The sequence below is a fragment of the Pongo abelii genome, chromosome 10 (assembly GCF_028885655.2).
Source record: "Pongo abelii isolate AG06213 chromosome 10, NHGRI_mPonAbe1-v2.0_pri, whole genome shotgun sequence".
NCBI lineage: Eukaryota > Metazoa > Chordata > Mammalia > Primates > Hominidae > Pongo > Pongo abelii.
This window is the reverse complement of record NC_071995.2, coordinates 90,826,487-90,898,575: the sequence shown is the minus strand read 5'-3', so window position 1 is coordinate 90,898,575 and position 72,089 is coordinate 90,826,487. Positions and strand designations below refer to the sequence as shown.

The following is a 72,089-nucleotide window of genomic DNA, read 5'->3' as shown; positions in this document are numbered from 1 at the left end:
TCCTGCTGACACCTCAATTTTGGACTTCTGGCTTCCTGAACTGTGAGAGAATAAATTTCTGTCATTTAACTGCCTCGTTGGTTATAAAATATGTTATGGCATCCCTAGGAAACTAATACATTATCTGTGAGGAGTCAAGGTCAACTCAGGTGCCAAGTGATTCCCTGGAACCTAATGTTTAAAGGACATCTGTCATTTTCACCTCTGGCAGCTGAGCTGGCACTGAAGTCATTCACTGAATATATGAGAATAGTGCTAGGGTGGGCATCCTGGCCTCCTTTGCTCTCTTTGTTCAATAGGGACAGAGGGAGGAGAAGGGGCAACCTATTCCCATTTGGTTCAAAGACTAGTCCCTTCAGAGTAAAGACAATTTAATGCTCCTAAAAGAGGATTCAACCAGTCACTCCATTTCTTATCTGGCCAAACTGCCTAAACACAAACCCCTTGCATGTGACACGGTCTTGGGTGAGGCAGATAGCAAAGAGAGATCAGTAGTGGAGGAAGAATTGGATGGACAGCCTCCTGGGGATTATTCCCTGGGACATGATCTAACAGAGGGTGGTGAGAGATGTTCAGGAGTCAGGTGAGAGGAGCTAGGGAGGATGTGGTTAGTAAATGGAATGAAAGTGGTCCAATCCGTCAATGCTATTTTAACCTCCTTGTAGGCATACTTGCTCTGTGTTTTTTGTCTCACATGGGCACCAAGTCTTGCCTCCTAGGCTTTCACAACCTCAGACAATTTGGAAACTTTTGCTTTGACTAGTTAGGAGCCTGAGATCCACATTTATCTCAAGAAAACATACTCAATTAAGGAAAACATACTCCCCACCCATGATTATTCTATATTCAGTAACACTGGTTAAACATAGGCCTCCTGCCAAAAAGAATCTTCAGTCTGTTTAAACAGAATGAGGAAAATACCTAAAATTATTCTTTTCCCATTTCTAGCCCAGTGCATTCATATCTTCTTTATTCCACTCCATGGTTTAATGTAGTACAATATATTCAGAAAACACACTTTATTTACAGAAATTAAAAGATCCTATTGAGGTGCTCTAAACATATTTCTAATCCACTAGATTGGATGAAAATTACATCACCAAATGTTTGAAGGAACTGTCAAGTTCTGAGGAAATTCAAGTCCTAACCTCTCTATCTAATGTTGACAATAGCACCAGATTTGAAGTTGAAATAAATTTTTTTTTGTTCAAGATCTGCCTGTTACAAGGAACCTTGAGAACATATCTTCAAAGTTTCTGAGGCTCAGTGTGTTATACATAAAATTACTCTCAAGTTTGCAGAAAAGTTTTAATAATGGATTTATACGTCATATCATGTCTGGAGTTGGTTCCTGCCCGGTGGGTTTGTGGTCTTGCTGACTTCAAGAATGAAGCTGCGGACCTTCATGATGAGTGTTACAGCTCTTAAAGATGGCACAGACCCAAAGAGTGAGTGGTAGCAAGGTTTATTGTGAAGAGCGAAAGGACAAAGCTTCCACAGCATGGAAGGGGACCTGAGTGGGTTGCCACTGCTGGCTGGGGTGGCCAGCTTTTATTCCCTTATTGTCCTCTCCCATGTTCCATTTCTGTCCTATCAGAGTATCCTTTTTTCAATCCTCTCCACGATTGGCTACTTTTAGAATCCTGCCGATTGGTGCATTTTATAGAGCGCTGATTGGTGCATTTTACAGAGCACTGATTGGTGTGTTTTACAATCTTCTTGTAAGACAGGAAAGTTCCCCAAGTCCCCACTCGACCCAGAAAGTCCAGCTGGCCTCACCTCTCACTGTTCCGTCTAAACAGGGCACCTCAACTGCTGTTGGGAACTGGGCGATGACCACTCTAGCTACTTCCTGCCGGATGAGCATGAAGAAGGGGCCCTGCAGTTGTAGTGTCCTCCAGTGGGGAACTCTCTAGGCCAGTCAAAGGGCCAGTGGGTCAGTTCAGGGTTCCTCAGTAGAAGTTGTGAGTTGAGCTCATTTGGGGTTCCATTTGTAAGACCATCTCCAGCTTGATGGCCTTGATCCTGGAGGAAATAAATTTGACAGGGAGGTTAAAAATACAGGGCCCAAAGGTGAGTAATCACAAGATGGCTGTCACAGGACCTAGAAAGGGGAGAAGCCATGTCACCCAACTCCAGAGGTTGGTATAAGATGTTTGAAAGGCATTGTCTGATTTCAGAAGCCTTTTCCTGTAAATGCCAGGTGGCATCTCATACTATCTCTGACTGGTTAGTGTAAAAGCAACACTCTTCCCCTAAGAAGGTGCAGAGTCCTCCTTTCTCAGCAGTGAGGAGGTCTAGGCCTCGATGGTTTTGGAGAGTCACTGCTGCCAAAGAGCCTATTTGGGATTGTAGAGTAAGCATAGATTTTGTTTTTTCTTGCAAACTGTCTGAGAAATCCTTTGAGAGTGTGTGGTGGTAGGATAATGAAATAGATAAACTGGCTATTCCGGTTCCTGTAGCAGTGGCCATTCCTAACCCTATAAGTAGGGGTATCAGTTGTATGGCCCTGTGCTGAAGAACTTGAGCTTTGAGGGGCACTGATAGGGTCTGATTTCCTGGGGCAATGTCAATGTTGGGACTTAAGAAGACTAGGGTGCAGGTGCCTGTCCAGTCGGTAGGGAGGCAGATATAGGTAGAAGTTCCACATAAGAAGAATATGCCTGGGCTGGGTAGACAGAACTGGTTGTGTATGTTAAAAAGTGTGTGAGTTTGTTGTTTTCATTTTCCCATACTCCTACAGTGCTTGCCAAGGTAGCTCTGGTGAGTGGGTGGAAAGTGGTGTTGGGAGCAAACTGAGTGGCTCCCTGTGTTCTATTTTCCCATTAGAGAAAAAACCATTTTGTATCTACTAGGAACCATTCAAGAGAGCAACTGAAAGAGGGGACGACAAGGCATTCGTTAGTGGTGGGGGCGCTGCTGCAGGGGGTCCAGGAGTGAATGGTCATACAGGGAGTATGTGTGCCATTACAAAGGACTTTAACCACTTCCTGAGCCTTGTCTGTCTTGCAAGGGAAGGCTTCTATCCAATTTGTAAAGGTATCAACACAGACAAACAAGTATTGAAATCCCCTTGACTTAGGCATATGGGTGAAGTCTAACTACCAGTCTTCTCTGGGATAGTTCCCTATTCTTTCTTCATCATAAGGCCCCAAAGGGACAAAGGGATTATTCTTTTGGCACACCTCACAGGCCTTGACTACTTGTCAGATGGTCTGGAGGAGATCGGGCCCTGTAAATAGGGATTTGGCCATTTGATGAGTATTCTCAATACCCATATGAAAAGTTTGATGGAGAGTCTTAAGTATTTTCTACTGGCTGGCTTTGGGTATGAGTACCTTTCCCTCTTCTTTTGTTAACCACCCCAAGGGGAGAAAACTGTGTCCCCGTGAAAGTCCTCATTCTGTTTCAGTTGGGGAACACTGGGGCTTAATCTCTTGGAGAGGGTTGTTCCATACCAAGTGTCCTTCCATAGGTATTTCTAATGGGAGGTTCCGCCTGGCAGCAATTTTGGCCTCAGCATCTGCCTGACAGTTTCTTTCTGCCTTTTCTCCTTCAACTTTTTGATGGCTTTGGCAGTGTAAGACTGCCATCTGCTTGGGTTTTTGCACTGTGTGCAATAACTCCACAATTTCCTTGTGGTATTTAATGGGGGTTCTTCCAGAGGTTAGGAACTCCCTTTCTTTCCATATTGCAGCATGGGCATGTAGGATTAGATAAGCATACTTGCTATCCATATACACATTTATTCTTTTTTCCTTTCCCAGTTCTAAGGCACAGGTAAGTGCCACTAGTTCTGCTAACTGGGTGCTGGTGCCTGGGGGAAGAGGCTTACTTTCAAGTATTGTTACATCACTAACTATGGGATAACCTGCCCTTCGTATCCCATTCTCCACAAATGAACTTCCATTGGTTAAGGTCAGGATTAGCTAAGGGGACTTCTAAGAGATCCTTTTGGGCAGCATAAGTCTGGGCTACAACTTCTTGGCAATCATGATCGATTGGTTCCCCATCCTCTGGAGAAAAGTCACACGTGTGTATTTGAAGCACCGGTTTCTCAAGGAGTAGCACCTGGTATCTAAGCAGGCGGTTGTCTGATAGCCATAAATTTCCTTTGGCACCTAGTATGCCATTTACATCATGAGTAGTCCAGATGGTGAGATCCTTTCCTTGTATTGTTTTGATAGCCTCTGATACTAAAATGGCCACTGCCGCAACTACCCACAAACAGTGAGGCCAGCCTTTTGCTGCTACATCGATTTCCTTACTTAGGTATGCCACTGGTTGTTAGGTTGTCCCCTGAGTCTGAGTAAGGACTCCAAGAGCTATTCCCATTCTCTCTGTGATGTATAAATAGAAGTTTTGTCCTGTGGGAAGGCTTAAGCCTGGAGCTTGTACTAGGGCCTGCTTTAAGGTTTTGAAGCCTCTTTCTGCCTCTAGTTCCCATTCTACTAGATGAGTATTTGCCCTCTGGGTCTCCTTGATTAGAGTATAGAGTGGCCTGGCCATCTCACTGTATCCGGGGATCCATAGTCAGCAAAAGTCAGTGATCCCAAGGATCCCCCACAACTGTTTTAATGTCTTAGGGCAAGGACAAGCCAGTATAGGCTATATTCGTTCTTTGCTGAGGGACCTGGTTCCTCTGGCTAAGATTAGGCCTGCATATTTGACTTGTTATAGGCAGAACTGGGCCTTCAATTTAGATGCCTTGTACCCTTGATTAGCTAGAAATTTCAAAAGATCTAGAGTAGCCTGCTGGCATGAGGCTTCCGAACTGGTAGCCAAAAGTAAATCATTCACATGCTGAAGGACCAGAGTGCTTGGACTTGAGAAATGGCCTAGATCTTGGGCCAGTGCCTGACCAAACAGATGAGGGCTATCTCCAAACCCTTGAGGCAAGACCGTCCATGTAAGTTGGGATGTGTGGTCTGTGGGATCCTCAAAGGCAAAGAGAAACTGGGAGTCAGAGTGCAGGGGAAGGCAGAAGAAGGCATCCTTGAGGTCCAGAACAGTGAACCATTCTGCTTCCTCTGGTATTTGAGGGAGCAGGATATAGGGGTTGGGTACAAATGGATATAGAGGAATTACTGCCTCATTGATGAGTCTAAGATCTTGCTCTAGTCTCCACTGACTGTTTGGTTTTTGTACTCCTAGAATTGGGGTGTTGCAGGGACTGCTGCATTTTCTTACTAAGCCTTGAACTTTAAATTGTCTAACAATATCCTGTAATCCTTTATGAGCTTCAGGCCTTAAGGGATATTGCCTTTGATAAGGAAAAGTGGTGAGGTCTTTTAGCCTGATTTGGACTGGGTGGGCATTGTTTGCCCTTCCCAATTGTCCTTCCAATGCCCAGACTTCAGGGTTGATTCCCTCCTCAAGTAGGGGACAACAAATGGGTAACTTGTTCCCCATATTCATATTGATAATAGCTCCAGCTTTGGCTAACATGTCCCTCCCTAATAAGGGTGGGGGACTTTCAGGAATAACAAGAAAGTCATGTGAAAAGAGCAAAGTCTCCCAATTACAACTGAGGAGGTGGGAGAAATACCTGGATACAGGCTGTCCCAGGATTCCTTGGATAGTAACAGACCTTGGGGACAGACGTCTGGGTCAGGAGATTAACACTGAGAAGGTCACACCAGTGTCTAGGAGGAAGTCAATTTCCTGGCTGTCAATGGTTAAACTTACCTAGGGCTCAGTAAGGGTGATGATATGAGCTGGTGCTTACCCTGGGCACCCTCAGTCCTGTTGTTGGATCATCTGGTTGGAGGCTTCTGGCCCAGAGAACCTTTGTCCTCTGGGGCAGTGTGCTTTCCAGTGATTGCCTTGGCATACTGGACATGGGCAAGGGAATGGCTTGTTTCTTGTTGGACAATCTTTTTAAAAGTGTCCTTGCAAACCACACTGATAACAAGCCCTACTGGGTGATTGGCCTGCTCCGTTTTCTGTCCTCTCTGAACCACCAAGGTTTGTTTGTCTGAGAGCCATGACTAAGGCTGTGGCCTCTCTCTTATCTTGCTTTTCCTTTTCGGCCTGTTCCTCTCTGTCCCTATTATAGAAAACTGAGGTTGCCCGGTTTAATAATGCCTCCAAATTTTGTTCAAGGCCCACGGCTAGCTTTTGGAGCTTTCTTCCGATATCTGCAGCTGACTGGGTAACAAACTTATCTTTTAGGATCAATTGCTCCTCAAAGGAGGCGGGTGACCGGGGAGTATATTTTCTTAAGGCCTTCCATAGTCGCTTGAGGAAGGTGGTAGGATTTTCTTCCTTTCCCTGAGTTATAGTGGACGTTATTGAATAATTCATGGGCATTTTCATAATTCTCCTTAGTCCTTCTAGAACACAGGTCAACAGATGTTTGTGACTCCAGTCCCCATGATCTGAGTCTAGGTCTCAGTGGGGATCCATACTGGGGATGGCTTGCTGACCGGTAGGGAATTTGTCCCTTTCTTCGACTGTCATTCTATCATTTACTTGACTAAGATACCAGGTATCTCCAAACTCTCAGGCTGCAGCTAAAGCTGCATTCTTTTCATTAAAGGCCAGGGTTTCATCTAACAAAAGCTTGACATCTCTCCAAGTGAGGTTGAAGGTCTGCCTTAGACCCTGTAGGACATCTATATACCTATCAGGATCAAATGAAAACTTCCCCAGGTCTACTTTGATCTGCTTTAAATCAGAGAGGGAGAAGGGAACATGTGCCCGGGTTGGGCCAAATTCCCCTCCCTGTACAGCTTGAAGAGGACATAACCAATAGCTCGGGGGTTGGGGGGATGGTTTGTGGTCCCTTGGAGATTTCTTTGCTTGTTTCCTTCTGGGTGGGGGAGATTAGAGGAGGCTTATCATTAATAGGAAGGGGAGCTGTAGGGAGGCTAGGATATGGGGGTAAGCTGAGAGGTCCTCCTGTGGAATGTAGATTGCAAGCTTTGCATAGTTGTGGATTATCCTTCAATGAAAAGAAAGCTTGGATATAAGGTATTTCACTCTGTTTGCCTTCCTTCTTACAGACAAGGTCAAGCTGCAGGATAGTATTGTAATTTATACTTCCCTTAGGTGGCCATTTTTCCCCATCAGAGAGAGAATATTGAGGCCAGGCCATAGTGCAGAAAAAAATAAGCCGCTTCTTTTTCAGGGTTTGTGGGTCAAATCAGTCCCAATGGCTCAGGATGCATTTCAAGGGTGAGCTTTTTGATGCCTGAGTGTTTCCCATCTGAAAGAAAAAAAAACCCATGGTTTTGGTGTGTTTCCACACCCCCATCGCCCACCCCACCCAAGAACCTACAACAGTCCCTGGACTCTGCTGTTCTGAATAGTTGTACTCACTGAAGCAGCAGTGGAAACACTTGTTTTCCTCCTAGGCCACAAAGAGGACCAAGGGAGCTTGGATTTAGTGGCCCTTACCAATGCATTCTCAAAAACCTGTTAGAGTCATAAGTCCTGTTGGTATTGAGACCTTACCCTTGTCCTATAAAGACGATATGCCTCAAAATGGAGTGGAGGGGCATACCCTGAGGGAGGGATGGGATCTCCAGGGTTGGAAGAGTGAAGCCTTTTGTCTTCACTTCTCATCATATGAATAGGAAGGATATCCCCCCAAATTTGGAGCCTAAAATTTCTGAGACTCCCCCATCCTAGCTTCAGGAATAGCCTTTGTTAGGCCTGCTAGTCTGAGGAGGGATCCTAAAATTCCAGATGGTCCCCCCAAAGACAGGGGTTTGGGAAAAATTTATGTGCCCCAGAGTGCCTTTTTCCCATTGAAGAATTTGGCTCTTTCTGATTGGTGAGCCTGGGTGCCTAAAGAAGGGAACAGAGTGCCAAAACTTGTATTAGAAATCACCCTTATAGGAGAAACTAGAAGAGCACCAGGGACAGAAAGTGGTTTTTAGAAGCAGGACTATCCTTGGAGAAGAGGGGTAGGAGGAAGTTTGTCTGACAGGCGTTAGGACCCAGGACGCAAGGATCAGGATAGATAGGATAGATGGGCAAGTCTCGCTTAGGCAACGTAACTTTGAGAGCTCTGTTCATGGCTGCAGGGTCAACCAACTTTTTGTTGGGACCCTGGAGCTGAATGGCTGTCCTCTCTGTTGACCCTTGGCTAAGCCCGGAAGTGCAGGAAAAGCAGAAGCTAGTTCCAGGCAAACCAACACTCCCAACTCCAAAGAGTTGGGGGTTGTTAGAGAGCCCTTTCCCAGAAAGCCTGACACCCATGTCTTTAGTCTGGTGGCAGCACTAGTCACTTTTAACTGGCTGACAGGTGCCTGCTGTTTAGCCCCCAAATTCTAAGGAAAAATAGGATAGAATAGCAGCAAAAGGGGTCCAATGGTACTCACTGTGTGGTGAGATCCCAGACGAGCCCCCAAGATATGTCTGGAGTTGGTTCCTGCTGGTGGTTTCGTGGTCTTGCTGACTTCAAGAATGGAGCCACAGACCTTTGCAGTGAGTGTTACAGCTCTTAAAGATGGCACGGACCCAAAGAGTGAGCAGTAGCAAGGTTTATTGTGAAGAGCAAAAGGACAAAGCTTCCACAGCATGGAAGGAGACCTGAGTGGGTTGCCACTGCTGGCTGGGATGGCCAGCTTTTATTCTCTTATTGTCCCCTCTCATGATCCATTTCTGTCCTATCAGAATGCCCTTTTTTCAATCCTCTGCACGATTGGCTACTTTTAGAATCCTGCTGATTGGTGCATTTTACAGAGCGCTGGTTGATGCATTTTACAGAGCACTGATTGGTGCATTTTACAATCCTCTTGTAAGACAGGAATGTTCCCCAAGTGCCCACTTGACCTGGGAAGTCCAGCTGGTCTCAGCTCTCAATATAATATATGGTTAGTCAATAAATCATTCATATTTGTTGTCTGAATGCACAGATGAGGAATGTCATATTAAGCAGCATCCTCATCACATTGTCTTATGAAACTATTTTCCTTTCTGCATGAATTCCTCCTCTGATTATTGATGTTGCCTGAGCTTTATTTATATGGCATAAGCCCACCTCACTCTTTACCAAATATGGCCTTACTTACAACATGCCTGATACCTGTCATCTGGATTTTGCATATCTCTCAAATTCTGTGCTTACCTTTGACTCTAACTAGTTAGACAATCAGGAAACTTGGGAGTCTTCATTTCAGGAGCTTGTAGTGTTGCTGGAGTTTGAAATGCAGCCTCAGCTTTCTGTGGTGATTCACACTGACCCACTGCTTGTGTGTTCATTCCCATGATAGGCTCAATTCTCCCACGTGTTACAATCACCTCAGGAACGGTCTATAAGGTGAATTATCACTCAACTACATGAGGTAGAACAATAAAAACAACAAAACTTTTTGATTGTTATATAGATAAAATGAGATATTATATTTGAATATTTATTTAAAAATGCTAAAGTTCCACAGAAATGTATTAAAGATCGAATGTTTTCTTCATTTAATAAAAAGTTTTTAAACAATAGAACCTGGCTGCATACTCCTATGGCATACTCCTTTTCAACCTTCTGGGCTTATCTTCAGCACTTCCGTTTTATGGAAGACTGTGTCTTCAGGGCACTGAAGACGTCTCTATCTATTCCTTCAACAAATGTTTTTGACCACTTAACTATGTAACTAGTACTCTTCTAAGCACTGGTTGTTTCCCTAGCAAGCAGACTGAGAAAATAAATAAATAAATAAATAAATAAATAAATAAATAAATAAAATAAAATAAATAAAATAAATAAATAAATAAATAAATACATAAATAGGCACTGGTTGTAACAGAAATAAATAAGAAAGAATATATGCCCTCATAAAACCTATATTCTAGTATTAAAGACCAAAAATAAACATAAACTGATATAATCACTCTAAATTGGATTCATGTTGTGAAGAAGATCAGAAACAATAACAAACAAGAGAGGAGCAACTTTAAATGGTCAGTCTGAGAAGTCCTCTCTGAAGAGGGACATTTAAGTTGAGACCAAAGGATGAGAAGGAGCCCTGTGTGTGAGTGAAGCCTGAGTGGAAGAACTTTCTACAGAAACTTGTCTGTGGTGTGAAATAGCAGCTGAAGGAAGAGAAGTGCAGCTGCAGTGATGCAGGGAATGGGGAAGAGGTTGGAGAAGGAACAGGAACAAGATCCTACAGGATCCTGCAGGGGCCAAGTACCTGGATTTTATTCTGAAATAGCAAGCCATTGAAGGAAGTTTCACACAAGTGTGACATGATTTGATTTATATGTTAAAGGATCACTTGAGTTTTGGAAGGAAAATTAGTTGGAAGTGGACAAGAATAAAAACAGGAAAGCAGTTGTGGCATGGTTACAGTGCACCAGGCAAAAGGTGATGTTGGCAGCAGAAGAAAATGGAGAAAAGCAGATAGAGTTGAAATATTTTAGAGTTACACTAAACAGGACTCATCAAGGGATTAGATGGAAGTGGGGATGAAAAGAGGGAAGAATAAGGACTTGTCCACTTTTATAGCCCCAGCCCTTAGCACAATGCCTAGCACATAGTAAATGCTCAATATTTAGAATTTACTTTATTTTTCCCCCATAAAAGCTAAGTCTCCCAAATTCATGATCAGGGAAAGAACAGAGTAGTGTCAAAAAAATTGAATAAGTAAAAGGAGACTCTAAAGAATGCATAAAGGGGGAAAACAAAGACAAAGGCTTCGTTTTGGAGAAGCTGGTTAATGACTTTACTGTCAGTGGATCAAGGTTAAAGTCTTTATGTCTTTTCTTTCAGGCAGACTTCCAATAAATGTCTAAGGAAGTCCTAGGCCAGCAGAAGCAGAATTGAATATTGCATGGTGAATAAAGGATGGCACTGTATATGGAAAAGATATTTTTAAAGTGATCTTGTGATTTAGGAAATAATTTCTCATCATCTCCTTGGCTGACTTTGAAGAGAGAGCTTAAGAATAAAGAAAAGACTATGAAGCATATAGTCCAAAAATTATAGAGCTAAGCAATTCTGTCTTGGTACACTGATTCAGATATTACAGAGGGCATTTTATTAGCACTCTGTTTTAGCATTAATATCTCATACACACAGACACATTCTTTTTCAATATGGAAATAGACAACATAATCTTTGCAAAATTTTAAATGGAAGGTACAAATATTTCTGTGCTTCAGATTGGTGAGGTTAGGTAAAAATAAATGAGGGTTATACATTTTAAATATTAAAACAAGTGATTGCAGACAACCATACTTGAATTGGCACCGCTCGTTTAATTCAAACCTTTTAGAAATTCTGACATTCTTGAAAAGGGATTTCAGGCCCCCTTAGTCTTTCTTTCAAGATTGAATTCACGGACCACTTTTTTTAAATCCTGCTGCTCCTTACATAGTTTTGAGTGGTGCCTTCTAAATTCCCTGTAAGTTAACTTAAAAATAAAATAACTTGCCTTTATGTTAATACTATTTCAAATCTAAAAATGGCATTCACAAATTTCGTCTTGCTCTTTCTACTCTTTTTGCAGTACTTAGTCTCCAGAATATGATTGATAGATGGGCTACTCCAGGAAAGAACACATCACACACACATCAATTCCATTCTACTACAACAGTGATGTTTGTGGGTTCTATTTATTCTCTATCCCTAACCATGCCTCCTTCATTACCCTTGCAGCAAAATGTTAACTGAAATATCAACAGCTTCAAAAAAATTGTATTTATTAACAGATGACCCAGTTATTGCAGGAATGAAAGAAAAGAATAATGGCTTTTAAAGGGAAAGAAAGAATAATTCTAAAGCATTGGCAGGTGGCACCAATAAACACTAAGATATAGGCTGAAGGGTCTTTTGGAGGGTCTCTCAAATCAGGTGTCTGGCTTTCTCTTCCCTTTACACTATGGTCAGCTCTGAACCTCAGATCTTCTCCAGAGGTGCACTGACTTCATAGATAAGTACAGTGTGGGAAACATCTCCTCTGCAGGATACATCAGAGCTAACCCACTGTTCCTAGTAGTAAGATTTCTAAAGAGGTACTGAACTTCTTTATTTTGCAACTGCTGTCTCTCTCCCAACCTGGAATGGAAGGATTAAATACCTTACATAGCCTGTTTATTTGGCGGGAATCCTGTAATAGATATTTCAACCCTTTTGAAAGTTTTTTCTAACTCCCTATGCCTTCTTTAAACGGAATTCATGGCTCCGTCCTTTGGCTCACTCAGCACCTATTCTTATTCCCTTACCCTCCTGTACACAATACTTTATTATACTTAATCATATACTATATTGTCTGTTTTCCTCCACTAGTCTCCTTGAGAGAAGGGACTTGCTTTATTTGTACTTGTATTCCTGAATGCATGTTGGAGGTACTATTTCAGCATCCTACCTAAATGGAAAGATCAGGAAGGCATTTCCACTGTATTAATCCCTCCTCCCTCAGGGCACCATAAAGTAGTGATTCAAAAAGCAAAACAGCTGTTCAAACATATCCATTCCTCCCTGGATGTGTTCAAATCATCAAGAGAAGTGTGGAAGAAGGTTTAATGGAACCACACTTAACACACAACACTCTTATCCACACCACATAGTACCAGTAGTGGAGAAAAAATAAAAAACATGGCTCCTGAGATCCTACATGCTGGGTTTGGGGTCATTTTATCCCAAGCTTCTGGCTTAGGAGGAAAACACTATTGAAATTCTACAAAATCAGACACCCTGGACACAACTCAAGGCTGTGGAAGTGACTACTTGTCTATTGTTGTTATTGTCACTGTCAGGTAACACCTTATCTTAGCATTCCTACATCCGCAGCCTCAGAGCACAGGAGCCACTGGATTTCATTGATCTTAAAAGAACTTTCTTCAGTTCAACCAATACTCTTCATAAATTTTAAACAGGAATCTCAGAAACCTAGAAGTCAATGCTATCATTTCAAAAGAACAATCTTAGTCAATTCAGCTTATTACTCTTGAATGTTCAATCCCTGAAAACGCAGCATTTAAACCTTCACTTCAGGCTCCCTTGTTGTATTACCAGGGCTACTAATATAACCTTCTATTCTAGTCAACATTACAAAGTCTTTGGCCAGGAACCAAGTGTACTTTATAAAATAAACTTCTGGTACCACTGAGGATGATGCCCAGTGAATGTTTGGTGAATGAATAAATGAACTAGTCAATGACATTCAAACTGGCTCAATTTCCCTTCTTCCACCCAATATTCTTCATAATCACTTCCCTTGACGTCATGTGTAAGACACCAGTATCACAATGTGAGTTTAGTTCTGGAAGATGACAAATGTAAAGAAGCAACTTGGCTACACGTGTCACAAAAATGCATCAGAAAAGTTATAGATGACTCCGAAAAGGAGACTTCTTAAAGTTACTATTTTTTTTAATCAACAGAGCCGTAAATTCCAAAGACTAAGCCCTGATAGGAGTTACATAGAGTCCCTGTTCCTCAAGAGTATTAAAATAGAATTAGAGAAAGTGATAACATCAAATATATTTTTAAAATGTACCTTTCTCTATAATTTCAAAAGATGTAATTAGGATAAACCTATGAATGAATTCTAAATAGATCATTTCAGTCATGGTACCATCTGCAATTTTTGTCATGATATAATTAATTCCTCTCTACAAATCTTTCTTTCTTTCCTTCCTTTCTTTCTTTCTTCCTTTCTTCCTTCCTTCTTTCCTTCCTTCCTCCCTCCCTCCATTCCTCTCTTTTTTCCTTCTTTCCCTCTTACTAGTCACTAGAGATAGATGTATTCATAAACATCATCTTACATATTCCTTACTACAATGAAATATAAGTACTACTATAATTATTTTTGCAATTTGGGAAACAGTGTGGGAAACATCTCCTCTGCAGGATACATAAGAGCCAACCCACTGTTCCCAGTGGTAAGATTTCTAAAGAGGCACTGAACTTCTTACTTTATTTTGCAACTGCTCTGTGTGCCCAGGGTCACACAGCAAAGTTAGAATTCAAACTCAGGACTGAAGATTCCAAGATTCATGATCAACCTATTTTATCATTTTTTTTTCATCATTGTTGAAAACAATAATGTCTTTCAGGGGTTATTAAGAGTTAATTTTAAAGCTAGCCAAGCACTGTTACCCATGCCTATAATCCAAGCACTTTGGGAGGCTGAGGTGGGTGGGTTGCTTGAGCCACATAGTTCGAGACCAGCATGGGCAACATGGTGAAACCCTAACTCTACAAAAAATACAATAATTAGCCAGGCATGGTGGTGCATGCCTATGGTCCCAGCTATTCAGGGGGCTGAGGCGGGAGGATAGCTTGAGCCTGGGAGGCAGAGGTTGCAGTAAGCTGAGATTATGCCATTGTACTCTAGTCTGGGCAACAGAGTGAGATGAGACCTTCCCTCAAAAAAATTTTGTTAATTAATTAATTTTAAAGCTAATGAAAAGGAAGAAAAAACTTGAAAAATGTAAGATAAATCAAGAAGATAGCATATTTTATAGCCCTAAACCAAAAAATAGTGGAAAATAGAATTGAACAAGGATTAAATTTTAGTTTCTTCAAGAATCTTCTGAATGTATTATAAAAATTGATCATATGTCCCTAAAAGCCATAATATAATTATCTGAATGTAATCATTTGACAAGAAAATCAGTTAATCAGTTCTATGAAGGTAGTTTGATATTTGACAGCAATGATGGCCTGCAGGGACAGAGACTAAGAATACAGATGGAGACACTTGGGGAAGGGCATCATTTACAGACAAACCCAAGATATTTTACTGCTAAGTTTTCTCTGTTCACCTCCTTAATCAAGTAGAGTATGTTCCTTTAAAGATAAACAATGAAATGTTCACATTTCTGCAAGGGATTTCCAGTTGAAAGGATGATTGGTCAAATGATTGGATGCTCTTGGAATCCAAAATCCTCAACTAACTGGCCTACAAACTGCCCCAGGATCTGGTTCTCTGATAGCTCCAGCCTCATCTCAGCTACTCCCATCTAGCTTTCAATCCTCCTAAGCCATGAGCCTTTATTTTTTCCAGAGTGCCATGCCCCATCTGTTTCAGGGTCTTTATCTTTTCATTACATTTCCTTTACCCATCCACTGTCTGCATTTTCTCTCTCCTCTACCTCCCAACCTCTTTCTTACTTACTTTTATTTCTTTTTAAATTAATTTTAATTTGTATTTTTAGTTCTGGGGTATACGTGCAGGATGTGAAGGTTTGTTACACAGGTAAACATGTGTCATGGTGGTTTGCTATGCTTATCTTTATTTATTTTCACGTCCCAGCTTACTTGCTTAGAGAGGTCCACAGGTAGCACAGGTCAGGTATGTTCCCCACCCCAGGCTGAACACTTGCTAGTACCAGATGTTGTTCTAAATGCTTCGCATGTGCTATCTCAGTTAATCTCCACAGCAACCTTGAGAGGAAGGTACTATTATAGCTTCATATTATAGCTGGGGAAACTGAGGCACAGAGTGATTAAGCAACTGGCTACTGTCACAGGGATGGTGAGAGGAAGAAAAAGACTTGAGCCTCTTGGGCAGATTCCAGAGCCCATCATTCTCTCAGGCATTTGGCTAAACTGTCTCTCTTAGGATGTCCTATCTGCCCACTCCTGGCATCCTTCTCCTTGGAGCATGCCTCCTCATAAATTTTTGTGAAATTATTTGTTTTTGTCTATCTTTCCTACTATAATATCTGTGAGAGTTCAACCACAGTCCTTGTATCTAGCACTGTGCCTGAAATATAACAGGTGACCAAGAGATATTTGAAAAGTAAAAATTAGAAGGTCAAAGAGAAGGACAGATGGAGGAGCAGATAGTCTTTACTGGTGTAGGCATTTAAAAAATGGTGCCAGTGCCTCTTGGATTTTGAGCTTTATTTGCACGCAAAAAGAACCCTGTCCCTGGGTCAGCAATATTACCATCGTTTACAAAGAGCAGGGTGCTTAGGGCTACATATTTTGGACAGACCAGGTCTTGGCCCACCTCAATTTAATTTTTTCAATAGGAAGCACTGCTGTTGCAGGATGCCCCAGACCTGACTGAACTTTTAAGAGGTCAAGAGGTCAACAATAAAACTGGTATGGAGCAGAGGAGTGGAATAAAATGGCATAGTATTTTTAGCTAAAAGTGACCATACACATAGCCAATGCAGCTTCATGCTACAGTAGTTGATGTAGCAATGATTCTTAGTTACTTGAGCCGTTTTTCTTCAATCATATCTTCATCTGTTTTTGGCATAGGCTAAGGTATTCAAGAGTGTTCTGACAGTGCCCTCCTATCTGGTGTGCTCTGCTGCTGTCAGACAAAGATAAGACACAGGACATTTTAGCAAAGCCACGTGACTGTGATGCCGACCCTTTCATCCAGTCTATGGATGAGGCAGTGACTGGTAATACCTTCAAAACATCCTCCACTTACTAAATGTCTGAACTCAAACACGAATCGACAGTCTTAAGGCATAAAGCAGTTATTTCACAGAAGTGTGAGGTTTGAACACAGGCTTCTGTGGAAACAGCACTTTGCAATGTTTCATAATTGAAAATTGCAAGGCAGTTTTGGTGAAGATCAAAGGCTGATTTCAAAGAACAGACCTTCCTGAATATTTTTCTTCATTCTGGTATCTGACCTACCTAGAAGTACAACTCCAAACCCAAAGGTTGCATAAAAAAATATTGCTTGGGGCACAGATTTGTAATGAGAAAACTACCCTCTTGCTAGCTGTGACCTTGGGAAAGTCAGTTGACCTCTCAGAGTCTCAGTGTTCTCATCTGCAAAATGAAGCTAGTTCTTCAACAAACACCTGGATAATGACTTCTGTGTGTGATGTGCTGTGGATGATTGGAGAGCTATCATTTCTCAAGTGCATACCATGTTTTGGGGGCCTTACCTCTATTATCTAACTCCATTCACAACAAAGCCGTTTAGTGGAAACATTGGAAACTGAGGCTTAGAGAGGCAAGCAACACAGTGAGTGGAAAAGCCAGGATCCAAACTCGAGTCTGGACCCCAAAACCTTTGCTCCTTTTGCTCAGCTTCACACAAGCCTATGTGTGGGAAAGGGCTCTGAAAAGTGGGAGGGCAAGATATTGATCACTATATGTATATGATCACAATATATCATTTATATGCAGTTTTAAATGGACTTATGCTCTCCTCCTAAATTCTTTTCTCTCCCATTGTGAGAGTGAAGCAAAATCCTTGGGGAAACTTTCTTTACCCCATGGAACGCCATAGAAAAATGTAATGGAGCTTGCAGTAGATTTGCCTGCCTGCCTGTGGCTCAGCCCAACCTCCATATTCTAGGGGGTAGGAGAGTGGTTGTGATGAATTCTCTAGAGACCCCACAGGCTGGGACAAGGGACCCAGATCTTTCCTTTCCTTTCTCTTTTCTGAAGTATCAGAGCATCTACAGGTAAGATCCCTTCAACCGCCAGCATAAGTGTACACTTGGTGAGCACTTATTCTCTTGAAGATGATTTATCTGTAAAGGCTTTGAATGATCGAAGTGTTGGTAAACTCAGACGCTATTGTCTCATACTCTTTTTTCACTCCTGCAGCTGCTGGTTGGTTTGAAGAGATGGTTAGTGCTCTCAACAGCAATGGACAGCATTGGGTCAACATTCAGTGGCCGGGAGACAATCTGGTTTACTACGTAGGCTGCTTTGTTGTGAACTGGAATTGGCATCATGTCTCCAACGTTCTGAAGCCAAGGCTGAGGATATACAAGGTCTAGAATCATTAAGGGTGTGATAAAGTGCTGAAAAACACAGGAGAATGCATTGTTCAGTGAATGAAAATTGAAAAGAGAGATGGAGACAGACAAAGAAAAAGATGGAACAACTGAATAGCAGATTTTTTTTTTAACTCTCAGGATGTTTTCTCCTCCCTGGATGGACACAATTTTCTGTGGTGTTACATGATAATATTGCCTGGGGTGACCATACAATTTACTGACCGACACAGGAGATTTTGAGAGTAACAGAAATGTTCATCATATTCCCATACTCCAACTGCCTTGAGCAAGCCTAGAATGTAAGTCTCCCCAGTATTGCCCAATAAATTTATTTTGCTATCCAGGATCTGTCTTCGGAGACATGTTCCTGATGAGGTGTGATGCATCCTGGCCTGCACACATGGCCTAATGCATAATTGCTGCTCATTAAATGATGGTTCCCCTTTAGTCCCAACCCCGCTAGGCTCCTCATTAAGCTACATTTTCTCAAATGTGATGATCAAGAGTAGGGCTCTGCAATCAAACAGACCTGGGTTTGAATTTGAGCTTTGTCAATTTCTAGCTGTGGGATTTGGATAAGTTACTTAAACATTTCCAGTTCTCCAATTCTTCATCTGTGAGGAGGGGGTAATAATAGTACCTGACTCCTATGGTCATTGTGAGGATGAAATGAAGTAATGCAGGGAAAGTGACTGACAGCGTCTGTCACACAGCAAGTGTTCAATAAATGTTTGGTATAATGATTAGCTATTATTCATTATTAATGAAAAGGCAGAGATGATATAACTCCTGATGTTTAGCCCCCTAAGGTCAATAAATACCTAGAACAACATCCTTCTGCCCTCCCCATAAAATTAATTCCTTTTCCTATTTGACTCATACTCTTACACTCCTAGTAAAAGTTGATAGTACATTATGGCCAACATGAAATGTACTTGTATCTGTATTTCCTCCCATTCTTTTCTTCTTTGTATCACTAGGTGCCTAGCACTGCCCAGCACCTGGTATATGCTCAGTACCTTATTATTTTTTTATTTTGAGATGGAGTCTTACTCTTGTCATCCAAGCTTGAGTGCAGTGGCGCGATCTCGGCTCACTGCAACCTCCACCTCCCAGGTTCAAGCTATTCTCCTGCCTCAGCCTCTTGAGTAGCTGGGATTACAGGCACCTGCCACCACTCCTAGCTAATTTTTGTACTTTTAGTAGAGACGGGGTTTCATCATGTTGGTCTCAAACTCCTGATCTCAGGTGATCTGCCCGCCTCAGCCTCCCAAAGTGCTGGGATTACAGGCATGAGCCACTGTGCCCAGCCAGTAAATATTTATTGAATTCAGTTGAGAGTATACATGTTGGGCTGTTCTTGCATTGCTATAAGAAAATACCTGAAAGTGGGTAATTTATAAAGAAAAGAGGTTTAATTGGCTCACAGTTCTTTAGGCTGTACAAGCATGGCACCAGCATCTGCTCAGGTTCTGGAGATGCTTCAGGGGGCTTTTACTCACAGCAGAAGATAAAGTTGGAGCAGGTGTGTCATATGGCAAAAGCAGGAGCAAGGGGGAGGCAGTGACACACACTTTTAAATGATCATGCCTCATGAAAATTCACTGACTATGGCGAGGACAGCACCAAGCCATGAGGGATCTGCCTTGGACCCAAACACCTCCCACCAGGCCCCACCACCAGCATTGGGGATTACAATGAAACATGAGATTTGGTAGGGACATATATTCAAACTATATCAGGATACTTTGAAAAAGACTGTTCAAATTATTTTCAACTCATTAAGTAAGTATATTGTTTTGCATCATGTCCGAAACAACCTCCATTTGCTCTTTCTGATGGAGATACATTTTAAATTGAAGGTCCCAGCCAGGCACAGCAGCTCATGTCTGTAATCTCAGCACTTTGGGAGACCAACGCTGGAGGATCACTTGAGGTCAGGAGTTTGAGACCAGCCTGGCCCATCTGGTGAAACTCTGTCTCTACTAAAATTACAAAAATTTGCCTGGTGTGGTGGCAGGTGCCTGTAATCCCAGTTACTCAGGAGGCTGAGGCAGGAGAATTGCTTGAACCTGGGAGGCGGAGGTGCGGTGAGCTGAGATCATACCACTGCACTCCAGCCTGGGTGACAGAGTGAGACTCTGTCTCAAAAATAAATAAAATAAAATAAATAAATAAATAAATTGCAGGTCCCCAGAATAGAGGTGTAGTTTTCAGCTGAGGTTTGGGAGCTAGGTCAGCAGACTTGTGGTTTTTTGTGCTGGGCCTGGGTGGACTCAAAGCCACCGAAAGCGGAAAGAATGGTGGCTTGAGAGACAAACAAACCTGGATTATATCCTGGTGTGGCCACTACTTGGAGGTTTGGGATAACTTTCCATCATTCATTGAGCCTTAGGTTCCTCAGCTGAGGAGTGGAAAAATAACATCTGTAATAGGTGTCACCTGTGTTACACATAAGTGGGAGCCCAAAAAATGATGACTATTGGGCATCTGGACATAAGTCTAGTTATCCAGATAAGAATTTCCCGCAGGACTGAGAAGATCAATTTAGAAGGTCAATAGAAAAATAACTTAGAGAAGACAGGAGAGGGGAGCTTGTGTTAAAGGTTGCCCAGGCTCTGGATAAAGGGCAGATTTCTGCTGTAAAATAGGCCCAAATCTCCAGCCAAATATGGGAGCACGAGTCAATTTAAGCATGGTGTTTTTCTTGTAAAACAACCCTGAAGTAAATGATGCCTTGTTAACTTCAGCCTTATGACCCTAAGTAGCATCAGCAGCACCTAGAAACTGGTTAGAAACACAGACCATCAGGCCCCATCACTAAAGCAGAATCTGAATTTTACCAAGACACCTGGATGATTCACATGGACATCAAAGTTGGAAGCATACTGACCTACCAGAACTAAGACATACCAGACTGAATTTTCTTTTAAATAAAATCTGCTTAAGCTCAATATGCCAGGAGTCTGAATTCTCTCCTGGCTTTCCAGGGTCTGAGGCAGAGCAATCTTCCTGTCCAAGTCCCCAACTCTCAAGGCCACTGACTTGGCAATGTCACATCAGCCCTCATGGGAAACAAGTGTCCTTTGTTGGGAACCTGAGGCTTGCTTTCTTTGGAAATCTAGAGTTCCGTGGAGATGGGGCCAGGTTCTCACAGAAGAACCTTTTATCTACAGCTTTAAAATCATTTATTTTTCTTGCCACTTCCGTGTAAGATTGCCTAGCTCCTGTCTAGTGAGTTTTCTCAATCTTCCTGAAGCATTTACCATTCATTTATTTGTTCCACATCTTTTGCTTGGGTACCTTCCCACACTGCCCCAATTATCCAAATTTGTCAAAACCTTCATCCTTCTTTAAACCAGTGGTTCTGAACCTTCGCTAGATTTTAAAATCATCTAGGTCCAATCTGCTGATGAGGTTTTTTAAAAAAGAAAGAAAAACAACAAACAACAAACAACAATGCTCTGGCCTTACTTTTCACCAATTCTAAATATTTAGGGGTAGTTCCCATGTATTAGAATGTTTTTAAAGCTTCCCAGGTTATTCCAACATGTAGACAAGGGTGAGAACCACTACTTTCAGCTTTTGGCATTTTCTTTACTTCTAATCTGTCTACAGTTTTGCAATGCACAAGAAGACTTAACTGTGTGTTATTTTGTGCTGTTCTCTTATTTGTCAATCATTCTTCCAAATTAATTGTTAGCCCTTACCAGTGGTGCTGGGGGAAGGCTCCTATGGGCTTATGAAAGACAATTGTCATGTAGAAACATGATTTATAAGGTGGGCTACTCTGTATCTCTTCCCAGCTCCACCTTTAGTGAAGTTACATTGATAGCTTGGAAGTGGTTGTGCTGGGAGTATTTATCACACAGAAAATTGGTATATGCATCAGGGTGTTTTATTTATTTTTTCCATAATAACCAATCTTTGGCAAACTAGAAATTTAAAAAAATTATAAACTTTAAAGAACACCAACAAAAACATCAGATTTTAAGGTGAAATGGAAACATTTTTCTTGAAATAAAGAACAAAACAAAGAGGCTCACTCTTACTGCTTCATTTCAACATTGGTAGGGAGGATCCTAGACAGCGCCATAGAATAAGAAAAAATAAAGGTAGGCCAGCATGGTGGCGCATGCCTGTAATCCCAGCACTTTGGGAGGCTGAGGCAGACCAATCACACATGCCCAAGAGTTTGAGACCAGCCTGGCCAACATGGCGAAACTCCGTCTCAACTAAAAATACAAAAAAATTAGCTGGGCATGGTGGCACATGCCTATAGTCCCAGCTACTTAGGTGGCTGAAGTGTGATAATGGTTTGGACCCAGGAGGTGGAGATTACAGTGAGCAGAGATCATGCCACTGCACTCCACAGACTCTGTCTCAAAACAAACAAACAAACGAACAAAAAAAAACAAACAAAAAAAAGAAAATGAAAAAAGAAAGGTATACATATTGGAGTGAAATAAGTAAATCTCCCATTATTCCCAGATGACATATAATTATATATGTTGAAAATCTATGCAAATTATTTGTATATAGATTATTAGAATTAATGCATAAGTTTAACAAAATTTATTTAATTAAAAATCCATTAATATCAATAAAATTTTAAAAATTGTGAAAATATGAATTAAGAAACAAATTATATATGTATATATCAGCTAAATACACAGAAAAAAATTTAAGAATTAAAAACAAACAAATGTAGTTCCAATAAACTTATTCCCACAAGCAAAAATTTCTTTTTAATTAATTAATTTTTGTTTCCAGAGAGCCAGCTGTTAAATATTTACCAGCCTACCACTACTCTTCTCTTTTTAATTTTCACACATTGAGCCCACTGCTAGAACTGGGGTAGATATTTAATAGGTTATTACTGGGGCAGCTGTTTTCAGGGCAAGATTTGTTGAGCCTACAATGAAAAGGAGAGTGGAGACAGGGACGGCGAGGGAGGGAGGCAAGACTGTGTATAAGAGAAGGGTGCTGAGGGAAAGGATGGTGTGGGCTCAAGGGAGAAGCTGATACAGATGTGCTTCAACAAGCAGTGATTTTAGGGAACATCCTGTCAGCAGAGAGTCCAGGTGGCATCCATGATGAAACTTGAACAGAGACTTCATAGAAGAAGGTATGTCAGTGGCCAGTAATGATGCTCAGCATCATGGCTCATCAGGAAAATTAAACCCACAATGAGATGCCATTTCACTCCCAGCAAATGACTAAAATCAAAAGACTGATGAGGCCAAATCTAGAGAGAATGTGAAGTAACTGGAATTCCCATACATTGCTGGTGGGGGTGTAAAATGAAACAAACTCTTTCAAAAAATCTTTGTCAGTTTCTCATAATGTTAGATGTGCATTTATAATATTATCCAGGATTTCCGTTCCTACGTATTTACTCTAGTGAACTGAGAACTTATGTCCACAAAAAGACTTGTACAATGATGGCAGCCTTGTTCACAATAAATAAAAATCAGAAACAACCCAAATGTCTATCAACAGGAGTATGAATAAACACATCATGGTATATTCATAAAATAGGATACTAATCAGCAGTAGACTTAAAAGGATAAAATTACTGGTACATACAACAACCCAGTTAAATCTCAAAAACATTATGGTGAGCTGGGTACAAAATAGACATACTGGGTGATCCACTTACGTGAAGTTCAAAAATTGTCTAAACTGAACTATGACGATAGAAACCAAAATGGTGGGGTTTTTTTTTCTGATAGGAGAGAAGACTAGGAATTAGTTGGAAAAGGAGACAAGGGACTTTTCTAGGTGATGGAAATATTGTATATCTTTTTTGAGTAATGGTTACACATTTGTATACAATGATCAAAGCTCACAGAACTGAACACTCCAGATCTGTGTGTTTTATCTTATGTGAATTACACTCAAAAAACAAGAATATAGACATACATACTGTATCAGTTGTCTATTGTTCATAACAAATTACTTGAAAACTTAAAGTTTAAGTCAGCAAATATTCGTTATCTCACACAATTTCTGAGGATCACAGATTCAAGAATAGTTTAGCTAGGTGGCTGTGGCTCATGAAGTTGCAGTCAAGCTCTCAGCTAGGGCTGCAATCCAAAGACTTGATAGGAGCTGAATGATTTACTTCCAAGCTCACTTGCATGGCTGTTGGAAAGAGGCTTCATCTTTCTACCGCATGGGCTCTCAATGACTTCTGCAGCGTGAGTGATCCTAGCGAGAGAAAAATCAAGGCAGAAGCCATAATCTCTTACAACTAAGCTAGGAAGTGGCATCTGTCACTTCTGTAGCCTTGCACTGGCCATGCAGACCAATCCCAGTACAATGTGTAAGGGGACTACACAAGGGTGTAGCCAGGAGGTGTGGATCATTGAGGGCCATCTTCAGATCTGGGCCCCTTATATACATATTGTATGAAACACTTAAGCAACGCCTGGCACATAGCAGCAGTCCAATGAATATCAGTGATCATTACGTGGTGTCCCAGGCATATTGGAAGACAGGTCACACCTCATGCATGAATCTTGAGTATCAGCAGTTCTCAGTAAAATAAGTTTAACTGAGTGAGGTGGGGAAGGCAGGGAAGAGCATACCTTTCACTACCTATAAAGGTTCTGAGGATTTCATTTGCCAAGAAAAGAACAAAGCAGTAAAAACTTTGGCCATGCAGGGAAGAAGAGAACTGGGCAAAGGGTTGACATGAAGCACAGACAATGGATGATATTTGGGGGATAGGAAGATTTGAGCATATTTACTAGCTATCATGACACTTTCTCAGTTCTCCTTTTCCTTCTCTGACTGAACTTTCTGGGACTTCTTGGCTGGCTCATTCTTCTTTCATCTTGGAATGACTTTCTCCCCTCCATCTAACACCCATCAACACTACCTCTTCTTAGCAGAGGCTCCCTCTCTGCCCTCATGGTGCATCCTTTGTACATGTGTCTTAGCTCTCATTTTATTCTGGTTGACTTTATTGCTAGTTGTTCACCTCTATCTCTGACACTGTATTTTGAGTTTCCTGAGAACAAGGACTGTGGCTTACCTGTTTTCATACTTTCTGCAGTGTCTTGTACATAGTAGGTGCTCTATAAATGTTGGTTGACATGAAATGGCATGTGGCAGTGATTTGAATTCTGTGTCCTCTAGCCCAAAATATATAAAGCCTCATATTCTCTTTATTAACCACCCAATTAATTAGCAACTTCCAATAGGAAAGAATGACTCACCCTCCTCACACACACATTTCATTTCATTTTTGGAGCCCATGACCAAGCAGATGTAAGTCAGGCAGTCTTCATAACTTTGTCCATGACAGTGACAATGGATATTGAAATTGAAAAGAGCACACAGAGGAACAGATTACCTCAATAGACAAAGAAGAAGCCTGGTTCAAAAGGAGAATATCCCAGACAGCTGTGGGCAATTCAGCAGCTGAACTGAACATTCCACGGATTTTTGCTTACAGGTTCCAGTTCTTGCACTTTTCCTATTCATGTATCCAAAGCAATGTGCTTCTAATATTCTCTAAGCCCCCTTTTTCATCACTGTTTCTGGTCATTTCCTAATTAAAAATCCATCATAATATTCAATCTTTTGTTGTTGTTGTTCTATAAAGAGGCTTTTACCTGAAGTAAATAGATTTCTATTACACACTTGCAGTTAGTAATTTGATGTCCTTGTCTGCTCCAAGGATCGTCCGAGTCTCAGGTACTTCTGTTAAGTGTGAGTCCAGTCATGGACAGGTATCATATGGTATAGCTTTAAGAGCTACAAGGGTTTTCTAGGTTAGAAGAAAAAAACATAATGATCTCACTCTTGGAAGCACAATTAGGCTAAGCATCCCAGCAGAGCCCACCAACAGGACACAATTCAGTATTTGCTGGCCCTAATCTGTCTCATCACTTTGGTCTGTGTCCTGGGACTCAAACCAGCCCAATTTGTGAGTCAGTCTTGACCTAGGTCAGATGTACGGGTCTATGAGCTCTACCCATGGGTGGACTCTGGAATTAATTAGTCTTGGCTGCTACTCCTGGACATATTCATCTGCCCTGAGTCAAGGCCTTTCCCCAAAACCTGCAGGGCATTTTACTGGCATCATTTAACATGAGTAAGAAACTAGGTATGAGGGTGGGACTTTGTGCTACTGTTTTCCCACTTAGTCCTTTAGTTGGGTCCAGAGAAGTGTTGGAGAGGCAATGTGATTTGTTTAATAATAATAATAACATCCCCAAATCTGAAATCAAGCTAATTTAGATTATTTTTCTTGGTTCCATTTCTTATTAGCTATTTGGTCATGGGCAAGTTACACAACTTCTTTTCCCATTTGGGAAATGGGGGAAATAATACTTGCTTTACAAGTTTGTTTCAATAATTAAATGAGCAGAATGTGTGAAAGCCTTAGCATGTAGTAAGTGCCCAATAATGTTATTTCTGTTTCCATCTTCCCTTAGACTGGAGTTCTGCCTTTCCAGCATGTTGAGTTTATTTCGAGCATCAGCCCAAAGATTCTATAATCTGCTGTGTTGTCCACACACCAACCTAGTTCCTTGGAAGTAAAATCAGTTCAAATCAAACACAAGGCTATTGTGTTCCTTTGGATTTGTCACACTGGATTGGTGGTTGCTTCCCTTGGGGTACAACTTGGCAGCTGATTCAGTTTTCCCTATCTTGACCTTACCTGGTCACAGACCTTCCCAACCCTATATCTGATGCCAGTAACACAGAGGCAAGCAGAGTGGAATAGTGTTTAAGTGCACAGGCTTTCACATTGGATAACCTGAATTTAAATCCCATTGCTATTACTTCCCTGCTGTGTTATCTTAGGCAAGCTGCTTAACTTCCCTAAAGCTTCAGTCCTCTTCCAAGACAATGGGGAGGACCACATGAGAGCATACATACGAAGCTCTTAGCAAACTACCTGGCACATAATGAATGCTCAATTAATATTGGTTAGGATTTTTATGCTTTGCAGCTGAACCTAATCATGCAAAGGATGATATGCACTAATCATCAAGTAATGTTTGTGTCTTGAATACCATTCACCTGTCAGTAACTGGAATCAGGCCACAACTGTTCTTGCCAAATTAGGCAGTTCCAGTTTTTGTATGGTGAACTTTGGGTAAAAGAGGCTGAGTGGTTCATTAGCCACAGGTATATTTGATAATATTTTTATTTGCTTTATTTCACTTATTCACAAGTAGCCTCAGAATCTGGGTTTGAAAGAGGGAGAAAATGATTCTTCACTCACCTATGTGTATTCCTGAGCCACAAGGAGAAATTGAGTCTAGAAGAAATGAGGCTACACATAATCCCATTGAGAATCTCTGAAGGCCTGAGCCAAGCAGAGGTATATGAGAATAAAAGTCCCCATGAATTTCAAGCCCTAGATTGCCCTGCATACAGCAAACCCAGAAACACTACATTTGTTAGCAAACACATAGGGGCCTCTATGACTTGGAATCTTACACTCGGAGCCATCACAGCATTACTGAAATCCTAAAACATTCACTTCTGTGGTGCACACCATTCAGGCCCTAGGAAAATACTTCTCCAAATCAGTTGACCTATGTCCTAAGAACAACAACAACAAAAAACTACATCCACGTGCCATGAAGATTTGTGGATTGTGCTTCTGATAATGTGGAAGTCAGAAAATGCTTAAGAATACAGGGAGCATTTGAATGACAGGCACACTTAGATAAAGAAAATAAAAACAAATTATTTTAACTTGTCCAGTTCTTCCTTTGTAAAGCATGTGTGCAGCAAGATATTGGCTCTTTACATTGGTAACTAAATGTACATTGCCCTGTGGAATTGTGATTGGTTTAAGTTTTATAAACATTTAATGACATTTAATTACTTTTTAAGAAAATAAAATATAAGCTTTATTTAATAATCTTTATTCATATTTGTTATACCTCTTAATTATAATTCATATTTCTCTTTTCATGTTATAAAATAATTTGAATGTTTGAGAAGAAAAATAACTATTTGGAAACAAAAAACTGATTTTTATATTTCAGGTTTGCTTTATTTTATGTTTTTGATTAAAATATACTCAAACTTTGAATATTTTGGACATAATCACATTTTAATTTTTGATCCTTTAGATCATCATTATCAATAGAATCAAACTTGTGATTTACTTAAATAAAAGCAAAGAAATACATTTTTAAAAATGCATATGAAATACTTTTTAAATTATATATGTTTTTACTTAATTCTTCACCCAAACTTTGGCAGCCCATCAATTGAATACCCAGACATGTACAATATTAATTCAGTCATCTTTGATATTTTATAGATTTTTAAATGTATAAAAACAATAGCTTTTATATTTAAAACAGTTTGTCATTAGGAAGATATACTAGTTTAGGAAGGGGATAAAATATATTTTATTGGGCAGTCTGTATGCTTCAGTTATAACTTTAAAATATTTAGACATAAGGCATATAGGCCTCCATTTGCACTCCTGACTTGGGCCCTGAAGAATTGGGAACAGCCTGCCAGGGGTACATTCATAGTCCTCTCATTTAAGATTGAGGAGGAGGAAACAGAAAAAAATGAAGGCAGTCATGATAATTTGAAAACCAACCAACCAATCACCCACCCAACCAACCAACTAACCACTCACCCAACCACCCAACCACCCACCCACCCAACCAACCAACCACTCACCTAACCACCCAACCACCCACCCACCCATGCAACCAACCACCAAACCAACCAGCCAACCACCCAGCCAACCAAAGACATAGAGCACATACCAGCAGGGAACAGCTACTACATCTGTTTCTGCCTCCTCATATGGCAGGCTTTACAACTTACACATGGTCAGTCTGCACTCTGAATGTATTACCCATATATTTTAGGCAAATCTGTACTTTTCAAAATTTTATTTTTGAAAAGAAAGGTACAGTCTACGGAATCTTTCATTCCTGATTCGATCATATTCAACCCATTGGCCACCTGCTATTGTTGAAGTGGAATTCAATCGCGATATACTGAATTCAAAAAGTCAATATCCAGGTATTTTGACATTTTTATAATCTAAAGACCCAGTCTCTAGGTAACAATTAGAGAGGACCCAGAGACCCAGAGCTCCAATCAAGAAATATTGACCAGAAACTCAGAAGGGTGAGTTTCTCATCTTCTGTTTCCCCACTGACTCAATGAAAAATGTTACCTGGTTACTACTGAAATTCCAAATAACTACATGCTGCAGGACAGAAACTGCTTTTTTCCAGAATAATCAGGTTGTCATCAAAGTAGAAGGCTGCTGAAATGGACAGCAAGCAACACGCACACACACACACACAATATCACATATTTTGTTCAGAAAGACATAGGTCTGGGTTTTGGGTTCAGAAAGACCTATGCCAACACATTATTAGGTTTTTAAAAGTATTCTATGGATCAATGAATAGAGAGAGAATTTATTCTTCTTGAGGAGTGGGTATTTAAGAAATTAGTAAGGATTAGGAAACTTTTAAAAACATCTCTTTGGACTTACTTTATAAAGTTATATGAAACAATGAAATCATTGTTCTGTATAGGAGTCTAATCTCCTTGGGAGTAACATTTTACTACCTGGTTCTATTGCTTTGTAGTTGAGCGTGTATTAAGTCCGATATCTACATACAAGCCACAGGGACAAATGGGTTCCTTTTGTAAATACTGCCTGCCACAGTCTACATTTGTAATCAGACGATCAATATGGTTAACATGTGCCAACTTCACTGGAGAAGGATGAGTGAGCCTGGTTGAGATCCATGATACTGGAGAAATAATGTGAAGAAGTTGTATGAACGGGGCCCATTGTTTGTCTGTATTTTAAATGTTCTCATTTTTCACAACATTTTATGGAGAGCTCTTAAAAGGCCTTTATTGATAGAGATAATCATTAAATGTCAGTTTAAAAAGAGATGTTGTTGATGTAAATGTAATCCTATCTGCTTTTGCGCAGGGCCTTTTTATCCTCGTGTACTGAGGAGTACTTTGCCAACCCAATCCTGTCACCAAAATCCAAGATGTAATTCATAGAGGCTTAGAGAACCCCTTTCTAGATTTAAATTTAGAGGCATGGGATATTTATTGGATTAAAAACTTTATGTTTAAAAGTTGACATAAATTTGGTACATGACTTTCTTTCTCTGTGACAACTAGACCCTGAATATTTACTCATTAAGTGATCATGTGTTGAGCATCTACTATACACCAGGTGCAGTGCTCTGTAATGCGATAAAAAAGCTAAAGTCCTTACCTTCAAAAGACAGAAATAGACATGCAAATAAGTTGATGACAATGCAGGGTGGCAAGTGCAATATAAGGAACCTGTGCAAGCTAGCGAGTTTGAATAGAGCATTGATTCTCAAAACCTGATCCCAGGACCAGCAGAATCAGCCTTAACTGGGAACTTGTTAGAAAGGCAAATTCTCACTGCAAAAAATAAATAAATTAATTAATTAAATAAATAAAATGACATGCATTAAGGTAATGCGTATATTAATTAGCTTGATGTAGCCATTCCACAATGTGTACCTATATTAAAACATCGTGTTGTACACCATAAATACATAAAATTTTTGTCTGTTTTAAATATTTTTTTTTTAAAAAGGAAATGAAATAATGTGAATACTAATAGTAAAAACATCAGCAAATCCCTTAAAAAACAAAAAACAAACAAAAAAAAACTTGGTATGCAACAAGATCAAAAAAAAAAAAGTAAAACAAAACAAAACAAAACAAAAGAGGAAACAAAATAAGAAAGAAATACAAATTCTCCAGAGCTACTGAATTCTACACTCAGGGGATGGACCCTGCAATCTGTGCCTTAACAAGCCCTCCAGCTGTTTCTGATGCCTGCTCAAGTCTGAAAACTGCTGGCCTGAAGCAGTGATTGTCAAACTCTGGTGCAGATTAGAATCACCTGGGGAGCACTTAAAACTCCCAGGGCTCAGGCCACATCCCAGACCAATTAAATGAAAAACACTGGGGGTAGATGAAGCGGTGAGGTCTGCACCAGTTTTTAAAAGTCAAATAAGATATTTCCAGGAAGACACAGTAAGAAGGCATTTCTGGCAGAGGCAAGAGTCCACAAAGGTACAGAAGCATGAAACAGCTCTGTATTTTGGAGGTAAGATCAACACTATTACTGAAGTATAAAATTTAAAGGGGTGGCCAGGCGTGGTGGCTCAAGCCTGTAATCCCAGCACTTTGGGGGGGCCGAGGCAGGCGGATCACTTGAGGTCAGGAATTCCAGACCAGCCTGGCTAACATGGCAAACCCCGTCTCCACTAAAAATACAAAAAAAATTAGCCAGGCGTAGTGGTGCGTGCTTGTAATCCCAGCTACTCTGGAGGCTGAGGCGGGAGAATCGCTTGACCCCAGGAAGCGGAGGTTGCAGTAAGGCGAGATTGTACCACTGCACTTCAGCCTGGGCGACAGAGTGAGACTTCGTATCAAAAACAAACAAACAAAAAAAAGTTTAAAGGGGACAGTAGACAGAGGTCAGTTCACAAGGAGCCTCCAAGCTGCAACTACGTGGAGGATGAATTGAATCGTACTTATAAATATATTTTATCTGTTTTTCATTGGAAAACTGGCTTGGGTTCCATTTTGCTACCTACCCATCTTGCGTCCTGGTGTTGACTTTCCTATCAAAACCATTCCTCTGAGCTGAGGCTGTTTATAATTAAGATCAGTGATTATCTAGCACTCGGCAAAACTCAGCCACTGCTGCTCTGAGCGGAAGGAGAGACAGACTTGGTAGCAGATAACTCAGAAAAGAGGATCTGAGACAAAGCAAAGGAGCTACAGAAAAGGAAATGGTTGCTTTAGCTTTTTATTCCACCCTCCCCCCGACAGCTGAATCAGGGAGCGACGCTGGAATAAGTGCATCTGCCCTTTAAGAAATCAAAGCCAGACTCAGGAAGTGGGTGGGAAGCCTTCTAAAGAGCCTCAGCTGCCGTGTGCCTTCTGTCTGCTGTGGGCCCAGCAGCTGCACAGACCCCTCTTGTTGGGAGACAAGACAGGGCTCTTTCTCTCTCGTGACCTCAGCCTCATCTCCAATCGTGGGGAAGAGAGAAACTGAAATTCTTCCTGTGACTGAACACATGAGAATGTGACAGTTATTTGAGGTAACAGGTTTCCTGTGGGTCCTGTGTTCAACAAGGACTATTGTGTGAAGAGTATGCATTCATTCCAGTGTCAGGGGAGGGGAGAAGAATGAGGAGGCAGGTGCGTTCCATTCTTTGATTTGTATAATATAAATATTTCCAGAGGACAAAGATGGGCAGAAGCTTTAAGCCACAGCCATCTTCCATCTTGACAGAGGGAACCATGGTGGTTGAACAAAGCACCTAGCACCCTCTGCCTGCCTCTCCTCCCTTCCACCTCCCCTTGAACATTTTTAGGTTTTCAAGTGTAATAAAGAAGTCTACTGTTCCAATTGGATTGAAGGTCAGCTCTAACTAGGTGTTCACATTCATAGCCTGCTAACCAGATCGGAGGCAGTTTAATAAAGCAACTATAAATCAGCTATGAAGATGGTGAACACCCTGGCCTGTACTAACTTTATGAGGTTCAAGTCTCTATTTTTGATACCCCATGAAATAGGGAGAAGTTGGGGATGTATGTGTTTTGGACAGATGAGTCAGCAAGTTGAGCCTGAGATTGTGGTGAGCAATTTAGGCACAACTTCAAGGTCAGCCTCATTTGAAAGGGGAGGGAAGGCAGTTCTCTCCTGAGGGAATTTGTTAAGGAGCTCATCACTTGTTTCTGAATTGAGCTCTGTCGGCCATCTCAGCATCATCTGACACCTGCACACATCATATCATGTGATACACTAGGGAGAAAAGGCCAGGTCAGTTTCCTCCTGGTGGGTGATTTGGTTTTCCTCTTCAGCTAATGTTTAGTGTCTCTCTTTTGGTTTGCATGTGGAAGCCTTACTCTATGCTAAGCTATGATAAGCACTTTACATGGCAATATGACAGCATAGTCCTTTAACCATGGGCTTTAGAATCACTCTGCCATGTCCAAATCTCAGCTTTCATCATGAAATATACCCAGGTAACAAACATGCATGCATACCCACTGAATCTAAAAGTTGAAAAAAGTCTCTATGCTACATAAAACAAAAACAAAAAAATCTAAACTTTATCCCTTTGGACAAGTCACCTAATCCAGTCAAACCTGAGTTTTCTTAAATATTAAATAGGAATAGTAATAATAGTGCAGGTACTTGCTGGATTGGGTTAATATGAGGGTTCATAAATTTATTCATGTAACATCCCTACATATAGTATGTACTCAATAATGCTACATAGTTTTATTATGAACCATCCTTTTCACAACCTTAAGAAGTATATACTCCTCTCCCTACATGCAAAACAAAACAAAAGAGAAATTTAGAGACTTTAAGATCTGGTTCAATGTCATAGAATTTGTATGTGGGAGATTCAGGTTTCAGACTAAATTCTTGGGATAGGGTCCATGCTGTTAAACATTACACTAGACAGCCTCCACTGAACAATGACTTTTTATTACTTGACTGTTTAAATTCACCTCTCCTCTCCTTCTCAAAATGAGTACCAATTTGTCCTATGCATAATTTATTCTCGAGCCTTAACGCTTGCTTTTCTGCCCTTGTTTGATTCCTTTTCTCAGTTTGCAATTTCACTGTTAGGTTTCTACATTGTACTCACAACATTTTTGAGTACTGCCTGTTATAAACTAGTCATTTTGCTTCCACATATTCATTCCTAAAGAGAAGACTGTTTCTTAAGAAAAAATAGAATAAAGGAGGAACAGATTCTCAGATGTAATCATCATGGTGTGCGATGAATATCTGAGCACTTGCAGGGCCATTGCACTTTCAAATATTCCTTTTCTTGTCTGCATAACAAGGACTCAGCCACACTCTCCTAAAGACAGCTGGCTATAGTAGTCTGGCTGAAAAGCCCGACCAGTAGATCTGTGCTTCATAATTGAACAGTGAGAGAACAAAAATGGTATATTTGAAGTTTCAGATATATGTGTGTGCATGTGCATATAAATTACATATATTCATATATTTATGTGTGTATATATACACTCATATAATCATGTTGGAGTATTAGAGATTTAGTTAAGCTCTTGTAGGCTGGACCCACAAAACACAACCATAAACTGAAAAAGAATTCAGCTACCTAACAAACTATTGAATTGAAATAACTGAAATTGAATAATTTTTCTGGGATTATTTAGGTGTAGATAATTTGGAAAGTCAATTATTGAAAGTCAATTACTGCCATATGCTTCTGATATCAAACGGGTTCATTTTAGACCTGTAGATCAAATAGGTCCTTCATAACTATGGCAGGAATGGTTTATAATATCCAGCAACGATGAATATAATGTGTATGTGTAAATTTTTGTCAACTGATATGCTGTTTTGTTTGAGTTTCCACTTAGCCACACTGCTGTGGTTTCTTGGGGGTAAGAGCTGTAATAGTCAGACTCCTTATACCCTCTCCAGGGGTATGGTACTTGGCATATGGTTTTTACTCAGTAAATGAAGAATAATGAACTGAAATGCTTTCTCCCTGTTTCCTAAGATGCTATTTAACTAGTTAAAAAGTTACAAGTTACAAAAGTCTTTTTTAAAGCCTTTTCAACTGGATAAAAAACACTACACCTTTTTATGTATAGGCCACTAGCATGTAAATGAAACGGGCACAACAAGGTAAATGTGTATAAAATAAATCACAGAAAAGATAGAGTTCTGATGAGATATTTCAGTAATGCAGTAGATAGCAAATGATGATTTTGGAGTATTTTTCGATTTCCCCAATTTAATAATTGATGTTATCAAGTATGTTCACAATGATTATTGTGTCCAAGATGCACCTTAGAAGAATGTAAAGAAGTGTTAGACAAAATATGGGTAACCCATCCCTGCCTTCAGGGAGCTTCTAGACTGATTGCACATAGGTCTATATTTACATAATTATCAAGCTACAGATCTTGTTTCTTGGCTGTGAAACTCTAACCATATTCTAGAATCAGACATAGCATCACTTCCCGTATTAGTCTTCACAAACAGAACTTTTATTGTTTGTACTGTGCTCTTTACTTTTTAACGTTAGCTCTTCTAGGTTGCATCAAGAATTCAGGAAAACCACATAGGAGGAGGCCCAACATTTTCTGGGTTTTTAATGTGTGAACATACTTGATAACATCAATTTTTAAACAGCTCCCCATTGATGCAGACTCAGAGCTACTTACTCACCCTTTCTCTAGCTGCTCTGCAGGACTCCATATTTTATGCATGGGGACAGTGATCACAAAGTTAGAAGGTACCAGGAATAGCATGCCCATTTACAGATGTATGATAGCCGTTCAGCAATCACAGGTATATCACAGTGATAATTTCTGGAGGATAAACTGGGGAAGTTGAAAATTCTACATTAGGGCTCTAAAATACTCCAAAATCATCATTTGCTATCTACTGCATCACTGAAATACCTCATCAGAGAGATATCTTCTGTGATTTATTTTATACACATTTACCTTGTTGTGCCAGTTTCATTTACATGCTAGTGACCTGTACATAAAAAGGTATAGTGCCTATACATAATAAATTTTTATGACTGACTAAATTATTTGAAGACCACAGATATACTGCATCCACTTCTAACCCTTATGAAGGAACAACTGTTAGGTTCTGAAACTATATATACTATTTTCTTTAAGAGACTACAGTATAGGAAGTCCTGAAATGTATCACAGAGTATGACTAGGTTGTGAATGATATATTATGCTGAAGCTTAATGGGTACTGTAGCCGAGAGCAAGATATCTCATAACTAATTATATCCATTTTGCATTTAGCAGTACATTCGAAATACAGATATTAGAAATGTGTAAGTTGAACTTCTGTTAAAATTACTCTCCCTAAGGAATATAATTCTCTTTTCTTGCTATACTTTAGGCTACACTTACAGGCTGCCAAAACACTTCATTTGATTTAAGAAAAAGTCTGTCCAACTGTTGTCAAGGATCATGTAACAACCAGTTGTTTTGCTTTTTTTTTTTTTTTTTTTAGCCTTGTAACTGTACATTTGTGTTCTGGTGACCCAGCCTCAGGCTGCTTGAGAGAGATAGAATTAAAAGAGTTGATTTAAATAGGGAATGAAAAGGAGAATATGCATTCATACAGAGCTTTGGTGTTTGGAACACTTTCACATACATTATCTCATTTAATTCTCCCAAAGGCTCTATAGATAGAGGTACTATGATTATCCCTGATTTTCAGATGAGATTTTATTTGAAGAAAAGAAGTAATGGAGGTTAGGATTCAAACATAGGTGTTCCAACTCCAAATCCTGGTCTTTTCTAGGATTTCCAAAATCCTGAAAAGAGGAATGTATTTCTAAAATTCAGTATGTGCTGGGATAAATCTGTGTCAGACTACATTTGCTGTCTGATTGTTGATGCCATAATGCCACTGTAGGTTAGTTTTCTCTTAATGTGTCATGTGTATAAACCAGATTCTAAGTCTGAGGTTCTCTAAAGGACCTTCACATGTTTCAGATGTCAATAGGAACTATTTGAATCTAAGGAATCAGGGAAACAGTATGGCATTTATTAGTAGCCTCAGTCTTCTTTCTAAGGCTAGAAGTAAGAAGTATCTTTAGTTCTGGACTTGATCTGCAATTTTTCTTACAATGGGTCAACAGGGACAACCAGTTGTTGTGGACAATGCAGTGGAATTGCAATTTTAGTGAAGCTTGAAATACTTTTTCAATAGGAAGTGACTTAAGTTCACATAAGCCAACATTCAAATGGCGTCTAAAGTGTGCAGGACACTGTGGAGATGTAAAATGGAAGTGGGGAGGGACATACGTCTTCTTTTGCCCAGAGCAATCCCGATTTATGCCGGTTGCCCTAGTGCCCTGTCTGCTTAGAGCCACTGACCTCTTCATTCTCCAAAATTACATGGTCAGCCTAGAAAGACTCTGTCAAGTCTCAAGGAGATTGTATTATAATGTGATGGGGTCCAGTAGAAGAGGGATATAAGAAAAGCATGCCTATACATATAAAATAGGGCAGGCATTTCCAAGTGTTATATTTTAAAATGACATAAAGCAGGCTAGGCGCAGTGACTCACATCTGTAATCCCAGCACTTTGAGAGACTGAGGTGGACAGATCTCTTGAGGTCCAGAAATCAAGACCAGCATGGGCAACATGGCAAAACCCTGTCTCTACCAAAAACACAAAAAGGAGCCAGGTGTGGTGGTGCACACCTGTAGTCTCAGCTACTCTGGGGACTAAGATGGGAGGATTGCTTGAGCCTGGGAGGCAGAGGTTGAAGTGAACTGCGATTGAACCACCGTACTCTAGCCTGGGTGACAAAGCAAGACCCTGTCTCAAAAAAAAAAAAAAAAAAAAAAAAAAGGCATAAACAAATGATTTGGAAATTTAGATAGAAAGATGTATTTAGTGGGAGTTAATGAAGAAGGAAAATATCACCCTATGTCATTTTCAACAGTAATGATGAAAGTTATAAAAAACGCTGGGATATATACAAAATGTATACTAGTGCAGAGAACTCATGTTTCAGATGTCACTATCCACGTTACAAGAGGATTGTAACTTGATCTACCACTCTGGGTAGAGTATCTGATTAAAAATAAAGTTATCTTTAACAACATTTGGAGCGACTGTTTGAATTGAGGCCTCAGGAAAAGATAACCGCCCCCCACCTTACCAGCATCGGGGTGCTATGTCCAAGACAAGTCTCTAATCTTCCCTTTGTTAGTGCCTGGTTTAGAAATAGTCATGAGGCCAATTCTGGCCAATGAAATATCAAAGGAAGTCATCTTGGAGAGTTCCAGAAAAATTTTTCCCAAGAAAGAGACACAGGGAGAGAAGGTCCCAACTTTTCTTCTGCCTGACAAAATGTCTTTATGTCATAGCTGAAATAGTGACATGTATGAATCTGAGGATGTAGGCAAAACACAGAGAGAAGCAGAGGGAGGGGAATCGGAGACATGGAAACTTTATATTAGGGAAGGGCACTAACTGCAGAGAACTTATAGTGTCTTGATTATGAGTCTATTTTTCTATCTGATTCTGTCCCTGTTTCCTTTTGCACAGTCCCATGTGGATGTCAGTGTGATGATTAGGATGTCTGATCCTTCTGAAACAAGAATACACTTTACAAAAATGCCCATTGAAAATACTTTTTCCTTTCTATTCTTGTGCTAAGAGTGCCTGTTTGGACCCCATGGCTTCGTAATGGTAAGAACATAAATTTTAGGCTGGTTTCCACTGTGAACAGTCTTTATCTGATTATTTAAATCCTTCTACCTTGTGGTTACTTCCTATATTGAAATATTAAATCTCCTACTAGTAGGAACCTGTTCACCTCTTCCACCTATTTTATGGCTGTTGTAAGAGGAATTGTTTGTTGCTTTGCTAAGCTACTTATTTTTAAGAGTTTGATGTCCGTTTGCATGTGAATTACACTAGACCCTGTGGGTGATCAGAGAAAAGCAGTAAATAATGTCCTTTGACCTTAACAGAGTTGCCACACATAATTTGCTCAGACAGTTCAGGTTTGTGGGAGGTGTCCCAATGTAATTATTAATAATATCTCTTTTTATTCTCAAAAATGTTCCAATTAGGATAATAAATTACATGGTTCCCTATACCTTAGAGGCCTTAAATTCAGTTAGGGAGATGGGAGACCCAAACAGAAAAAGGCAACTAACCCAACAAAGCAATGTGTGATGAATACCAAATACATGGTCTGTGCTATCAATGAATGGAGTCATGTTTTAGGAGAGACTCCTAAGGCCTTCAGCGATCTGGCAAACTACTTGAAGATGAGACAAGTTGGCTTTTGAGGAACATGTAGAGTTGAAGCCAGCAGTGAAGAAAGGAGATCATGCAATCAACCCTTCACTTGAGAGACTGCTAAAATAAAAGTAAAGCATAATTTTTCAACCTGAATAAGTACTGGCAAAAATGATCTCCTCCCCTCTTCTGAGCAAGCTGATGTTACAGGCAAACCAGCTGGCAGCTTGAGCAGAAAGCTCATTTTGGCCCATTTAAATATGTGAGTGTTTTCCAAATGTTCTATCTGGCTCCCCACTACATTAATGAGCCATTTGCCTTGCTGACATAATCACTACCCGTGGCCATGAAGGGGAAGAAAGGAATGAGAGCTGGATGGGCTGAAACATGTACCCATTTGAGGACCTCCCAGAGGGCAGCCTGGGCTTTAGTGACAGCTCTAAGATGTGGCACCGCACACACCACCCACTTCCTGTTTGGCTGCATTTTAACCCCGCTCTTGGTCCAAGTGGGTACAGGCTCACTGTGATAAGGAACTGTTGAATGAAAACCTGCTTAAATCTACTAACTCCATTTTCAAAAGCATCCTAGGGAAGTAGTGAAGGGTGTCCATGGACTATAACTTATTATTCAAAATGTTCATAATGAACAGAGTTGTTTAACACTTTTAAATCTCACTTGTGAATGTCACCACCACTTTGCCTTCTTTGAGCATCACACCATTGAGTTAATGGTATGATGAACCTTCTCGTCCCAGAGTTTGATTACATCAAGAGCTTTTAGGTTTTTCTCTTTAAAGATTAGAACCTTTTATGCAAACAAAATCTTAGAAATAATGCTAATTTGTAAGTGACAAAGCATGCTAGTTGCCAACTCAATGTTTACTCTCCCCTTCTTTCTTATTAACAAATCCCCAATTTTTATTTGGGACAGCAGTATGCTCAACTTAAAACAATAAAAACTAGATTCCCCACTTTTCTTTTACATGTGTGTTTATATTACAAAGAGCTAGCCAAAAGAAGATACAATAGGAGATGTCCAAAAAAGTTCTTCTAAGAGGTCGAAATCAAATGGCATGTACCTTTTTCGCTCTTTCCCTTTCTCTCCAGGCTGTATGAATTGTCAACATGATGGCCGTAGCTCTGGCAGACTTCTTAAAAATATGGAGATAGGGCTGGACTCTAAATATATAGGAATAGAAAGTCAAAAGGAATGTGGGTATCTAATAATTTAGTGGAACTATCATACCAGAGTTTGCATGGCCTACTTCTGGACTTGATTATGTAGGAAAAAAAATTGTCTCAACTTCTTATGTTATATATTTGAAGATTTCTGCATTAGCAAAAAAAGTAATTTTTACTGTTGATAAACTGACAAATATCAATCTGTTGAATGTGAAACTGACAAATAGGAAACTTCTCTGGTTGAAGTAAAGGTCAATGGAGGCCAGATTTCCATCTACCATATTATTTGAATTATAACACAGTTACAAAGCAACCTTGGGTTAATATGGTATTTCTAGGGGTACTAATAATTAAATGCAGGACCATCTGTAAAATATTTAATCTTATTAGAGTCATGACCCTTTGCATTGAATGTAAAATGTTATATGAGGTGAAATATTAGAAGAAACTATAATTTCTTTCTCTATTATTTCAGAACAAGTACTAGTAAATCTGGAGTGGTCTAATACAGACCTTAATCAGTGTTGAATAATATGCCTTTTTCTCAGTTTAAGTGGAAAAGATTGGTGCAAAATATAAAAAGATTTTTTGAGTATCTACTAATTGCTTGGCATTTTATCTATATTTTACCATTTAACCATCACTTCAAATCTATAATGGAGAGAGACCCTATATGTTGCCCATCTCCAGCAGGCCTCCAAACCTATAATGGAGAGAGATCCTATATGTTGCCCAACTCAAGCAGACACTGTTCCCATTGAATACAGTAAGAGTGCCCTCTGGAGTGGTACAACGTAGCACCTCTTAAATTAGAGGACATAACCTGTTTTGATTGTCCTGTTTTGATTGTCCTCCATTCTACAGCAATTCTATATCATTCATTGGGCTGAGTGGGCCTGACTGTTCCCCTTGCCCAAGGCCTCAGTGTGATCATTTTGAAATGGGAGTAGTCACCTTATCCCCCTCATGGGATGTGCAACAGGGGTGTAGCTTGCTTCTTTGGTGCCCATCTGCTTAAACCCCTAGGGGGTGCATGCAGATGGGCAGGTCCTAGGGAGCATTTCTGGGCTCCAACCCCACAGCAGCGTCTCGGGTTGAGTGTTTACAGTTCCTGAAGCCCCAGTGGCTGTGGGTTACAGGGTGCTCTTTCAGCTTTGCCATCTGTAGGCGGCTTATATTAATCAGCTCAATTAGATCCTCTGCCTTATCAGAAGGACAGAAGTTTTCTGTATTCCAGGTTCTTGCCCTAGTGTACCAGAAAAATCAGATCACATGTGGGCTTGGAGGTTGAGCGTAAGATTTTATGGGGTGATGAAGGTAGCTCCAAGTGGGATAAATGGGGAGCTAGCAGGGGGATGGAGTGGGAAGGTGGTCTTCCCCTGGAGTCAGGCCGTCTAGGGTCTGGACTGTCCTCCAACTGCCCGCAGCCATACTCTCCTCGGCGTATGCATCATTACACCATCACTGGCCTGCTGGTGTCTGCTGATGTGTTCTTCTGCCCCTCTCAACATCCAGCCACTTGTGTGTGTGTCCACTAGGGTCTCGGGGATTTTATGGGCACAGGATAGGGGACGTGGCTGGCCAAAAGACAACTTTTTGGGCATGAAAACAGAAATGCCTGTCCTCATTCAGGTCCATGGGCACAGGCCCAAGGATGTAGCCCTCGCCAGGGACTCCACCCTTCTTTACCCAGCACTTCCCTGCCCCCTGTCATATCAATTTAATCCAGGCTTGGCTTATCTGACCACTCATATCCTAGCCACAGTTGATACAGGGATGTTCCTGACTAAAGACAGACCAATGACAGTACCCCCTGGAATGCTGCTAGAGTTAAGGGAAAGTTCTTTTGTTCCTCTTGGATCCTGAGTTGTAAAGAGCATATGATCCTGCAACTGCTAGTGGCCATCTCACTATTATGTATCAAGAGTTTTGCCTGAAAATGGAGCCATAACATTATTTGAGCACCCGGATCCAGCCATGTTGAAGATGCTTTCAGTTACATGAGTCCATTAACATTTTGTTCTTAAAAAGCTAGCTTGATTCTATTTCTACCATTTGCTATCAAGGAGTTTCAACTAAGGCAGGTAGCTATTACCATCTCCATGAAGCTCTGAGAAATTAAGTCACTTGGCTAAGCTGGGTCAGTAATTGATGAAACAGGATTCATCAATTAGGTAGGGTAGGGTAGTCCGGTACCCACATCCATCTTCTTTTCATTACACTATGCTGCCTCCCAAAACCAGCGAAAATAAATTGATGGAAATCATGTCGATTTATCATTAGGCTTTCTAAAATATAATATTCCTACAAACAGTTTCCCTGTCCCAAATTTCATGCTAAGTTCAACTGGTAAATTTATGAAGCAAAGTCATTACTCTTTGTTAGAGAAATGTTTTCATATATACAAAACTTTAAAGAATATTTCAATGAGGCTTGTCAAATTCTTTTTTGAATACCTACTATATAATGGATTGGGATTAATTGTTAACAAAGAAATTTAATAAAGAAACAAATGAAAATAGCAGTCTATACAGAGCATAGCATATTTTTAAGTCACTCTATTCCAGGATGGGAGGTAGTAACACCATAAGACCAACATCAATAAAATGCTATGACAGAAAGGGGTGGTGTGCCATGGCATACCAGAAATAAGGGTAGTATTTCTAGGCAATAGAAATCACACAGGATTAAATGTGAGGCAATGTGAGCAGGAAGTTCTAGGGCAGTGCTATTGAATAAATCTTTCTACAGTAATGAAAATGTTCTGCTGGGTGCAGTGGCTCATGCCTGTAATCCCAGCACTTTGGGAGGCTGAGGTGGGTGGATTGTTTGAGTCCAGGAGTTTTGAGAACAGCCTGGCCAACATGGTGAAACCTTGTCTCTACTAAAAATACAAGAATTAGCCAGGCGTGGTGGCACACGCCTATGTTCCCAGCTACTCGGGAGGCTAAGGCTGGAGAATCAGTTGAACCTGGGAGGCAGAGGTTACAGTGAGCCAAAACTGTGCCACTGCACTCCAACCTAGGTGATAGAGGGAGGCTCTGTTTAAAAAAAAAAAAAAAAAAAAAAAAGTGTTCTATATCTTTTCTGTCTAGAAGAGGATTTTATCTTTCCAGTAGCTACATCTGGCTAGTATCTACCATACTAGTGAGGTAGTGTGGTAGCTGTTGGGCACCTGAAGTGTAGCTAATTCTACTGAGGAACTGTATGGCTAATATCTACCATATTGGCCAGTGCAGTTCTAGACAAATAGGCAAATAACACAAGAAAATATATAAGATAGGAAGAATGGAAAGCACAGAGTTTACGTGAAAGATAAAATAAGTTGTCTACCTCAGCTGGAATTGAGCTTATAAGGCAGTCAAATGAGAAATAATATTTGGTAAAGTTGAGTGGATCCAGATTATGAAAGACTTTGACCATTGCTTTGGGACAATCGGGAGCTTATGATGTCTCCTGAGCTAAGAAGTGTTACGTTCAGTCCTATGCTATGGTAAGATTAAACAGGCTGGGGTAGCTATGAAGAACCAGAAAGGTTACAGAAGTAGAGATGCTACATATGAGACCACAGTAAGAGTCCAGACAAGTTAATGAAAACCTGAATTAAGACAGTAACAAAGGAAATGTAGGAAAAAGACAGACATAAAACATATCTTGAAAGTAGAAACGAGAAAATTAAGAACTTATTGGAAGAGTTGGAAAGCAAAGAAGAGAAGTGAACTTTGGAGAACAAAAGATGAAAGAGAAATTATAAGAGAAATAGATTTGGTAGTACAGCCATCTGATTTAGAAATATATTCTGATTTTTGTTTTAGATCTTTTAGGCTTAAGGTGCTAATGTTAGAAATATAACTATACGATTAAAGAGAAATGTTAGAAAATGTGGTAGAAATTTAAGGACCATCTGCATATAGATTAGGGATCAACAAACTGTAGCCCTCAGGTCAAATCCAGCCAACTGCCCATTTTCTAAATAAAGTTTTATTGGAACACAGCTTCTCTAATTTGCTTATATATTATCTATAGCTGTTTTCTAGTATAAAATGAAGAGCTGAGTAAATGCAACAGGCTGTTAGGCACACGAAGCTGAAATTACTATCTAGTATAGAACATATTTGCTGCCTCTGACATACACAATAGAAATCACCAGAACACATGAGATCCTAATAATTTTAATATAAGAAATTCTAGTATTCACTGGAGTTTAATAGAATACTCTGTTTACTCTTACCATTACATTAATACATCTATAACATACTAATTGTGTTCAGAATAAAAATACAGAGTTCCTCTATGATCCTAAAATATCTCTTGGATCACCAAGAAAAAATTATTCTCCATATAAAAATACTCCTAAATATCATGTGTTTTTGTCTAGATATTTGGAAAGTGGTTCTCCTTTTATGATTTATATTTGATTTTCTATTAACTATAGTATTTTATTAACCAGAGCACTTCATTCTCTGTGTATGCCAAGTGATATATATTTTAAGCCATATGAAATTCTTACTTTGTTAATGTTTCATCAATTCGTGGAAAATAAACTGGATCTGAAACATAAGTTTCAGATTCAAACTTGTGTGGTCAGAGAAGTATGGGCAGCTGTTTATATCTTACAGGGAGAATGTATTTAAGTATTAGTATTATCTTAGTCCGTTGGGACTGCTATTATAAAATACCTATACTTGGTGGCTTATAAACCACAGAAATTATTTCTCCCAGTTTCTGAGGCCGAGAAGCCCGGAATCAAGGAACCAGCAGATTCAGTGTCTGGTGAGGTTCCACTTTCTGGTTCACAGACTGCCATATTCTTGTTGTAACTTCACATGGCAGGAGGCACAAGGGGGGCTCTCTGGGATCTCTTTTATAAGGTCACTAACCCCATCATGAGGTCTCCATTCTCATAACCTAATCACCTCCCAAGGGCCCTACCTTCAAATACCATCACATTGGGGGTTAGGATTCAACATATGAATGTGAAGGGACACAAACATTCAGTCTACAGCAAGTATAATTTAAAAAATGAAAGAAGAAAAGAAGGGAGGGAGAGAGAGAGAAAAAAAGAAATACAGGAAGAAACAAGGAAAAGATGGATGAAATAAGCATGAACTTTGAGGTCAAATAGATTTAGATTTAAAACTTTCTCCTACCACTAAAGTATGTGTGAACTTGGGCATGTTATTTAACCTTTCCAATATCAACTTTTTTACTGCTAAACTGTAAATACCAACTATTCCGTAAGTTTGTTCTAAGCATAGGTTTTCAAATAAAATACTATGTCCAGTTAAATTTAAATTTCATAAAAACAGAAGAAATTTTAGTATAATTATGCCCCATGTATATTTGTCATTTATCTGAAATTCCAGTTTAACTGAGCATGGTACACTCAATAATAGCCCCAAATATGTCTATGTCTAATTCCCAGAACCTGTAAATGTTACTTTATATGGCCAAAGGGACTTGTAGAAATGATTAAGCTAAGGATCTTGCAATGAGGATATTATTCTAAATTGTCTGGTGGGCCCAGTGTAATCACAAGTGTCCTTATGAGACGGAAGTCGCAGGAGGAGTCATAGAAGATGATGTGATGATAGAAGCAGAGATTACAATGATACTCTTTGAAGATGGGGCAAGGGGCCACAAGCCAAAGAATATAGGTGGCCCCTAGAAGCTGGAAAAGGCAAGGAGGTGAATTCTCCTCTCAGCACCTCCTAAAGAAACCAGCATTGCAAATACCTCACCTTGAGTCCACTGAAACTGATTTTGGACTTCTGACCTCCAGAACTGTAAGAGAATAAATGTGTGTTGTGTTTAAGCCACTAAATTTGTGGAAATTTGGTATGACAGCAGTAAACAATTATACTGAGACCTCCTGTATTCTTATTAGCTAAATCTAGCAACCTTGCTAATGATTAAATGCAGTAGGCTAGCACAAACTTCCCCCTAAACATGGCAGAGTGAACACGTGTATTTATCTTTGCTCCTTGCCAAACCCTCACCAAAGTTAAAAAGAATAAATAATCTATAAATCCATAAAGAAGGAGGGGAAATGAGAAAAAAAGCAAATTATAGATGTCAGTCTAATTTTAGAAACTGGAAGGGTGATAACTGATTTAAACTGTGACCATAATACTGATTAAAATAGGGAAAGAGTTGAAACTTTAGATAATAGAGGATAAACCCAACAAGAAGTAGCTAATTCATATTGCAAAACTTGGAGAGACTCAGACATTAGAAGCATTAGGTACTACAGCAGGCAATACTGGAAGCTTGTTGAGAATCTGCTTAAGAACCAATCAGATACCAAATCCTTTCCTTTACCCCTAAACATCAAGTGATTATTCCTTACTCACTCTGCAAGAGATACAGTGCTCATTTTCCGAATACCTTATAAGAGACTCTGGAGTCAAGAGAGATCAGGCACATGAGGGTAATGTGATGTCCTCCCGTAAAATGGTGCAAAAATGAAGCATTACATAAAAGTTGATACACGGAAGAGTAAAAATGAACCTCCTTCTCTGATTGTATTTCAAGATGCTAGACATCAAGATTATACTGCTTAGGTGGGAAATTAGAGTATCCTGTCCAAGAAAAAGTATCTACAGATACTGAAAATTTGGTTTCCCAGAGCAAAATACTGGATCCCTGCCAGATTAGCCTACTGTAAAGTTGACCAGTTAAAAGCCTCTTTCACACACAGAGTATGTCCAGGTAGCTATTTAGTCCCTCACAGATTCAGAGAGACAACATATACCTCCAGAAGTTTGAGAGAAAAACATAAGGAACCAAACCAAATAAACAGAGAAATCATAGAATACAGAAATAGTGTGGAAAGTAGAAAAAATCTTTACAACATCATAATTAATGTCCTCAGAGAGAGAAAGAATGCTTTATAAAAAGGCAATCATCAGAACAGGAATGAACATAGGAAATTTAAAATATGCTAGCTGAACTAAAACATTCAATTAAACACTTGTAGAATAAAATCGAGAAGATCTCCCAGAAAGTAAAACAGTACAATCATATGAAAACATTATGAAAGAAAAGAAAATCTGAGGATCAGTCTAAGAGACGTATCCATGAGTTATGACAAGGATGAATCCTAGAGAGACCAGAAAAAACAGAGGGAAGGAATTGTCAGATAATTTTTTTAAATGACGATCATGAGCCCTTACATAATAGAACAAACAAAAACAAGATACACGCCAAGCATATTATCATGACCATCCGGATCACCAGAGCCAAAGATAAGATTCTAAAGACATCCAGAGAGAAAAAACAGGTCACATATAAATAGGTTGACCATCCATCATGGTTTGCCTGGGATGATCCCAACATACACTTGTCCTAGAATCATATTTGCCTTTTTATTTGTCTAGTATTTATCAGTTCTTAACAAATTATGATTATTAATTGCATTAAAATAATCCATGATGGTCTTATAGGCCTCTGTTTTGTAGTTGCAGCTGCTGCTAAAAGTTTCATCTAAAGCACATGAGATGCACTTGTAATAAGCAGTATACTCACTTTAATACATGGTTAAACCTGAATGACTATCAGCAATTACCCATCTTTCTCTTCCTTACCCTTTTTGTTTTTAAATTTTTGTCTTTAATTTTTTTTTTTTAGAGACAAGGTCTTACTCTGTTGCCCAGGCTGGAGTGCAGTGGTGTGATTGTAGCTCTCTGTAAGCTTAAACTCCGGGGCTAAAGCTATCCTTCTGCCTCAGCCTCCTGAGTAGCTAAGACTACAGGTATGCATCACCATGCCTGCTTTATTTTATTTATTTATTTATTCATTCATTTAGTAGAGACGGGGTCTCACTATGTTACCAGGCTAGTCTTGAACTCCTGGTCTCAAGTGATCCTGCTGTCTTTACCCTTTATGATGCAATATAACTAATTTTTTTTCCGTCAGAGGACAGCATTTCTTGCTGACAAGAAAAGGAAATGCACTCTGACACTCACATTTTTTAGTCAGAGGTAATATTGAATGCCAGGACTCTGCTAGCCACTGTGTAACACCTAGTTGTTCTGTTTCTGCAAGATGTGTGAAGTCTCCAGGAGGTAAGGCAGTGGCAATGTGGGAAATATAGGTTAAGGATAGGCCAGATATGTGTGGGCAATAGAGTCTGCACTTATATGAACAGCACATAAAAAGTGGTCTTAATACATTTCCTACAGTGGTTTTGTCATTTAGTTTATTTCAGAAATCTAAAACTATCTTGTTGTTAGATAATTTTTTTTTATTTTGCAATAAGCTCTTTTAGCCCTAGACAACAAAACTAAGAAAAGTTTATGTTTAATTAAAAATGATGTGCTTAATTTCCTTTTTTCAGAAAACTTGAGGGGATGAATAGCTAACTTGCATAAAATGTTTGTCAACATTTCCCATCTGTATTAGCACTGTCACCAGAATGTTGTGTATAAATGATTTTGAAACACAGTGGCTTTGCAAACAGGCATTTATATTTATCCTCGAGAGTCTGCAGATTGAGGTTTGGCTGACTGAGAAAGGAATCAGCTAGGTTATTTATTTATTTATTTATTTATTTATTTATTTATTTATTTATTTTTCAGACAGGGTCTCACTCTGTCACCCAGGCTGGAATGCAGTAGTGCAATCTTGGCTCACTGCAGCCTCGACTTCCTGGGCTCAGATGATCCTCCCACCTCAGCCTCCCAAGTAGCTGGGACTACAGGTGCAGACCAACAAGCCTGGCCAATTTTTGTATTTTTTGTAGAGACAGGGTTTCACCATGTTGCCCAGGCTGGTCTCGAACTTCTGGGCTCAACTGATCTGCCCACCTTGGCCTCCCTAAGTGCTGGCATTACCAGTGTGAGCCACCATGTCCAGCCTGCCATGATCTTTTCATGGAAGATTATAGGAGAATGCAAACAAGTAAGATCACATAACATGTAAAGATTTGACTCCTGTCAGATTTGCCACATTCCATTGGCTAAAGCATGTCATATGAATAATCCAGCATCAATCAGGGGAGAAAGTAAATGTGGACTGAACACTAATCCACACTATCACCTTTTTTTTCTTATCATAGAAGCCATAGTAATACTATTAATCACATGACAGCCAGAAGACACAAACCTAATAAATATCAGCATCTATTTCAAAAGTTATTAATTAAACCAAACTGTACCGGAAGATGACAATTTAACATGTGCTACTAAAGAAAGTGCATTTGCCTATCACTCCATGGTGTATGACTTTTCATTTAGATCAAACAACTACTAAGTTAATTTTGCTCATTTATAATTTCAAATCTTTTTTATACATGTTAAAGATGGAAGTTTTTTTAAGTATTGGTTTCATTAGCAGAATATAAACTTCCTAGAGTTCAATTATGTCAATTTTATATCAATGTCATTGAATGTTAAACAAAAATTAGTGAATTCCAATAATAGAAGGGTTTCTTTCATACAATCAAAATGAGCCATTTGGAATTGCATTTTATAATAAAGGCAAAATGCCAAATATTATTAGGAATATTATTGTAAAATCAATTAAAAGGTTCTACATTGAAGATACAATGTTTGCTTCTGCAGTAATAATGTGATATGAAATTTAGCAAAGCAAATAATGAAACTCATAGAGCAGAAATTTACCTGGAATTAGTTATAGTGTGTATTAGTCCATTTTCATGCTGCTGATAAAGACACACCTGAGACTGGGAAGAAAAAGGTTTCATTGGACTTACAGTTCCACGTGGCTGGGGAGGCATCAGAATCATGGCAGGAGGCAAAAGGCACTTCTTATATGGTGGTGGCAAGAGAAAAATGAGGAAGATGCAAAAGCAGAAACCCCTGATATAACCATCAGATCTCATGAGACTTACTCACTACCATGAGAACAGTATGGGGGAACCGCCCCCATGATTCAAATTATCTTCCACAGCCTCCCTCCCACAACACATGGGAATTATGGGAGTACAATTCAAGATAAGATTTCGGTGGGGACACAGAGCCAAACCATACTATTTCACCCTGGCCCCTCCGAATCTCATGTCCTCATATTTCAAAACCAATCATCCTTCCCAACAGCCCCCCAAAGTCTTAACTCATTTCAGCATTAACCCAAAAGTCCACAGTCCAAAGTCTCATCTGAAACAAGGCAAGTCCCTTCTGCCTATGAGCCTGTAACATCAAAAGCAAGCTGGTTACTTCCTAGATACAATGGGAGTGCAGGTATTGGGTAAATACAGCTGTTCCAAATGGGAGAAGTTGGCCACAACAAAGGGATTACAGGGCCCATGTAAGTCCAAAATCCAGTGGGGAAGTCAAATTTTAAAGCTCCAAAATGATCTCCTTTCACTCCATGTCTCACATCCAGGTCACACTGATGCAAGAGTTAGGTTCCCATAGTCTTGAGCAGCTCTGCCTCTGTGGCTTTGCAGGGTATAGCCTCCCTGGCTGCTTTCATTGACTGGCATTAAGTGTCTGTGGCTTTTCCAGGTGTTCAGTGAGAGCTGTCGGTGGATCTACCATTCTGGGGTCTGGAGGACGGTGGCCCTCTTCTTACACCTTCACTAGGTGGTGTGCCAGTAGGGACTCTGTGTGGGGGCTCTGACCCCACACTTCCCTTCTGCACTGCCCTAGCAGAGGTTCTCTGTGAGGGCCTCGCCCCTGCAGCACACTTCTGCCTGGGCATCCAGGCATTTCCATACATATTCTGAAATTTAGGTGGAGGTTCTCAAACCCCAATTCTTGACTTACAATTCAAGATGAGATTTGGGTGGAGACACAGAGCCAAAGCCAAAGCCTATCATAGTGCATACATAATCCATAGTTGCTTTTAAATAAGCAGCAGGAAAATCAAAGCTATAGTTGTCAAAAGTTACAAATAGTTTAACATACATATATTAAGTAGTTTATATATTTATATATAGTTACATATCTGTGGTCTGAGCACATATATATACATATATATGTAGTTTGCATATTTATATATATTTATATATTATATATAAAGCAGTTTAATATATATAAAGTAGTTTTATATATAAATATATATAAAGTATATATATTTTTTATATATTTATTAACTTTTTATATATTTATTAACTTTCTTAACATCAGCTTCATATAAACAAATACGTTATGGTTCACTTCAAATATATATAGATATTTTTATATATTTAAAATATATATAAACGTATTTGTTTATATGAAGCTGTTGTTAAGAAAGTTAAACAAAAAAATTATATTCTGGAAGTATCTATTTTCTCTCTTTGTTGCTTATCTTAAATTAGATTTTATAAATATTTAAGCCTTTGAAGAACTATTTTTTAATAATAATATCAAATGAGAAGTCTAAATTTAATAATACCAAAATGAGAACTCTAAATTTTCAAAAATAGTTAGAAAAACTTTAATCAAAATATTCAAAAGAAATGGAGCACCAAACTGGCTCTCGAAGTTTTTAGTGATTATAGTTATTAAAAACAATTTTTTCAGATAGACATAATTTATTCTTACAAAAGCAAGGAAGGAACAGAGCAAATTAAACAATGGTAACTTGCCTGGTGAACAAAATTTAATTTTGAAATTCTGTGTTTTTAAATATCTCAACTTGCAAGAAAAATCTTTTCAAGGACCTCTACTTTAAAATGGTAATTTATATTACATGTGAGAATGAAATAAAACTAAGAAGCCTATGATTTTTGCAGCATCAAAATTGGCAAAACATTAAAATAATTGCAGATAGAAAAAACTTATTCAATGTATTTTGTCTCTGAAAATGTATTTGAAAAAAAAAGGAGGCACTCTGAATAAAGGGTATGATATAGTACCTTTAAAATAATTAGACCAAAATATTTATACAATTCAATAACCCCCTTAAGAATATCCTTCATTGAGCAGAATTGACTCTGCAGTTTCAAAATACCTCAGCACATATGAGAGTATTTTCTCAGTAAAAATATTATGGCTTTTATGATCAACAGAGAAAAAGTCAATAAAGGTTGTCAGAAATGTCAAATTCATTAACTATTTAAAATATAGCTTTAAAGAAGATTGTAGGCAGTTTTTTGGAAAAACATAATAAGACCATCGGTGGATCACAGAGGATTTCTAGGGCAGTGAAATTACTCTGTATGATACTGTAATGATAGATGTATGTCATTATAAATTTATCTAAACCCATAGACTGCACAACACTAGGAGTGAAACCTGATGTAAATATGGACTTTGGATCATGATGTGCGAGTGCAGGTTCATCAGTTTTAACAAACATACCACTCTGGTGGGAGATGTTGATGATGAGGGAAGCTAATGCATGTCTAGGAGAAGGAAGTATATGGAAAATTTCTGTACCTTTCATCCAGTATTGCTATGAACCTAAAACTGCTCTAAAATAGTCTATTTTTATTTTTATTTATTTATTTTTTTTAAGTTAGGCATAGTGGCCCATGCCTGTAATCCCAGCATTTTGGTAGACCAAAGCAAGAGGATTGTTTGAGGCCAGGAGTTTGTGACCAACCTGTGCAACATAGCGAGACCCTGTCTCTGATAGATAGATAGATAGGTAGATAGATAGATAGATAGACAGACAGACTGTCTTGAGGCCAGGAGTTCAAGACTAGCCTGGACAATGTAGCGAGACCTCTTCTCTACAAAAAATTTAGAAATTAGCTGGGCATGATAGTGCATACTTATAGTCCTAGCTACTTGGGAGGCTGAGATGGGAGGATTACATGAGCCCAAGAATTCAAGACTGCAGTGAGCCATGATTGTGCTATTGCACACTCCAGCCTGGGCAACAGAGTGAGACCCTGTCTCAAATTTAAAAAAAAAAAAAATTCTTTGGAAAATTTCTGGTGTCATGATACTAGATCTACATGTAGCTTTTAATGATTAAATTACATAAATAGTACCAAGAATAATTGTTGTCCTTATACTATTTTTAGTATTCAGGAAATCAACATAAAGAATAATTCTTTTTTTAAATTTATAGATTTAAAAAAATTTAGACAGAATTTTAAAACTGTATATTATAGCCCAATCAATATATTATAATAGTGTATTAGCTCTGGAGTGCTGGCGTGGCACTAATGCTTATCACCATCACCAACGCCAGCTCAGCAGCAATGACCTCACAGCCTTGCTTGGTCTGATCTAGAGGAGTCCTCACAATGTGTGGACTGCTAGGACCTTGAACCCAGGCTGCACCTTGGGAGAAGAACCAAGGGAGGTACCAAGAGCCAGAGTTGATACATATATAGCCTGATGCTTAGGTGGATCTTTTGCATTGCATTTTTGCTGCTTTGATAGTAATTCCAAGGTTACACAACTTTAGCCAAGAAAAAAATCATTATTCTCTCCAATTTCTCAGCCTGGATCAGCCTTTGTGGCCTGTCCCAGTTCTACTGATTTAACTAGAAATTTTTATATAATCACATTAAGCCTATGGGGACAGGAGTTGATGTAAAAGAAAGATATCCTCATTTTATCTGGAGGAGGTCATTATTCAGTGGTCAGTAAGTTTTCAAAATAATCAAGAAATAGCTATACATATATATATATATAGTATACAAATATGGAAATAAATAGAAGAAACTGCTGAAATATTTGAAAGTAAGGAATGGAATTTGGAATGAGAGGGTAAGAAGTTTATATTAAAAGTTTTGTTGTATTTGAGTTTTTAGAATTGTGAACATGTATTGTGTTAATTTTTAAAAAGTAAATAAAGTTTTAAATTAAATGCCTAATATACCTAGTAGGAAGTCAAGGTTTCCTTTTTGTGTTATTCCCAATTTTTATGTTTCTAGATATGCACCTGACTTCCTCCTGTTTTTTGACAATTTCTGCACAAGAAATTACTAATTCACTGTGATCTGAGGGCCATGCAGACTGCCCTAGATAATCTTGAAATTTGCTAAACCATTATAAAAGGTTTTCTTTTAGGTAAATTTCAATCCCTTTACCATTCAAAATGTTGCTAACTGAAAGCATTTTTACAAATATACAGTTGATTGAAATCTGGAAAAGTAATGAGCTTCCTTATTTGCTTATATTCAATTCCCAGTATCACACATGTAATTTAAAGATTACCTACTACCTGCAGATATTCTTCTTACCACGTTAAGGCAGAGACCACACTCTTCCCATTTCCTATGCTGGAGATGAGACAGATGGAAGCATTATTATAAATTAAGATTAGTGGTGGGTAGAGATTTGGCAATTCAATTAGGAAAATTCCACACCAACATTACGCTTGTTACCAAAACTTCTTTTTTTGCAAATCACCAACTTCTCCTTCCTCTAATTTTTGGGTAAACAAATTAATGCTGAGTGTTATCGGCTGGGCTGTGAGTTTTCCTGCAATATATTATCAGGATTCTGTTAGCAAAATGCACGTCATTGTCCGTACATTAGTTCCTGAGACGTGCAGGAGTTGTTGCAACTTGTTCATTCCAGTGTTCAAATAGTTCAGCCGTTGTGTCAACATGTTAGGGGCCAGTCTCTGATCATGATGGGCCAGGCTCACTCTTTATTATTGCGGGTGGATTCCCTTTCATTTATGTTCAGACTGCAGATCAGCCTCTACCAAAACAAATCGGCAGTGAAAGCTAGAATATTTCTTGTTGAAATTGCCGGGGGAGTCAGTACAGGGTCTGGATAGGATTTCACAGAAGATTGGAAATGGTATCAGGTAAAAAATGTGAGTTAATATTGAGAGTGATTCCACCAGCTTGCTCCTGCCTCTGCTTTAAGAGTAAGGAAATACAGTCACTGATTATAATCATGGCTGTAGTCACTGAGGCTTACAGTATGCCCAGACAGGAGTGGTTTTAAGTGCTCTGTCTTATCTCATTTAGTCCTCATCACATCCGTAGATGGTATTTCACTTTCATTGGAGTGAATAAAAGAATGCCTTAAAAATGCTTAACACAGTGCCTGATAGTGTATAAAGAAACATTAGCTTATTATCATTGCTAATCATCAATAACGGCTCAATAATGTCTTTTGGAAAAGCTCCGTCTTTTGGAATCCTGCCAGTCCAAGGTAGACACTTTCCCCTTGGGGGAAGAATGCAAAGGGTGGAATAGAAAACTCTGTTGGACGTTTACATTCCTGTATTTTAGTGGCTAACACTCTCAACAGATGAGGGAAAGACAAAATAAATTTTTCAACCCTAATCCTAGTAACTAAAGTATGTCACATGTCCAGATACTGATTCCATATGACTTGGCTGGGCCAACACCTACCTTGCCAATCTAATACTGACATTTTTCGCCTAGTAACCAGAGACTCAATCTTACAGCCCCCACTTTCTGAGGAGGGAATGAGATGCTTTGTTCAAACAGAGGTGAGCCTTGTTAGATGTTGCAGAGGAAATTCAGGCATCAACTAAATGTCTTTTAATGCCGCTTGTCACTCAGAACTTGTGATGCTAAGAACACGCACTGTTAACATTTTTTTAAGGAATTAAATGGAAGACTCCATCACTGTATTGCTAAAAAGATGTGACCAAAGGCAAGTGTACGTTTTGGAAATAAAACTTAATTGAACTTTAATTAAAATCTTTAACTTTGCCAAAAAAAAAAAAAGCTGCCATAAAAATAGACATTAAATAGTTAAGCATTTGAGTCCTGAGTGGTTATAAATGTCCATGATGTAGTGGACAAAGGGCATGATGGAGGCCTGTGATTAAATCAAGGGCTTTGGCCCAAGCAGATAACACTGGGATTAAAACATGGTCCTGACCACACCTACTTTTGTCACTTTAGGGAAGTTATCTCTTTATGTGTGCATTTTCACATTTGTAAGATATGATACTTTGTGGAGTTGAGAGACAGGACTAGCTGGATTTCCTATGCTGACTAAGAATTCCTAAACCTAGCTGGGGAAGGTGACCCCACCCACCTTTAAAGACGGGGCTTGTAACTCAGCTCATACCCGACCAATCAGGTAGTAAAGAGAGCTCACTAAAATATCAATTAGGCTAAAAGCAGGAGGTAAAGAAACAGTCAATCATCTATCGCCTGAGAGCACGGGGGAGGGATAATGATCGGGATATAAACCCAGGCATTCAAGCCAGCAGTGGCAACCCACTTTGGGTCCCCTCCCATTGTATGGGAGCTCTGTTTTTACTCTATTAAATCTTGCAACTGCACACGCTTCGGTCCATGTTTATTCCAGCTCGAGCTGAGCTTTTGTTCGCCATCCACCACTGTTGACTGCTGCCATCGCAGACCCGCTGCTGACTTCCATGCCTCCAGATCTGGCAGGGTGTCCACTGTGCTTCTGATCCAGGGAGACACCCATTGCTGCTGCCAATCGGGCTAGAGGCTCGCCATTGTTCCTGAGTGGCTAAGTGCCTGGGTTCGTCCTAATTGAGCTGAACACAAGTCGCTGGGTTCCACAGTTCTCTTCCATGACCCACGGCTTCTAACAGAGCAATAACACTCACCACGTGGCCCAAGGTTCCATTCCTTGGAATCTGTGAGGCCAAGAACCCCAGGTCAGAGAACAACAGGCTTGCTGCCATCTTGGGAGTGGCCTGCCACCATCTTGGGAGTGGTCTGCCACCATCTTGGGAGCTCTAAGAACAAAGACCTGCCAGTAGCAGAATCTTTATGAGGATTCTATGAGATTACAGCTTTGAAGTACCTGGAACATAGTAGATACTTAATAAATGACAGTTATAATGATAATGGTCATGAAGAAGGGATCCAGGAAGTACCTTGGATTCCGTAAATTTGGTGTAACAGAGGAACTATTGTCAAGTCACTCAAGTTAATTATTTTCTTATCTTGCCCAAAATGGGCCTATCCGACCCCTGCTATTCTCACAACTCAGTGTAGAGAAATGCAGTATCGGACAGGGAGGGATAGAGAGACAGGTTAAGTGTTCCTCATAGTAAAACGCCTCAGGGGCGGTATATATTCGCATCCAAGGGAATCCCATACAACTTTTAACACATAATAATCACAAAAATAAAAACCAAGCAAAACAGGAAGCACAGTCAGCAGAAACTCCATTCCCGATAGGAAAGAACCAGCATTCCCGTTTCTCAAAGGACACCAGGAAAGTGGAACTTGCCAATGCAAATTCCATGGAATCCAGAAATTATCTGTAAAGTACAAATGACCAGATATAGGGAACTCACCATGCCAACCAGTCTGGTAATTATAGGAAACACAGAGGACAAACACTAAGAGATATGCAAAATTGGGAGATAGAAAGAGAAGGGTTCCGGATCCCATAAGGCAGAGAAATGGCCAACTCTCCAATGAGGAGAAATTGAATGCTAATACCAGAACTATACTTATTTGTTACATAATTAACTTAGGGTGAACTATTTCTTGTTCTCATTCTATAGCATATACATTCTCAATCATTCATATCATTAAAAACCTCCTTCTGTTGCTGTTAATGACACCTAAAATAACTGAACCCCCAAGTGACAATTTTAATAACAGTGTTGCTATGAATAGACCAAGTTAGGTGAACACCGCAATTTAGCAAAGTGTGGTCTAAAATGGGTGGGCTAAGTATTATATTTCACATCAATTTGCTCTCTTGATCTCAATACTACTTTTGTTATCAGGAAGGGAAAGTATTATCATACCCATTTTATAGATGATGGAATTGAGCTCCTTGAAATTTAGTTAATTTCCCAAGTTTACAGAGTTTATATTAGAACTGGGAGTAAAACCACCCAGGACATCTCCTCTTTATCATATTGCCCTCTGAGAAATCCTTCTGTGAATAATATGTTTTTATTTGCTTCTGGTTTTGAAATGTTACATTTCAAAATCCAATTTGGATTTCAGTGTACTATATGTTGAATATGGAATCTCTGTGCTGTGAAAAACCTTGTGATATTTCTAAGGCTTCAAGACCTATACACAGTCTAACAGGAAAATCAGTTATAATGAAAATGATGGTTTCACTGAATGGGCTGGATCTTTAAAATATTCATTTCCCACAAGGAAATATTTTAGAGTTATACTCCATGCTAATACAGTGCAGAAAATATTAATATCAATAGCCCTCTGGGATGAAATTAGGGGTGAACCTAGCCCTAAAATTTCTATGTTTAGCATTTATTGAAGCAACCATAGTCACATTCTGAAGATTACAACTCATTTTGTTAAATTCATATGTATATGTGTATATATGTATATATATATATAGCAAGACAAGTTAAAAATGTAAGTGTAATATGGTTTTCACATGTTATGTGTGAAAATGTTCTCCTTTTGGTTGATTGGTTATGGAGATTTTTAATTCATAGACCCTGGCACCTGCAGATATATGCACATTTGCAGATGGTAATTAGAGCTACACTCCTGCGTTTCCCCTTACCCTCCTGTATCCTCCATTTATCTTGTTTATTTTTTGTTTACCTTTGCAGTACTCCCAGGGAGGAAGAGGCTACAGCACTGGCGCACTCCCAGGTATGAATCTAATGTTTTAAAACAGCTACACTATGAGGTCTTGTATATTTGCTTTAGAAAGGTTGGAGTAGGTTTCATTTCATACCTAACCCGAGGATGTTGCGAAGATGTCAACCCATGAATGAGTAAGCTTTGTGGTCTGGAATAAGTCAATATTTTATACCAGAAGGAGTAGATCCATGTCAACAGGCGAAGGTCTTTGATGTCCTTCCTCAGTATCCTCTTTTCTGATTTGCCTTTTAATGATCCTAATAGAATAACAGCTTTAAATGACTTATTGAATTTTCCATCTAGGAGAGATGTTAGGGATTACTGAATGTCATTCCTGTCATTTTATGAAAATGGAGGCACAAAGAGGTGACATGTTTTCCCAAAGCCACATAACTGGTAGTGGCAACTGGCACCAGAAACCAAGTTCACTGACACCTATTGCTTCAATCTCTGTCTTCTGGCCCAGTCAAATAAATGATTTAACTGAAATAGTCACTGAATTAAGCAGCTGTTTTGGTTGAACTGGTGCAATAAATTTCATGTTCCTGCAACTAGAGTTTATTTTTCAGTTGAGCTACAATGCTGGTAAACAGACTTGAAGCTGATTAAGCATTTCAGATTTAATTCTTTCTAGATTCCTTGGGCCATGTTCCCATCTGGCTCAACCTCAAAATAAAGAACCCCAGCACATTTTATTTCCTAAAAAGTACAGTTAGGCCTGCCATATAAAATGTATAGTCTTGTGTGATTATAGGAATTTTGCCTTTATACCCTCTCAGCCAAAGATGATTTTATTATGTGGGATTGAATTAAAGTCATGTAAATGGAAAAACAATATTTTTAAAACACTAAAAAAGAACAAGCAATACAGAGAATGTGATAACGTCTTCATCACATAAATGTTGGGATTTAATGAATACTTAATGTTACTTGGAACACAGAATAATGGAATCCAAGAAGGAAATAATAAGCACCACCTTAAAATTTCTCAAACACATCTCAGGAAAAAATGCACCATGAAACAGGCACAGTGGCAATCACTATAAAACATCTAACTGTTTTCTTTCAGTTGTAGGACAAAGGAATTTGTGTCAACAAAGATAGGATATAGGATGCAAAGATTAATATTTTTTTCTGCAGCACTTGGCCTGGTGTTTTAAAAGTCACGAAGTGTTCTTTTTATTCATGGCACAGCAAGGTGTAGTTTAATTGATGATAAAATTGGTTAAACAAAGGCATTTATGAAAGCATATAAAATTGATGTGAACAGAGAAAGTTAGACCATTAGTGTGTTTACCATAAAAGTCTGCTGTGTCTAAGTACATATGCTTCAGTTATAGCCACATTGATTAAGTTTTTGTTTAATCTGCTATTTCCAGCAGCAAGTTCCTTCCCTGTTTCATGCCAAGTTCCTTTTAGGATTTCCATGTGACTTGCATTAGCATTTTTGGCTTCAGAAGTACCTCTAATGAACAATTTATAGTTTTTTTTTAAAGAATGCTCAAAAAATTAGGCTGTGACAGTTATCCAAAACATAATTTGTTATGCTGTTTAATTATTTAATGGCTGTTTAAAAATTTAAACATGGTCCCTGGTTGATTGGTTGATACAATACCATTAAGGTAGATTAGAAGCGCCTTCAAGACTATAATTATCTGCTGGGTCCTTCATGGTTCAGATTTATAAATTAGGTTGTGTTCTAATAAAATGTTAATTAAAAAATGTCAGCTTCAGTGTTTTAAAAACAGGTTCTTTAAAATGTTACTAAACACCTACATCTTTAGAAAAATAATTACTAAGCTAAGGAAATGGAGTGAAATTTTCTGTTAAAGTGAATGTGCTCTAAATCCGTATACTGTTTATTTATTACAATTATATGCATTTTCTTATGTATCCATTTTCAAATTCTCAAGAAAATTCATGACTCTTTTCTACAAAAATATTTTTGACCATTAGCATGGCTCAAATCTTCACAGTAATGGTGGGTCTTGAGCCAAACCCTTTGATAGCTCAACAAATGATTGTTGAACATCATGACAAAAATCTCACACTCTTTTTATGGGAGGAAAATAAAAGTGAATGATGGTTTTCTCTGTAATGCAGTTATCAAATTATGCTTCTCATTGCAAAAAAAAATAATTAATACTGCATTTTGGTTTTCAGGAATAACACATACAGGAATACAATGCAGCCAAGATACTTTTTTTTTTTTTTTTTTTTTGAAGAGTACTCTGAAGACCTCTGCATTAGAATCACCTGTGATAATTGTGTAACATGAAGATTCTTGGCTGCTTTACAGCTGTAGAATTAAAGAGTTCCCTAAAATTTGAAAACCATTGATCAAGATGCTAAGCTATTTCTTTGTTTCAGAACATCTTCCCTAAGGTCCAGTGCAGTGATTCATGCCTGTAACCCCAGCACTTTAAGAAGCCAAGGCAGGAGGATTGCTTGAGCCCAGGAGTTTAAGATGAGTTTGGGCAACATGGCAAGACCTCATCTCTGTAGAAAACCAAAAAACACCATCTTCCCTAATCTTCCTCATGAACAGATTTGCTGCCTTTCCCATATTCTTCTTATATTACATTACCTTTGCATTGTGAGGACTCCCTAGAGGGCAGGGGCCGTGTCTTTTTTACTGTTGTATTCTCAGAACTTAGTACAGTAACTGACACAGGGTAAACCTGTAAGAAACTGTTGAAATAATAGATGAATGCGTGAATGGATGTATGACTAATAAGTAATACATAGAACTTTGTGGTCAGGCACACTGGCTCACACCTGTGATCCCAGCACTTTGGGAGGCTGAGGTGGGTAGATAGCTTCAGGCCAGGAGTTTGAGACCAGCCTGACCAACATGGTGAAACCCCATCTCTACCAAAAAATACAAAAATTAGCTGGACATGGTGGCACGTGCCTGTAGTCCCAGCTACTCGGGTGGCTGAGGCAGGAGAATTGCTTGAACCCGGGAGGCACAGATTGCAGGGAGCTGAGATTCAGGTGACTGCACTCCAACCTGGGTGATAGAGCCAGACTCTGTCTCTAAATAAATAAATAAATAAATAAATAAATAAATAGAACTTTGGCCATGATTAAGCAGAATTGATGATAATCCCATTTCCCAAGTCACAGACAAAGTGATTTTAAACAAAGAGTAATTTCTTCCCTCTCCCATCACTAATTTCATTACTACTCCAGGAAAGAGTGTCATTTTAACTATAATTTTCCAATCCACCATCTTTAAAATGGAACTGTCACCTCAGTAGTGATATTAAAGTGTCTACAGACCTATAACCATTCATGGCTGATCTTTTGCAAATTCCACTGTAGAAGTGGAGTGCTCACCACCCTTAGCCCTGAGATAAAAACATGCTCTAAAGTCGGGGGAATGGGGAGAGATTCATTAAAGGATAAAAAGTTAGACAGAAGGAGTAAATGCTAGTGTTCTATAACACCGTAGGAGGACTATAGTTAACAATAACATACAGCTTCAAATAGCTGAAAGGAGGGGATTAAATATTTTCAACACAAAAAAATGATAAATGTTTGAGCTGATGGATATGCTAAGTACCCTGATCTGATCACTATATATTATATGTATGGAAACATCACTACTCCATAAACATGTACAATTATTGTGTCAGTTAAAACAATTTTTTTAAAAAGTGTTTCTTGAACAAACAAAAAAAGAATGCTCTTGAGAAAAGGAGTTAAAAATGCAAGATAAGAGAAATTCAGTGCAGTGAAATGGTTGACTAGGAGTTAGGGAAATAGGAGAAGCCACAGACACTTGAAACCTTGTATAATTCTTTGAGGTTAAATCTGGAAATAAGTTAGAAAGCCATAGTTAAAGAGTTTTGAAAATTTTGGCCAAGCATTCAAGATTAAGAAGAGTACCTTATTTACTTAAATATAGGGTGCAGTTTGTGTTAAAAAATCACTTCGTAAAGAGAGAGCATGGAGGGCTAATCTAGGAAAATGACCCTAGGGCACCTGCCCTCACATTTGTCTCAGAAACCACACTGCTGAGATAAAAAGGAGCAAAATGAGGGAGCTGCCTGGAACATTTTTTAATTTAAATTACACATTTAGTACAAAGTGTCAGTGTCAGAAGGCAGCAGACCATGGCTGTCTCGAGGTCAGAGATATGACATCTTTACTTCTGTATACTCTCATTCCTAAAAGAGATCTCCCTCATACTTGGCCAATGCTTGCTGAATATTGAATAAAAACAAAAGGAAAATGCACACAAGGCAAAGAATAGAGTTTTAAGCAACTGGATTTCTTTCTATCATTGAAATTTTTTTCTAGGGTATTAAACTTAAGTATGGACTATATCAAAAGTACCTCCACTAAGGTATAGACTCAGATGGGGTGTGAGAGTTACATATGGACCAGAACAGGGCATAAAACCAGAGTGTGAGGTGGAAGTTTGGCCACTGGAAAGATATGTACAATTATTGAGGCCAGGTGTGATTCTGAACAGCTGAGATAATGGCCTGAGGTTTCTCTTCCTTTGCTGCTTTTTTTTTTTTTTTTTGAGGGGATGGAGTCTCGCTCTGTCGCCCATGCTGGAGTGCAGTGGTACAATCTCAGCTCCCTGCAACCTTTGCCTCCCAAGTGCAAGTGATTCTCCTGCCTCAGCCTCCTGAGTAGCTGGGATTACAGGTGCATGCCACAACATCCAGCTAATTTTTGTATTTTTGGTAGAGACAGTGTTTCGCCATGTTGGCCAGGGTGGTCTCGAACTCCTGACCTCAGGCAATCCACACGCCTCAGTCCCCAAAAGTGCTGGGATTATAGGTGTGAGCCACCATGCCAGGCTGTCCTTTGCTTCTTAAAGCCTGATTGAGTTGAAGATTTTCAACTGGGATCTGTTGAAAGAGCCCAGTGGTGACAGAAAGTCTGTGAGAGAAAGTTGGTAAGTGGTTAAGTGTGATAAGAGATCAGAGGAAGTTTTCACAGTTTGGCTTGTAAAATCTTTCTCCTAGAGCCCACCTCTTAACATCACCCAGGCAGGGCCAGCTTCATGGGTATATGACCTACACGGTCACCCAGGGCAGGTGCTCAAGGGGCTACTTGCTTGATTTAATGCTCTAGTGTCGTCAACTTGAAACTGTCAATAATTTTATTGTACGACTTGTGTTTTGCAAGTGGAGTCTCATGAGACAATGGAGCATGCACGTGAACAGAGAAGACAGGCACAATATATGTGTCTGCCATTGCTTGTCACTCTACTCTCATAGAGTGTTTGTGATGCCCCGTATACAAAATTCTGGTGGTCCCATGAAACAGGCAAGATCAGCAAGACAGAAAGTGAGTATGAGATAACATTTAAAACTGAGTAAGCTGAGGATGCTGACAGCCCCAAAAGCCCACACTTTCTGTCTGAACCAGAGTGTGCTTTGAACAGAAAAAGAAGGCAAGTGAATTCTAAGAAATGTTGGCAATCTGGGAATCCTATGATATGATTTCTTACACATGTGACTTCCCTGTATTAGCTACTTTTGCTGAAAACGACGTGGAAGGAAAGGGGGAAGATGGCTCAAGCCACAGTTTCTTCTCCTTTCAGTCCTTCTTACTCATCAATAAGCCAGAGATAGAGAGTATTGGTAGAATGTGCATATATCACGCAGCGAAATAAAAACAGGGCAGCCTTTCCTCTCTTGTGGAAAGAACAAAATACATATGCATATACAAGCTGCAAAATAGAAATTGTGTCATTTCAGTAATTCTGCATATGCTCTTGCATTTGCATTCAAAACTGGCATCACACGGTATAAAAATGAACAGCAAAATTTATGCTAATAATTTAAAATTTTAATTTTTCTTTACTTAGAATGACATTAAATAATAAACCATGATAAGTCAAGAGAAAAGACAGAATAATGGAAAAGGTTTTATATTTTAATAACTTTAAAAAGGGTACTTTTTTTTTTCCGGCTTTTTCAACAAAGAGCTGTGTTTTTATTTTGCACTGGTCTCATCAAATTATGGAGTTAGCTTTGCTTTCAGGCCAGTATTCCAAGGAAAACCATCATGGAAAATGCTGGAAAGGAGGAATGCGCAGCAGAGAGCTGAAGCCTAAAAGATTAGCTAATTTCCGTCCCAGCTGCAGGGCAATCAAAGGGCATTGTCAGGAACCCCGGAAAAGTAAACAGAGCCGGGCTCTGCCCCTTAGCCTGTATGGACTAGTGAAAGTTGTCTTACTTTTCTGAGCCTCCGGTTCCCATCTGTAAAGTGGAATAGTAACTTGCATTGGTGTTATCAGGGATGAACGTAACTTACACAAGGTGTCTACCACATAGAAAGCTTTCAGTATATGACAGCTATAATATTACTCTATAATTATGAGTTGTGTTCTTTCTAGGACCCTGTTTTAGTCAGGGTTCTCCATAGGGACAGAACCAATAGGATATATGTATATACAAAAGAGAGTTTATAGAGAGAATTGGTTCATACAATTACAAGGCAAAGTCCCAAGACAGGCCGTCTGCAAGCTGGGGAAAGAGAGAAGCCCATAGCATAGCTCATTCCAAGACCAAAAACCTCAAACCAGAAAAGCTGACGGTGCAGCCCTCAGTATGAGGCCAAAGGCCCAAAAGTCCCGGGAAGGCCCCTGGTGCAAGTCCCAGAATCCAAAGGCTGAAGAACCTAGAGTCTGATGTCCAAGGGCAGGAGGAGAGGAAGCAAGGGTCTGGTTTGGGAAGAGAGAGAGAAAGTGAGAAGACTCAGCAAGCTGCTTATCCCTTCCTCTATCTGCTTTGTTCTATCTGTGTTAGCAGCCAATTGGATGGTGCCCACCCACTTTGAGGATGGGTCTTCCTCTCCCCGTCCACTGACTCAAATATCTGGCAATACTCTTCAAGACACACCCAGAAACAGTGCCTCACCAGCCATCTAGTCATCCCTCAATCCAGTCAAGTTGACATCTATATTAACTATCAGTGACCCATAGCACTGACCTTATATATATGGCAGATGAGGCTTGCTTTCGTGGAAGGATTCAAAAACATACTGTCTTCCTCTCAAGGCCTAAAATAATCCACTCTTGATTATTCTAATTTTTCTTCCCACAAGCCTATCAGAAAAAGGTCTGATACAAATCCTGAGCAATTTGGCGTGAATGTAACAACAAATAGAAGCCACGCCTACAAGAGCTGTGGCCACTGGGAGGGAGGCTGAAGGACGTTTCTAAAAGGGAAAAGTGAACGTGAATGAGAGAGTGAGGGAAGGAGAGAAGAAACACAAACAAATGCCATTTCTTGGAATCTACAAGTTAGAATTGGGATCATCAGTCTGAGAAAGCTCAAATCAATGAAACATCTTACAACCCATTAGTCTCAATTTCATAGAAAAGAATGGGTTGATTATTGCGAAAGTGCCTTTCGTAATCTAAGGTTTAAAAATTCAACAAATATTCATTAGAGGCCTGCTCTATATATGACAGTGCTAAGCACTTTGAGAGACACAGAGAGGAATAAGGAAAGGTCCCTTCCCTCCAGGAGTTCACGGGAAAGAAAGGATTAGATCAGCGTACCACCGTGTATAATGCAGGAAGGAACAGGTACGGTTGGAACAATAGAGACCGTGAGATACCGAGGAAAAAACAGCTGTCTTTCTATTTTGAGGCCTGAATGCCTTTCTACTCTTTCTGTCTCATGCTAACCTATGAAAACTTTTTTGTTTTGCTACATACTGATGAGAACTGCAATAATTTTTTTTGTTGCCTAACAGTCTGTGTCAAATGATGTGCCATAATCTTTCAATTACGTCATATCAGTTAATTCATGTAAATACTGCTAGAAAAGAAAATGGGCTAAAAGAATCTGAAGACTTGCTCAAAGTCACCAAGTTAATCTGTATGAGAGCCAGGATTCAAATCGAGGTTAGTCTGCCTCCAAAGCCCATTCTCTTTCCATTTTGCTTTTGTAAGGGCCCACCTGAGGTTCCCTAAAGAGAAAGCATGGTTATGTCCATCCCTTTTGTACGTGCTGTTCCTCTGGAGTGTCTTTAACCCTTTGTCACCTTGATAAACTTCTATATATAATTTCCAATCCCCCTCAGCTATTAATCATCTGTTTCCTGGCATTTCATCCCCTCCAAAATGTTCAACACTCCCTATTCAGTGCTAACAGGTATCTCCTCTATGGACTGCTATTCATCTACTTGGCATATTGTAGAGGAATTGTGTAGTTTTATAGTTGTGTCATCACTTTCAAGTGGTGAGCTCCTTGAGTGAAGGGCCATAACTTTTCTGATTTTGTACATTTACCACATGGGAGGAACACAATTTTTTGCTGAAACATGTTGAATTGGATACACAGAGAAATCAATATTGGCTAAGGATGTATTTCAGAGTTCAGCACCCATGTTCTATAAAGGACTATATACTTTTTTTTGTCTTTTTGAGATGGAGTCTTGCTCTGTAACCCAGGCTGGAGCGTAATGGTGCGATCTCGGCTTACTGCAACCTCTGCCTCCTGGGTTCAAGCAATTCTCCTGCCTCAGCCTCCTGAGTAGCTGGGACTACAGGTGGCCACCATGCCCAGCTAATTTATTGTATTTTTAGTAGAGATGGGGCTTCACCATATTGGTCAGGCTGGTCTCAAACTCCTGACCTCAGGTGATCCACCCACCTCAACCTCCCAAAGTGCTGGGATTACAAGCGTGAGCCACTGCTTCTGGCCAAAGGGACTATATACTTAAATGAATGGGTGTAGTTATGTTCAAATAAGACTTTATTTGGCCTTTAGGCTAAAATTTGCCAACCTTTGATACATTGTATGCCAACAAGCGCAGATTAGGAGTGGGAATAGAGGAGCCCTTCTAAGCAGAAGAAACTGCATATGCTAAGATGCTGGTGGCAGTATATGTTCAAGGAAAAACACAAACTAGCATGGTTGATTCATGGCGTACATGGTAAAGGAATAATAATAGCTAAAAACTACAGCCAGGTGAGGTACTGCACATCTGTAATCCCAGAACTTTAGGAGGTCGAGGCGGACAGATTGCTTGAGCTCAGGACCAGCCTAGGCAACATGGCAAAACCCCGTCTCTACAAAAATTACAAAAATTAGCTGGACATGGTAGTACACATGCCTATAGTCCCAAATACTCAGGAAGTGGAGGCAGGAGGATGGCTTGAGCCCAGGAGGTGAAGGCTACAGTGAGCCAAGATCATGCTGCTGCATTTCAGCTTGGGCAACAGAGTGAGACCAGTCTCCAAAAAAGATAAAACTGGAAAAGTGGGCCATGAGGATGGAGGACCTCAAATGCCAGAGGAAGGAGTCTATTCTGATCTCAGTAGGTATGGGAATGTCATTGAAGTTTTTGAGCAAATTAGAGGCCTGACAGTTACTGTCTATCAGAACCTAATCTGTCCACACGTATAGTAGGAGACCATAGATCAACATGTTTATGAGATCACCTAAGCACAAAAATGATGACAGTAAAAATGGAAAGACATGAGTGAAAATGAGAGCAGAAGAGGCAAAATTGGCAGGACTTGGCAATTGGTTTGCATGTCAGTGTGGAGAGAATAAAAGATGACACTGAGTTTCCTAGGTGGGTGCCTGGGAATACAGCGGATCCAGTAATAAATCAGGAAGGCAAGATAAGGGACTTGTTTCAGAAAAAAGGAGGAAAGGAAAGGAAGGAAGGAGGGAAGGAAGGAAGGAGAGAGAGAGAAAGAAACAAAGAAAGAGGAAAGGAAAGAAAGGAAAGAAAAAATGGAAGGAAGGAAGGAAGGAAATTTGTTTCAGACATGTTAAGTCTGATTTTAATACTTGTTTTGCCTGGTCAAATCCTGTAACTAATGACAGCATTCCTTTCCAAAAGTGGATTAAAGTGTTTCTGACATTTGGCAGGGAAAAGACTTTTAAACTCTTTTCTGAAACATACATTTCCATGATGTTTGATTTCTGTTTTATTTTTATTTTAACCTGCACTTGTCCTAACAACTAAAGAATACCTAGAGACCCAGTTCTCCCTCATTCCCTGGGTCTTTTATTTTTCCAGTATGTGCTATGTAATTCTGGACCAATTACTTTAGGTTTCTACATCCTCCATAAAATGGGGAAAATCAATTGTCAGAGCAGGAGATTTGGGTCCTTCCTATGAACTGTGATTACTGAGATAAGTACAGTCAGAGTATAATCTTATGATAAGAACACAACAACCTTAAGGTCAAGCTAGAGGGACAATTAAATTCCCATTAAAAAATGTGTCCTGAAGGAACACCAATGTGGCATGTAGAAACTGAGGTTCAGAACTTTTAAGTTCTGAGTCGGGCTACCAAATTTTGATAAGAAGAAATAGCTAAAAGCAGAGGCAGAGCAACCAAGTTGAATCACAAGGTTGAAATTCATGTAAAGAAATCTGGTGAGGTTGGCCAGGAATGGCCACTCACACCTGTAATCTCAGCACTTTGGGAGGCCAAGGCGGCTGAATCACCTGAGCTCTGGAGTTCGAGACCAGCCTGGGCAACATGAAAAAACCCCGTCTCTACCAAAAACAGAATAAAATACCCAAGTGAAGTGGTGTGCACCTGTAGTCCCAGCTACTTGAGAGACAGGAGAATCACTTGAGCCCAGAAGGTGGAGGTTGCAGTGAGCCAGAATCATGCCACTGCAGCACTCCGCCTGGGTGACAGAAGTGAAATCCTGTGTCAAAACAAAACAGAGAGAGAGAGAGGAAGGAAAGAAGGAAGGGAGGGAGGGAGGGAGGAAAAAAGGAAGGAAGGAGAGTAAATCTGGTGAAGTTGAAAATACAGAAGATTAGCAGAGGAGAGAGTGGCAAAGATCTTGGGGTCCCCAGTGTCAGTCAAGGGCAGAGCTGGTTTAATACATAACACAATTGGAAACTACGCTCAACCACCTGCAATATAAACAGACAAACAAAAACCCCATAGAGCCTAAAAAAGGATGATCAAATCAGAAGTTACAAGAAAAATTGCAAATGAAAACCATTCCACAAGCTGAATAACGTCTATAGTTGAGTTCTTCATAATTGTATCAATGATGATTTCTTATTTCCAACAAATGTAGCATGGTTATGTAAGATGTTAACATTAGAGAAAGCTAAGTGAGAAAGTATATGGAAATTCTGTACTATCTTTGCAACTTTTCTTCAAATCTAAAATCATTCCACAATTTGAGAGACTTGCTGAGTCTTCCTGCCCTTGAACATCAGACCCCAAGTTCTTCAGCTTTTGGACTCCTGGATTTACACTAGTGGTTTGCCAGGGGCTCTCAGACCTTTGGCCACAGACTGAAGGCTTCACTGTCAGCTTCCCCACTTTTAAGGTTTTGGGACTTGGACTGATCCACCAGCTTCCTTGCTCCTCAACTTGCAGACAGCCTATCGTGGGACTTTACCTTGTGATTGTGGATCATATGGATGGGAGGCAGGACTAGATTGCAGCTCCAACTCAGATGGTCAAAGCAGTGTGTGGAGGCTTGCACAGTGAATTTTTGCTCCAGAACAACTGCAGGAATAAATCAGGAAACCCAAGAGGACCCACAGACCCCCTGAAGGAAGCGGATGGCTCCTGCAGAACCTGGGAGACACCACAAATACTGTGAGTGCCCAAACCGTGGAAGTGAGAAAGGGAGAACATCTGGCCCCAAACACACACCTCCACTCGGAACACTGAAGGCCTAGATTATGGGAGAAGATTCTGATCTTACCTGGAGCTGAGTCAATTTAGAAAGCCAAGCAAAATGCAGGAGTAGAAGAGGCAGTGGGAAAAGCCCTGGGAGCTTGCTGGGCCCCCTAGCAAGTTGTTTTTGCCTGGCCTCACAGGGGTCCTTTGGGAAGGTGGCCAGAGGTGCTGAGCAAGGGCTAAAGGGAGAAGGAAATCTCCAGCTGAACTTTGTGACAATTTGAACAGATCAAGAACCCTTCTGGCCAGAACTTGGGGGAGGGTGTGAACCCAGTGTGCAGACTCCACAGGTAGGGGAAGAAGGAAAGCCATATTTGCTTTTGCAGCTTAGAGGTGGGTAGCCTGGGGCAAGTTCTCAGCCCTGCTCACCCACTGCCTGGAAACAGACTTGGTGCTATTGGTGGGGGCACAGTGGGAGTGAGACCAGCCCTTCAGATTGCGTGGAAGCTGGATGAGGCCTGTGACTGCTGGCTTTCCCCCATTTCCCTGACAACCTGCATGACACAGCAGAGACAGCCATAATCCTCTTAGGAACATAACTCTGTTGACCTGGGAACCTTACTCCATCCCCCACAGCAGTCGCAGCAATACCTGCCCAAGGAGAGTCTGAGCTCAGACACGGCTAGCCCTGCCCCCACCCAGTGGTCCTTCCCTACCCACCCTGGTAGCTGAAGACAAAGGACATATGCTCTTAGGAGTTCTAGGGCTCCACCCACCACCTGTTCCTCCCCATACTACCACAGCTGATGCTCTTTGGAAAGTGCCACCTCCTGGCAGGAGGCTAATCAGCACAAAAATTGGGCATTAAACCACCAAAGCTAAGAACCCTCACAGAGTCCATTTCACCCCCCTGCAACCTCCACCATAACAGGTGCTGGTATCCATGGCTGAGAGACCCACAGATGGTTCACATCACAGGACTCTGTACAGACAACCCCCAGTACCAGCACAGAGCCTGGTAGACTTGCTGGGTACCTAGATCCAGAAGAGAGATAACAATCACTACAACTTGGCTCTCAGTAAGCCACATCCACAGGAAAAGGGGAACAGTACTATATCAAGGGAACACCCTATGGGACAAAATAATCTAAACAACTGCTCTCAACCCTAGACCTTCCCTCTGACAGAGCCTACCCAAATGAGAAGGAACCAGAAAACCAACTCTGGTAATATGACAAAACTAGGTTCTTTAACACCTCCAAAAAAATCACAATAGCTTACCAGCAGTGGACTCAAACCAAAAAGAAATCCCTGGTTTATCTGAAAAAGAATGCAGGAGGTTTGTTATTAAGCTAATCAGGAAGGCACCAGAGAAAGGCGAAACCCAATATAAGGAAATCCAAAAAATGATACAAGAAGTGAAGGGAGAAATATTCAAGGAAATATATAGCATAAATAAAAAACAATAAAAATGTCAGGAAATAATGGACGCATCTATAGAAATGCAAACTGCTCTGGAAAGTCTCAGCAATATAATTGAATAAGTGGAAGAAAGAAATTCAGAGTTCAAAGACAAGGTCTTTGAATTAACCCAATCCAACAAAGACAAAGAGAAAACAATAAGAAAATATGAAAGAAGCCTCCGAGAAGTCTGGGATTATGTTAAACAGCCAAACCTAAGAATAATCAGTGTTCTTGAGGAAGAAGAAAAATCTAAAAGTTTGGAAAACATATTTGGGGGAATAATTGAGGAAAACTTCCCTGGCCTTGCCAGAGACCTAGACATCCAAATACAAGAAGCACAAAGAACATCTGGGAAATTAATCTCAAAAAGATCATCAGTTAGGCACATTGTCATCTGGTTATCCAAAGTTAAGACAAAGGAAAGAATGTTAAGAGCTTTGAATCAAAAGCACCAGGTAACCTATAAAGGAAAACCTATCAGATTAATAGCAGATTTCTCAGCAGAAGTTCTACAAGCTAGAAGGGAGGGAGGCCCTATCTTCAACCTCCTCAAACAAAACAATTATCAGCCAAGAATTTTGTATCCAGTGAAACTAAGCTTCATATATGAAGGGAAGATACAGTCTTTTTCAGACAAACAAATGCTGAGAGAATTTACCACTACCAAGCCACCATTACAAGAACTGCTAAAAGGAGCTCTAAATCTTGAAACAAATCCTGGAAACACATCAAAACAGAACCTCTTTAAAGTATAAATCTCCTAGGACCTATAAACAAAAATACAATTTAAAAAAAACAAAACAAAAACAAGGTATACAGACAACAAATAGCAAGGTGAATAGAATGGTACCTCAATCTCAATACTGACATTGAATGTAAATGGCCTAAATGCTCCACTTAAAATATACAAAATTTCATAATGGAT

General features: G+C 39.7%; 1 long non-coding RNA gene across 1 annotated transcript; it reads left to right on the top strand.

The window, feature by feature from the left end:
* Nucleotides 1–31,608: 31,608 nt before the first annotated feature.
* On the top strand, nucleotides 31,609–60,722 carry LOC134759527 (uncharacterized). Its single transcript, XR_010135811.1, has 3 exons — nucleotides 31,609–31,799; nucleotides 58,065–58,107; nucleotides 60,262–60,722. It is a non-coding gene; the product is annotated as an uncharacterized LOC134759527 (long non-coding RNA).
* The last annotated feature ends 11,367 nt before the right edge of the window (nucleotides 60,723–72,089 follow it).